Source organism: Notamacropus eugenii, chromosome Y (assembly GCF_028372415.1).
Source record: "Notamacropus eugenii isolate mMacEug1 chromosome Y, mMacEug1.pri_v2, whole genome shotgun sequence".
NCBI lineage: Eukaryota > Metazoa > Chordata > Mammalia > Diprotodontia > Macropodidae > Notamacropus > Notamacropus eugenii.
The window spans coordinates 7,279,021-7,351,109 of record NC_092880.1 but is presented as its reverse complement, the minus strand read 5'-3'; the positions used below and the strand labels follow the sequence as shown (position 1 = coordinate 7,351,109).

At 37.0% G+C, this 72,089-nt stretch overlaps 5 pseudogenes; 3 read left to right on the top strand and 2 right to left on the bottom strand.

Moving 5' to 3' along the window:
- Positions 1-3,188: 3,188 nt before the first annotated feature.
- Positions 3,189-4,459, top strand: LOC140516876 (actin-related protein 3 pseudogene; annotated as a pseudogene).
- A 21,351-nt stretch (positions 4,460-25,810) lies between these two features.
- LOC140516759 (olfactory receptor 4P4-like) lies at positions 25,811-44,218 on the bottom strand (annotated as a pseudogene).
- An 8,750-nt stretch (positions 44,219-52,968) lies between these two features.
- On the top strand, positions 52,969-53,873 carry LOC140516709 (olfactory receptor 4P4-like; annotated as a pseudogene).
- A 14,344-nt stretch (positions 53,874-68,217) lies between these two features.
- On the top strand, positions 68,218-69,725 carry LOC140516758 (olfactory receptor 4P4-like; annotated as a pseudogene).
- A 1,932-nt stretch (positions 69,726-71,657) lies between these two features.
- Positions 71,658-72,089, bottom strand: part of LOC140516843 (ATP synthase subunit delta, mitochondrial pseudogene) — a 764-nt pseudogene continuing 332 nt past the window's right edge.

The window sequence follows — 72,089 nt, the reverse complement described above, 5'->3', positions numbered from 1 at the left end:
AGCACTTGTCTGTCTTGATTTTTTTAATACACTCCTTTTAATACTTCATCCTGAATTTTGCCTCTTTTATCAAGGCAAAAGATCCAAGAAGAGAATTTTCTTTTTAACAATATGGCAAGTGGCAGACCCAAGATGACAGTAGATATCAGGGGCTCACTTAAACACTGTCACAAATTCCTTCAGAAACCTCCAAAAAGAGAATCTGAGCAAATTTTAGCGTGGCGCAATCTGATAGAATACAGAGTGTGGCAGATTTCTAGCAAGGACAGCCCAGAGGGTAGATGGGAAGGATGTGATACACAGGGCTGGGGGAGTGCAGAGCACACAAGCTATACCAGCACAGACCCCACCATAGCAAAGTCAGGCAGGAAACCCCAGGGCAGACTGAATCAGAAGCAGCAATGTAGATTCTCAAACATATCAGCACAGGATGGGAGTCCAGTGGAAATGAATGAGAAAGAAGTGCAGGACCACTGTAACAGCAGTAGCAGCTCTTGAACCTATCAGCCCGCAGATTAAATGTTTATAATTTAACTACCTGAACTTCTGGGAGCCAACGTGGCAGAGTGATCAGTAAATGCTCATACTGTCTCCTTGTTTACCTTGAAAAACTCACAAAATATATTCCCAGGAAAATTCCTGGAAAAGTGGGATCAGCTTAAGGCATAAACAGTCTCTCAAGAAAGTAGGGTCAAGAGACTAGGAAAATTGTCACAGAGAGACCCTCTTACTGTGGAGGAAGGGGATCAGTGCAGTACTGGAGCTGTCCTAGACAGCCCCACCTCGGAAAAACAAGAGGGGATCCTGTACTCTATGTGGGGTGGAACCCATAAGTGCCAATACCAGGATCACAGGCTTACCTTAGCACAACCAGGGGAACTGGAAAGACACCAGCACAGACAAGATTCACCACCCACTGAACCTACCAGTGCTCTATCTCAGGGGAGGAGACACAGCCAGATCACCCCTCCCCCACACCTCATACAGGGAGCTTCAGGGTAATTCAAGGGAAGCTCAAAAAACTTCAACTGGCCTCTGCATTGGCACTCCAGCCAGCTCAGCACCAAGTAAGCTGCAGCATTCTAGCTTCTAGCTGAAAGAACTAGAAGTCACAATACACAAAACCTCAAGTTTTAAGCACAAGAACTGTGGGACAGTGACCCCTGTACCCAAGAAGTAGAGATCCTCTTTCAAAGGAGGGAAAAAAGTAATCATCATGAGCAGGAAGGAAACCAGAAAGGAAAAGACCATAGAATATTACCATGAGGACTAGAACCAAAACACAGATACCTTGGAGGCCAGCATTGAGACTGTGCTCTCATCTGAAAACTCAGAAAGGAATATGAACTGGTCTCAAGCCCAGAAGAACATTCTTGGAAAAGTTCAAGAAGGATTTTAAAAGTCAAATTAGAGAGGTAGGAGAAAAAATGGCCAATGATTTTAAAAATATGAAGAAAAGAATTCACGGAAGAATGTAAAAGGAAAATTGGGCAAATGGATGAGGAAATTTAAAACCTAAATGGAGCAATTGGACAAAAGGAAAAGGAAATAAAAAACCTAACTGAGAAAGTTACTCCTTAAAAAGAATAATTGGGAAAATGGAAAAGTAGGTGCAAAAGTTCATTGAAGGAAGCAATGCATTAAAAATTAGAATGGTGTAAGGAGAAGCTAATAACTCTATGAAACATCAAGAATCAGTCAAACAGAATCTAAATAGTGAAAAACATAGAAGAAAATGTAAAATATCTCATTGTAAAAACAACTGACAACTGACTGAATAGATAGAAAATAGAGTGAAAAATCTGAGAATCATTGGTCTACCAGAAAGCCATGATGAAAATAAGAGCCTGGACAATATTTTCCAAGAAATCATGAAAGAAAATGATCCTGAAGTCCTAGATCAAGAGGACAAAATAGTCACTGAAAAATTTCACCTATTACCCCCTGAAAGAGTTCTGAAACTGAAAACACAAAAAAATATTGTTGCTAAATACTATCAAGAACTATCAAGTTAAGGAGAAAATACTGCAAGTAGCCAGAAAGAGACAATTTAAAAATGGAAGAACTACAGTCAAGACCTTGCAGTTTCTACACTAAAAGATAGGAAGGAGTAGAATACAATATTCTGTAAGGCAAAGTAGCTTGGACTATAAAAACGGATCAATTATCCAGCAAAATTGAGCATAATATTTCAGACAAGGAGATGTTCATTCAATGAAATAAGGGACTGCCAGTCCATCTTGATGAAAAGGTCAGAGTTCAGTACAAAATTTGATCTTCAAATACAAGTCTCATGAGTGTCATGGAGAGATAAACAGGGGGAAAAAAACTTGTTATTCAAACTGTTTACATCCCCATAAGGGAGGAAGATACTTGTTAATATCGAAAATTGAATATTTATTGCAATATATAAAAGGGGTAGGTAGTGCACATAAATTAACTGATGTGATAATAAACAATGTGATTAAAGGGTTTGAAGTGATTGTAATTGGAGATGTGAAAGGGATGAGAAAGAAAAAAGATAAATTACATCACAGGAGGAGGCACAAAAACACATTAAAGTAGAGGGAAAGAGGGGAGGGAGATGAACACTGATTGAGATTTACTCTCATTTGATTTGGGGAGGGAAAAACAAACTCAGTTAAGTACAGACACCTAAATTCCCCTATCGGTCATAGGAGGGTAAAGAGGAAAGAAAAGAGAGGGAAAATCAAAAGGGAGGGAAGATGTAGTAAGGGAAAAGAGGAATAAAATGAAGGGGAGTTGATAGAAGGGAGGGAAGACTGAGAGAGGTAGTGGTTAAAAATTAAAATTCTATTGCGGAGGCTAGAGGAGAAGGGAGAATTATAACCATAAATGGGAGGAATTAGAATGAAGAGAAAGAGACAGATAGTAATCATAAATGTGAATGTGAATGGGATTAATTCTCCCATGAAATGGAGGCAGACAACAGAAAGGATTAAAAACTATAATTCAGCGGAAGTGGAAGTTGCTGGCCGAAGCTGCTGCCTTCTCTCCCCGCCTACTGCTGCCGCTGCCACTGCCACTGCCACTGCTTCAGCTTCCTCTCTGCCTCCTGGGAGAGCAAGGCCCGCCCAGCTGTGGATGGTAAGATAGTCCTCCCGCCAGCCCCCCGTTCTCCTTGCATCTAGCAAGGACCCAACGGCAGTGGCGGTTGCACCAAGAGGAAGAGGAGGCAGAAGATGGTGGAACGGCTGCCAGCCTGTGTGGTGAACTGTGGCACTGGGTGTACAAAACTTGGATATGCTGGAAATACAGAACCACAGTTCATCATCCCCTCATGCATTGCTATCAAGGAATCTGCAAAAGTAGGAGATCAAGCACAAAGGAGGGTGATGAAGGGTGTTGATGATTTAGACTTCTTTCCTGAGGATGAAGCAATAGAAAAGCCAACTTATGCAACAAAGTGGCCCGTACGCCATGGTATAGTTGAAGACTGAGACTTGATGGAGAGATTTATGGAGCAAGTGATCTTTAAATACCTAAGGGTAGAACTTGAAGATCATTATTTTCTTTAGACTAAACCTCCTCTAAATACGCCAGAAAACAGGGAATATGCAGTTGAAATTATGTTTGAATCCTTTAATGTTCCAGGCCTATACATAGCTGTACAGGCTGTCCTTGCTTTAGCTACATCTTGGACATCAAGACAAGTAGGAGAGCAGAGACTGACTGGTACAGTTATAGACAGTGGAGATGGTGTCACTCATGTCATTCCAGTAGCTGAAGGGTATGTTATTGGCAGCTGTATCAAGCACATTCCAATTGCTGGGAGAGATATAACATTTTATTCAGTAGTTATTGAGAGAATGAGAAGTAGGAATTCCTCCTGAACAATCCCTGGAAACAGCTAAGGCAGTGAAGGAACGTTATAGTTATGTCTGCCCAGATTTAGTCAAAGAATTTAACAAGTATGATACAGATGGGTCAAAGTAGATTAAACAATATACTGGAATCAATGCAATCTCAAAAAAAGAATTTTCCATTGACGTTGGTTATGAGTGGTTCCTGGGTGCAGAAATCTTCTTTCACCCAGAGTTTGTTAATCCAGACTTCACACAACCTATCTCGGAAGTAGTAGATGAGGTAATTCAGAATTGTCCCATCAATGTCAGACGTCCTCTCTACAAGAATATTGTTCTCTCTGGGGGGTTCAACCATGTTCAGGGATTTTGGATGTGGACTCTAATGGGATTTGCAAAGAACTGTTGATGCAAGGATGAAACTAAGCGAAGAATTAAGTGGTGGTAGACTGAAGCCCAAGTGTATTGATGTGCAAGTCATTACACACCACATGCAGCGATATGCAGTGTGGTTTGGGGGATCAATGATGCCTTCCACACCTGAGTTCTACCAAGTATGCCACTCCAAAAAGGATTATGAAAAAATTGGACCTAGTATTTGCCACCACAACTCAGTGTTTGGGGTCATGTCTTAAAATTGACTTCACAATTATAACAGTTAGGGAACTGGAGAAGAGCTAATCTTTCTGATTACCTGTTTTGTCTGGATGGCTGATACTAAGATAGCAAATTGATCTGACAAGGAAAAGACCAAACATAATTCAGGAGGAATATTTTAATAAATGTGTCAGCCTACGAATGTAGAAGAAAGTCAAAATGATTAAAAGTGTTTTACTTTAGACAATATTTGAATATGTGTGTAACAAAAAGAAGTGGGTTTTAGTTCTTTCTGTGACTGGATATTTTGTGTATTAATGGATTATCCAAGATTTGATGGAATGTAATGGTACATAGATAGCTCTATAATGCTTGAATTGTATACTTCCAAGTGTGTACAATGCAAGAGCTTGTTTATATTTCATGCTTTTTTAAACTTTGAGAAAAATTGTCAAAAACTGTCATATTTGAGAAAAACAGAGACCAACTCTAAGGTAAATTTAAAGCAAAAGTCTCATGACACTTGCTTACACACATGTTATTCTAGTTACCAAAAATTTCAACCATCCAAAAAAAATCTGATGTCTTTGCAAGTGCTTTTTGGAACTAAAGCTAGTATCTTGGATTAACTGATACCTGCTAGTGCTTTCTGAATACTCTCATTCTGTTTCTTGCTTTAAAAGTAAAGACAAGATTGTTAGACCAGTGCTGCAGTTATGTAGTGTCATTTCTGATAAAAAAGAAATTTGAATATCAAAACTGGTGTACTAAACATAACACCATTCCAATAAAGACACAAAATTTCTTTTGATGTTTGTTTGAAGCTCTTCAATATCCTTACAAGCTGAATGATAAATCTTTTCTGAGGACCTCACAATCAACAGTTGGGTTAGCAAGATGAAATTTTTTATGTGCTTTGTACAAACAAGTGTGTAATTTTAGAACTAAAATATTGACTGCTTTCATTTTGATAATTGTACCAATATTTGATATGTTCATTTGCATAATAAATTTTCACAGTTTGAATTTTTTCCCAGTCACCAACAATATCATGCAAGTTAGATTTTCATCGCATTTTTAAATTTCTGGATCATGCAAAAAAAGAAAAGAAATTGAAACTGAATTATAAAAAAAACTTATAATCCAACAATATGTAGTTTACAAGAAATATATTTGAAACAGGGGCATACATGCGGGTAAAGGGAAAAGGTTGGAGCAGAATATATGATGGTCCAGCTGATATATAAAAGAAAAAACAGGGGTATCAATTCTAATCTCAGACAAAGCAAAAGCAGAAATGGATCTAACAAAACAGTTAAGAAAGACAACTATATCCTGCAAAAAGGCTCCATAGACAATGAAACAATATCTTTACTACAAATAAGTGCATCAAGTGATATAGCATCCATCATCTTAGAGGAAAAGTTAAGGGATGTACAGGAAGAAATAGAGAGCAAAACAATACTAGCGTTTGGACTTCAACCTCCCCCTCTCTGAACTTGATAAACCTAACTTCAAAATAAAGAAGAAAAAAGTGAAGAAGGTGAATAGAACTCTTGATAAGATCGATATGATAGATCTCTGGAGAAAAGTGAATGGGGATACAAAGGAATGTAACTTTTTCTGGGTGGTATATGGCACATATACAAAATGTGACTATGTACTAGGGCACAAAACCCTCACAATCCAGTGCAGAAAGGCAGAGATAGTCAATGCATCCTTTTCAGATTTTAATGCAAGAAAATTATATGTAATAAAAGGCCATGGAAGATAAACCAAATATTAATTGGAAACTGAATAATCGAATCCTAAAGAATGAGTGGGTTAAATAACAAATCATAGAAACAATCAACAACTTCAGTCAAGAAAATGACAATAATTAGACAACCTAACCAAACTGATGGGATTCTGAAAATCATTTCTTAGGGTACATTATATATCATGGAATGCCTCCATGAATTAAATAGAGAAAGAAGAGACCAATGAATTGGGCATGCAGCTGAAAAAGAGAGAAAAAGAACAAATTGAAAATCCCCAAGTAAAAGCCAAATTAAAAATATTAAAAACCAAAAAAGAGATTAATCAAATTGAAATTAAAAAAATATTGAACTAATAAATAAAACGGAGTTGGTTTTTATAAAAAAAAAGTAAAATGGATAAAACTTTGGTCAATTAGATTTTAAAAAGAGAGAAGAAAACCAAATTATCTATATCAAAAACAAAAAGGGTGAACTCATCTCAAACGAGGCAGAAATTTAAAAAAAAATTAGAAAATATTTTGTCCAACTGTATACCCATAAATTTGTCAATTTAAGGAAGATGAATGAATAGTTTTTTTAAAAAATATATAAATTACCCAGATTAGCAGAAGAGGAAGTTGAATACTTAAATAGCCCCATCTCAGAAAAAGAAATTTAACAAGCAACGAATAAACTCCCTAGGAAAAAATCTCCAGGGACAGATGGATTTACAAGTGAATTCTATCAAACATTTAAAGAACAGTTAATTCTAATACTATGTAGACTATTTAGGAAAATTGGTGAAGAAGGAGTCCCTCCAAATTCTTTTTATGACACAAATATTGTTCTGATAACTAAACCAGGAAGAGTCAAAACAGAGAAAGTTGTAGACAGATTTCTCCAATGAACATAATTTTAAAAGTTTTAAAGAAGATGTTAGCATAAAGAATATAGCAACTTATCATGAGAATAACGCATTATGATCAGGTAGAATATATACAAGGAATGCAGGGCTGGTTCATTATGAGGAAAACTATCAGCATTATTGATCAAATCAACAACAAAACTAACAGAAACTCTATGACTATCTCAACAAATGCAGCAAAAGCTTTTGAGAAACTACAACACCCATTCTTACTGAAAACACTGGAGAGCACGGAATAAATGGATCCTTCCATGAAATAATAAGCAGTATCTACTTGTGTGTTCGTCCTTCGTTGCTGAAGAAGACCATGCCATCAGTGAAATAATGACATGACTTGCACTTTTGTTTTGAGTGAGGGAGGGCTGTGCAGGTCACCAGCCTCACTTCTCCTCCAGAGCCACCTGAATCCAGTGACCGGATACTCACCACGATGACTGGAGATGACCCAGTATGAGGCAGTTGGGGTTAAGTGACTTGCCCAAGGTCACATAGCTAGTGAGTGTCAAGTGTCTGAGGTAAGATATGAACTCAGGTCCTCCTGACTCCTGCAATGGTGCTCTATCCACTGTACCACCTAGCTGCCCCAAGCAGTATCTACTTAAAACCATCAGCAAGAACTTTGTACAATAGAGATAAGCTAGTTAAATTTCCAATGAGATAAGAGGTGAAACAAAGATGTCCACTCTCACCACTGTTATTTCATATTGTATTAAAAGTGCTAGTTTTAGCAATAACAGAAAAAAATATATTGAAAGAATTAGAATAGGTAAAGACAAAACTAAGGTATCACTCTTCACAGATGATAAGATGATAGACTTAGAGAGTCCCAGAGATTCAAGTACAAACTACTTGAAATAATTAACAACTTTGGCATAAAAAACTCACAGACATCATCTGTACTGCCCAACACCAAGAGACAGAAAGAGAAATCTCATTTAAAGCAATGATAGACACTATAAAATATCGTAATGCTAATCAAATTTGAATCTTTTGCTGTTTTTGTTTTACTAAAAGTGCCTCTGATTGATTAATATTATTGGGGAGGATCTTTTCCACCCACTGATGGGACTGCCCATTATGGGAAGCTAGATTAGGGTAGTTGTTTTGTAGAAGAGTCCCAAGTACCTCTTTTTTTCCCTATTGAGGCACTGGGTCAGAGGGTTATGCTCTCTGGCTCTAAGAAGTTTATAAATACTCTGTGTGAGGTTTTGCTTTGGGGGATTAGTTTTGGAATAAGGTCTGTGTTGCAGTTGAGGCACTGGAAAGTCGATAAAGAACTCTCCCCCCATCCACCTCCTCCCCTCTAGCTTTTTGAATACCCTGATGTTGGTACTTCCTTCTCTGGTAATGATGTATGTATGTATGTATGTATGTATGTATGTATGTATGTATGTATGTTAGTAGTGGTCAGGCAGTTTGGCAGCAATGTCTTTTGATTTTATTTATTTTTCTGAAATTTTGACTTTGACTTTCTCTGATACCTGTGCTTGATTAAAGTGATCATTAACCCCTTGAAAGTTGCTTTCCTTTTATAAATGCAGATCTAAGAACCTGTTGTAGTAGGCCCTCCTGTGTATTTTGGGGTACTTACTGATACAATATATGGCATAGTCTGATAGAATATGCAAAAATTAAAAGCAAAGTATGGAGACTGGAATAACTATCTCTTGTGTCTCCATTTTGGTGACTATGATTCTGTTATGCCCTGGGAGGAGCGGGGAGAGCAGAGCCAAGGCTCAGGTGGATTAGTCTGGCTCTGGACTGTGCTGGAGGAGGAATGTCTTGAAAGTATATTGTATTCATAAACTAGATCAGATCTGTGAGAATTTGGAGTGGAGCCCTGGAATCCCACTGGAGGGCTGCATGCTGAACTACCAAACAGAAGCTAAGAACAGCCAGTATGTTGACGTTGATGATAGCCATGGAACAAGACCTGAGCACTTCCGTCGAACGACCCAGCAGACTTCGGTGAGGTGAAAGGAAAGGCAGGGCAGCAGAGCTACTTTTACACAGACCCAGGAGGGAGCTGGGAGAAGCTGACTCTTGCTGGAGGAGGAGGAACCCAGGAGCTAGGAGTTCATTCCTGGTGCAAGATTGGGACTGCTCAGCAAGGCACCGAGTGCGATTTTTGGAGCATTCTCCTGAGACAGTTTGGGATCCAGGGGTGGATTTGCCTATGGTAGGTGGGGAAAAGTGCCACGTACACCCAAGGATCCCACCCTGATAGCTTTGTTGCCCAGCCACCCATAAGGACTTGGAAGTGGGGGCTGGAGCATTCTCATTGGAGTATGCACCTGAGAGTCCAGGGTGGGGAGGACATACCCATACTCCCAAGAGGACTTTGCTTGAACATTTCTGTGTGGGATTGGAAAAGGAGGAGCTGGATACTCTCTCCTCAAAGAATAATGTTATGTTATGCCTATACCTTTGTGTTTGCTTAAAGCCATATGGCCACCTGGTAATAAATTGCTATGTTATATATTCTGAAAATGTGAGTTATGTTGTATTTACTAAAGAAGTGTTGATGCCTATTGAGTTATAAATTGCCCATGTACCCTGCTTAAATTCACTTGAATTAAGAATTGCGAAGTATAGTGCCTCTTCAGGATACATGGCTATTTAGATTTGTAAGGCCAAGTATACTGGAGGGTATTGTGTAATGGCAATCAAATTAGGATCTGTTGCTGTTTTTGTTTCAGTGAAAGTGCCTCTGGTTGAATAATGTGATTGGGTAGGATCTTTCCCACCCATTGATAGGCCTGCCCATTGTGGGACGCTTGATTATGGGAGCTGTTTGGTAAGAAAGTCCCAAATACTTTTTGTTTTTTTCTATTGAGGCTCTGGGTCAGAGAGCTACGCCCTCTGGCTCTGAAAATTGTATAAATACTCTGAGGGTGAGGCTTTACTTTGGGGGCTTGGTTTTTGGAAGATCTGTGTGCCAGTTGAGACTCTGGGAAGCTGCCAGAAAATGCCATTAGCCCCACCCCCACACCCCACAACCCCCTGGCTTTTTGAAAACTCAGATGTTGGTGCTTCCCTTTCTGGTAAAGATGTATGTGTGTTAGTGGTCAAACAGTTTGGAAGCACTGTCTATTGATTTCTTTTTAGATTTCTCTGAAAGTTTGACTTTGATTTTCTCTTGACACCTGTGCTGGATTAAAGTGATTATTAATCCCTTGAAAGTTGCTTTACTTTCATGAATAAAGATCTAAGAACTTGTAGTAGGAACCCTGTGTATGTTGGGGTGCTTACTGATACAAATATCTGGGAGTCTACCTGCCAAAACAAACCCAGGGACTATATGAACACAATTACAAAACACTTTTCACACAAAGTCAGACGCAAATATGTGGAAAAATATCAAGTTGCTCATGGGTAGGTCAAGCTAATATAATAAAAATGACAATACTACCTAAAATAATTAACTTAATCAGTGCCATACAAATTAAAGTACCAGATAATTTTTTGCTGCTGTTAGAAAAAATAATATCATAATTCATCTGGAAGAACAAAAGGTCCAGAATATCAGAGGAATCAATGAAAAGTAATGCTAGTGAATTTGGCTTAGCCCTACCAGATGTAAAATTGTATTATAAAACAGTAATCACCAAAACTACTTGGTACTGGCTAAGAAATAGAGGGGTGTACCAGTGGAATAAGTTAGGTACTCAAGAGACAATAGTCAATGAATATAGCAATCTACTGTTTGATAAACTCAAGAACCCCAGCTTCTGGAATAAAAACTCACTGACTAAAACTTCTGGAAAAATTGAATAACAGTGTGGCGGAAACTGGGCATATAGACTGTTGACCTGAAAACTTGTTGAAGAAAAGGCAACATGGCTAAATGCATACATTTTATGATTTAATTAATTAATTGATCAATTCCCCATAAAGAAAACAGTTACATAATGCATTATGGAGCCAGAAATGTTCTGGCTACCCAGTGCAGAAATCTTCTGGCTTATATACATTTTGCCATGAGGAGGAAACTCTCTTAACTAAGCAAATCATAAATTCAGTAAGACAAGACAATTAACAAAGCAATGTCAATCAAATGTTGGGATTCCAAGCTGGGTAAACATATGTCTCGGTGACAAGGAAGGAAGGAAATCCCACCACTAGTGAGTGGCAGGCTTCCTGCCCTAAACAGATAACTGACACAGGAAGGGGCAAACAATGTTCAATAGAAATTATGACCCAAGATGTCTATATTCTCTTTACCACTAACATGCCACAACATAGTATGTGTCTATAGATAATAAGATACAAAGGAAAGACCCATTATTCAAGATATGTCATAGGTTAAAGGTCTCCAAGGAATGCAGAGTCAGCCTTGGTTGGCTTTTGCTGACATAGGAAGAGTCACTCTCTGAGTTTGCTTCAGAGAGAACAAAGAGATTATTCCAAAATTTTATATTAAACATTATCATTACCAATGCATGACACCTTGCAGAAGAATAAAGTCCAAATGTATACATAATCCAGGTATAAAGGCTGATGCTATAAACAAATTTGGGGGAGCAGGAAATAGTGTATTTGTCAGATTTGTGGAGAATGGAGAAACTGATAACTACACAAGAGATAGAGAACATTATGAAGTGCAAACCCAATACAACCAAGATAAGGAGGGAACCAGAAAACTGGGAAAGAATTGTTGGAACTAGCATCTGTGGTGAAGGTCTCATTTCTAAAATATATAGAGAGCTGAGTCAAATTTACAAGAATATAATTAATTCCACAATTGATAAGTTATCAAAGCATATGAACAGACAGTTTTCAGAGGAAGAAATTAAAACTATGTACACTCGTATAAAAAATGCTCTAAAATCACTATTGACAAGAGAGACTGAGAAATACTTTATAAAATCTTTTGTATGATTTTTGAAAGGTTTACGTATCGAATTTATATTTTTAAGCTAATTTGTTATAAGAAGGGAGACCAGGAATTTTATGATTCCAGGTAGCTCAGGGGAAAGCCTCCTGGCCTCATCTCCCTTTCCTTCGGAAGTCCAATCATTACAGAAGGACTTCTTAAGATTTCATTTGAACTGGAGTTACTCAGAGGAGAGTTGGCAACTATTTCTTAAGATGAAGGACAGTAGTGGCCCCAGCCCAACCTAGGGGCCTCTAAGATCTAAGAGTCTAAAATGCTCTATCCTCTGTACCACCTAGCTGCCCCAAGCAGTATCTACTTAAAACCATCAGCAAGAACTTAGTACAATGGAGATAAGCTAGTTAAATTTCCAATGAGAATGATGAGGTTCAGACTCTGGGAACCTTCTTGAGCTCCCCTTGAATCTTCCTACTTATTCTGGCCTTTCTTACTCAAATCTAATTTTCCCATTTGTTCCGGCAGTCTCAGGAAGCCCATGGGCTTTTCATTATCATTTCAGGTCTCTGTTGCACTCCCCACCCTTGATCCCATCAAAACCCCTATCAAGATCTCTGGATTGCCCCACCTGCTTCCCACCCTAACCCTCCACTGTCTGATATCTCCTGATAGCCTCCAGCTGTTTCCAGCCTTTGACCCTCCTTGGACTTCTCCTCAAGACCCTTCCTAAACCCCCCCCCCTCCCATTACCCTGGACTACCAGACCACCAACACCACCACCACCACCCCCCCCCCCCCCAGATCCCTCCTATACTCTTTTCTGTATTTAAGTCCCACCTTGCCTCCATGAAGGCACTCAGATGCAATCCAGCTCAGACTCTGTCTAGCTGGCATTGTGTCTGGCCCGCTTGTGAATACAGGTGTTACAAATAATTAGGCTCCTGAAGAGGCAACCCAATTAGGCGAATCCTTAATAAACTTTGTTTTCTTTGGTTCTAAGAAGGTTGAGTCGAAATCATTCGAGCACGACCCGGACTGTCGGTATTTTGGGTTCCCTACCACCCCTTAACCTCTTCATTATAGTTCCCTGATCCGGATAAGCTGCTAATCCCAAATTCTTCTGCTAACACTGGAAGGTATGTAAGCCTCCGCTCTATCCCCTACTTGCTCTCCAAGAAGTGGATTTTCGGACCTGTCTTCAGGTCCCAGTATCAGGCAAAGTCTCTCAACTTTCTGGGCTCTAGAGAGTTAGAGACTCAGGTTGTCGGTCCAGAGGCTGTGTTTGAGGCCGTGGACCTGGGCATACACTCCAAAGCACAATTCTCTGAACTTTCTGGGCTCTAGAAGGTTAGAGAAACATCAGTTAAGGGGGTGCCCAATTCTCTGGATTTCCTGGGCCCAAGGAAATCAGGGAAAGCTCGGTTATTTTTTGTCCTCTTGTGTTTTTTTCTCAAGGCTTACTTCCACTTCCTCCTTCAAGGAGGGGGGGGACGTCCAGCCCTAAAGGGGGAAAAAAATGGGTCAAAATTCATCCATTCCAAGGAATTCGCCTTTGGGCTGTCTTTTACAAAACTGGAAAAAATTTGACTTCTCTGAAGACCTTAAAAAGAGAAAGTTGGTATTCTTTTGCAACACACTTTGGCCTCAGTATCACCTGAAGGACAACGAAGTGTGGCCCATGTTTGGGACCTTCCAATGTAATATCCTTTTACAGTTACAATTATATTGCCTCCAAAAGGGAAAATGGATAGAAATACCTTACATAAGGGCCTTTGTTGAACTGTCTGAGGACCCTATTCTCAGAAGAGATTGTAAGATGCTTGTAGCTACAGCCGTCCCACACAAGGGAAATGGGGGTGAATTGGGTGTTTTGGATGACCCTCTGTTTATGGCTCCTAGGGTCTCAGCCTCACTTCCTTCCCTATCTCCGTTCCCAACCCCTGCTCAGGTCCCAGCCACGGGACTTGCTGAGGTGCCTCCCTCTGCAGCCCCTCTCACTGGGGCAACATTCACTCAGACCTCAGTCCCCTCTCCCGTGGCATTCTCTGGGGCATCTCCCCCTTTGATCCCTACTCCTCCTCAGGTACCAGCGGATCTTTCCCCTTACCAGCCAGATCCCCTGGCCCTGCAGCCTAATCCAGTTCAGCAGGCATTCCCCGGCCCCTCCCTCACAAGAAGTGGGACTTCCTATCTTCCTCCAAAAGCCCCTGTCCCCACTGGGCTGTTAGGGCTGTTTCCTTTGAGAGAAGTGCCTACCCCACCCAGTGGGACAACCAGGATGCGTGTTCCATTCTCTCTTTCAGATCTCACCCAGATTAAAGAGAAACTGGGGAGATACTTGGAAGACTCCACTAGGTTAACTGAGGGTTTTAGGGACATATCCCTACAATTTGAACTTTCTTGGAAGGATCTGCATATTCTTTTCTCTGTCTGTTGTACCTTTGAGGAGAAGGGGAGAATTTGGGAACATGCCCAAAAGTTTGAGGATCATATGGCTAGCAACAATCCCAGGAACAGCTGCTGTTCCCACGAGTAACCCCAGATGGGACTGTCAAAAGAGTGAGGACAGGGAAAAGAGACTTTATGGTAATTTGCCTGTTAGAAGGCCTAAAAACTGCATTTCAAAAACAAGTAAATTTTCAAAAAATTAGGGAAATTACTCAGGGAGAAAAGGAAAACCCTGCCCTTTTTCAAAACCAGCTAGTAGAAGCTATTAAAAAGCATAAAATTTGGATCCTGCCTCCATAGAAGGGGCAGCAATCCTTAGCATATATTTTATTAATCAGTCTGCCCCAGATATTAGGAGGAAACTGCAGAAATTGGCAATGGGACCCCTAACACCTCAGGCCCAGTTACTGGAGACAGCCTTTGGAGTCTTTAACAACAGAGACCTCGTTGCAGCAGAGGAAAGGGAACGAAGGAGAAGGGCCAGGGTCAGGGAGCATGCTCAATTCTTGGCTGCTGCCTTGGCCAGGAAAAGACCCAGGGAGCACCCCTCCAGGGCACCCCCTTGGAGGAAGGCTGGCTACTTGGGCAGTGGGGAAACCTGCTTTCGTTGCCACAAGAAGGGTCACTGGTCCAAGGAGTGCCCCTCCAGGGCGCCTCCCCAGAGGGAGCCCCAGGAACCAACGCCTGTGGAACCGTGCCCATGTGACCAGAAGGGACATTGGAGGAAGGATTGTCCCCAAGGTTGGAAAAGTGGTGGAGCCGCCCCCCAGTACCCTGTCCCCCAGTCTTCTCAAGACTTGGAACATCGGGAAAGCCTGGGTGCTGGCAGTACTCCCACTTTCTCTACCTCTCTCGTCAAGCCCTGGGCAAAAACGAAGGCTGAAGGTAAGGTTACTCACTTTAACATGGCTAAATTCTCTGCTTTAACCAGTCACTCTGGCCCTACCCATCCTTTGACCCCTCGGGTCACAGGCATTGAAGGGGAAACTAAGGAATGTCTCCAGACAAACCCCTTCCCCAGCTTACTTGAGAATCTGTTGTTCAAACACTCCTTCCTTATGCCCTCCTCTGACCCTGCCCCCTTGTTGGGAAGGGACCTGATGGTGAAATTGGGAAGTCAATTTTCTCTAGTTAAACCTCCCATCTCCCTTTTGCCTCTGTTCACTACATCTTCCCCGGTTTGCTTGGGAGTGTGGGAGACAGGCCAAATATTTGGGACCCTGGAATTCCAGAGAGAGCTACTTCTGCCACCCCAGCCATTGTTAGTCTCGAAGATGCTAAAGTACTCCCCCATCTCAGCCAGTATCTGATTAAGCCTGAGACCTGGGAAAGATTACAACCTTTAATTGAAAAATTCCTTAAGTATAGAATCTTTGTCCCTTGTCCATCTCCATGCAGCACTGCAACCCTTCCCACAAAAAAGCCTAATGGAGAATATATTTTTGCTTTTGAATGTACTTTTCCTGGGGAATCAAGTCCATATAAGCTAACACAAGACAGTTTTGCCCCAAAGCTTTTGAGATAACCCTCATTTATTTGGCCAGGCTTTGGGAAGGGATTTAAGGCACCTGAAACTAGCAGGCAGTAGCTTAATTCAGTATGTGCATGATATTCTTATTTGTAGCCCCACCCAGGAGGCTTCTTTGGCTGCTGCCTCAGAAGCCCTTAATTTCTTATGCATTCGAGGCTATAGGGTCCCTTGGAACAAAGTCCAGACAGCACACCAGTCCTTAAGGTATCTAGGCCATGAACTCACACCCACCTCTCTCTCCTTAACCTCTGAGAGAAAAAGGAGAATCCTGTCTATCCCTGTTCCAGCTACTAAGAAACAAGTTCAAGTGTTTTTAGAAATGACTAGATTTTGTAGACTCTGGATTTCTAATTTTGATTTTATTGCTAAACCCCTTTATGACCCTACTGAGGGCATTGACTCAGACCAGGCTAAAGTTTTTGAGACTCTGAAAACTAATTTGACCACCACCCCATCACTAGACCTACCCAATCTGGGAAAACCTTTCACTCTGTACATTGATGAAAGGAGAAGACAGGCTTTGAGAGTCTTAACCCATTTCTTAGGACCTGACCCCAGGCCAGTTGATGTTTTTATTTACTCAAAATATGCTTTCCGTATTCTACATACTCATGGAGCAATCTGGAAAGAAAGGGGATATCTGACAGAAAAAAGCTCCCCTATCAAACATGCCCTTCTATGTTTTGGTCTTGCCACAGTCATCTTTAATTCTCTCCAGAGAAATTATCTTTTATGCCAGGGAAATTGTCTTTTCTTTATACTCCTTTTGTACCTGTTTGGTATGTGTTTGCCTAACCTCCTTGCCAGGTTTGTCTTTTCCAGAGTGCAAGCCATCAACTTCCAGATGACAGCCCAGGCTGCATACCAACCTCCCTCTGAATCCAAGGTCTCCAGCCCACTGGATGTGGCATCACCCAGGTTCTGAAGTCTGACCCCTTGAACAGGACCCATCAAGTCAGGGACAGCTCTATGCCCCTTGCCAGCAGGAAGAAGTTTCAGAAGCTGAGACCTTCGACCTTTACCCCAAAAGAATTTGGGTTCAATCTGTTTGAGGGGGCAATGATGAGGTTCAGACTCTGGGAGCCTCCTTGAGCTCCCCTCGAATCTTCCTACTTAATCTGGCCTTTCTTACTCAAATCTAATTTTCCCATTTGTTCCGGCAGTCTCAGGAAGCCCATGGGCTTTTCATTATCATTTCAGGTCTCTGTTTTATTCCCCACCCTTGATCCCATCAAAACCCCATTCCCATACTGCCCCTATCAAGTTCTCTGGATTGCCCCACCTGCTTCCCACCCTAACCCTCCAATGTCTAATATCTCCTGATAGCCTCCAGCTGTTTCCAGCCTTTGACCCTCCTTGGACTTCTCCTCAAGACCCTTCCTAAACCCCCCCTCCCGTTACCCTTAACTACTAGACCACCACCCCCCCCCCCCAGATCCCTCCTGTACTCTTTTCTGTATTTAAGTCCCACCTTGCCTCCATGAAGGCACTCAGATGCAATCCAGCTCAGACTCTGTCTAGCTGGGATTGTGTCTGGCCCGCTTGTGAATACAGGAGTTACAAATACTTAGGCTCCTGAGGAGGCAACCCAATTAGGCGAATCCTTAATAAACTTTGTTTTCTTTGGTTCTAAGAAGGTTGAGTCGAAATCATTCGAGCACGACCCGGACTGTCGGTATTTTGGGGTTCCCTACCACCCCTTAACCTCTTCAAGATCAGAGGGGAAACAAAGATATCCATTCTCACCATTGTTATTCCATATTGTATTAAAAATGCTAGTTTTAGGAATAACAAAATAAATTGGAGGAATTAGAATAGGCAAAGACAAAACTAAGGTATCACTCTTCACAGATGATATGATAAGTCTTATAGAATCCCAGAGATTTTGTAGCCCTTTGGGCATAGTACCAAATTGCTCTCCAGAATGGTTGGATTAACTCACAGCTCCACCAGAAGTGAATTAATGTTCCAACTCTCCGACAATTTCTTCAACGTAATAATATCTTTCCGCTTGATTCTGATAGGAAAAGTATTCTCATATGTTGCCTATTGTTCCTTCAGGACAGATTTTTAACTTGAAACTATATCAAACCTAGATTTATAAAAACATTTTAACCCTCCTCTTTTTACTCCCTTAAAGAGCTAAAGAGCCCTTTTCCATCTCCCCTCCCCCTCCCAAGTCCAGTAGATCAGCCCTCAACCTTTGAATCTGATAATGTTTAATATAAAATTTTAGAATAATCTCTTTGTTCTCTCTGAAGTAAACTCAGAGAGTGCCTCTTCCTATGTCAGCAAAAGCCAGCCAAGGCCGACTCCACACTCCTTAAGGAGACCTTTAACCTAAGACACTATATCTTGAATAATAAGACTTTCCTTTGATGAATAATGAGACTTTCCTTTGATGAATCTTATTATATATAGACACATACTATGTTATGAATAATGGGACTTTCCTTTGATCTATAGACATATACTATGTTATGGCGTATTAATGATAAAGAAAATATAGACATCTTAGATCATAATTTCTATTGAACATTGTTTATGCTTTCCTATGTCAATTATCTGTTTAAGGGAGGAAGCCTACCACTTACTAGTGGTGGGGTTTCTTTCCTTATCACCGAGACATGTGCTTACCCAGCTGGAATCCCAAGGCCTGACCAACATTACTTTGTTAATTGTCTTGTCTTACTAAATTTATGATTTGTTCAACTAGGAGAGTTCCTTTCTCACGGCAAAATGTATATAAGCCAGAAGATTTCTGCACTGGGTAGCCAGAACATTTCTGGCTCCATAATGCATTATGTTACCGTTGTCTTTAATAGGGAATTGATTAATTAAATCATAAAATGTATGCATTAGCCTGTTGCCTTTCTTTAACCAAGTTTTCAGGTCAACAAATCATATGAGGGGGGGTAACTTTCCCTTTCTCCTACGTAGTCTAAGCACATGGGTGAGAGTTAATATTTCTAAAAGAAATCTCATCAAAATTCTAAAGTGTATTTGCAAGTTTTACACACATAGTCTTTTGGTATCAAACATATTTGCTTAGTTTAAACATAAAGTACAAATTTTAGCTTTTAGATCTCATGAAATCAAAACTCAACTTTTCACTCCAGAGTGCTTGTCTTTTCCTCTGCTAATTTCCATTACTGATCCTTCTTCAGGTAAGGTAGAGAATTGCCTGCCACTCCCATATAATTTAAAAAAAAAAAACAAAAAACCACCTTAACCAGGCAAAAGGGCTTAAATAATTTAATATTACAAATCACAGCAAACAATTTTTAAATCCAATAACCTTCGATAACTTTTGTGTGTTGGTTTCCTAATCAAGGTAAGCATTTTCTTACGTGGGAAAAGGAGGAGGGAGCACAAAGTCCAAACACATCCCACCCATATTCCTCCCTTGGTTTTGTATTTTAAAAGGACCAAATACTCACTACCTCTTCCTTAAAAACAAAACAAAAACTTAGAGGTTAAAAACCTAACCATTGAATTTAACTTCACAATTTAATTAGTACAGCCACTCTGCAAGTACTCTGCAAAGTACCATAAATCATCCTTTTCACATTCAAAAACTGGCCAGGCATTGATAACAAAATGTAGTTTAATGTTCTGGGGTTTAGGGACAGCATTTCTAATGCCAGTTATAATTAACTATCTAAAGTCCCGCATATGGATTCTATGGGCTTCATTATTGTAGTCCCACGGGGAGTCCTGAGTAGGGTATTTTTGGTCAGCTGGCACCTCCCCGGCCGCGGGTGGGTGCCAGCATTCCCATTCTACCATAGCAGCATTTCTTATGCCTCTTTCTTCTTGAGAGAATAGGGTATTTAAGACATTCATTAATTCACTCCAAGTGTATATATATATTAGGTCCTCAGAACTGATCTAATTCCTCTGATAAGCGCTGTGGGTCTGCAATTACGGCTTTCATGTGTTTTTTGAAATTTCACACCTCAGCTGCACTAAGATTTATTGACATAAATCAAACCCCCTTGAGCTAACGGGACCTCTCTTAAAGGAAACAACTCAGTGGATGTTTTTAGTTTTCATTTTCAAGGGTAAATTTTCTTAGTGTTTTAAAAGTTGTCTCAGTTCTCTAAACAAAGGACCATGTAGTTCACTAGAACTACATAAGTCCTCCTCCTCTTTTTCTTTCGATTCTGGGGGTGGGGTGGGGGGGAAGGGGAGTGGAGCCACCAAGCCAGTTGCATAGGGAGGAGGGAGAGGAGAGGATTCTTTCTCCTCTTCCTCCCCCCTTTTCCCTTTTACTACCTTTTGCTGGGCTTCTGGCATCCAAAGGGCAGCATAAGTGCCTTCTTCTGAATTAAAGGGGCTTTTAGCATTTACATAAAGATTCAACTTTAAGTATACCCAATCTTCTAAAGACTCATATTCGGGCCATATTACTCCTCCTAATTCTACTTCACCCCAGATAAAACAATATCTTTTTTCTTTTATCTTTTCCCTTATATTTTGGCAATTCATTCCAATTTTGAAGTCTATTCCACAAGGGGCTATTTACTGGTATACCAATATCAATCAATTTTTGCGCTGAAGCAATGGGTTGAGACTGCTCACTTCCCATTATGAATTTACTGGGTCCCTCATGAGAGCTTCCAGGTTTTTTGTTTCCTCTTTCTTAAAAAACAAACAAAAAAACCTTGCCAAATTTGTCCAGGAGAGGTCATCCAAACTCCCAGCAGTCTTCGTGAAGCTCAACAGGCATCCTTTCCTTCAGGTTTTTAAAGTCCCGTAAATTTACCTGGAAGTCATCACCAAAACTTCCCGAGTCAGAGACTCATCAAATTAAACGTCCAGACCACTGAGTGCTTACCTCCAGGCTGCACACATACAACTTTCAAGGACTGTCTCATCCACTGGCCAGTCAGAATTTGCTTTCACTTTTTGAGAGCTTTTATCTATTATATTCAATTGCTGTTCCTCCCAGCTTCTCTTTTTCTCCAGGATTCTTGCCCTCTCTCCTAACCACTAAGCTCAGGGACAATCAGAGAAAATTCCCTCACAGGCACCTGCTCAGATCGAAATGAGAAGGAGTTGTCACTACAGGGCATTCCTGGTCAATGCACCAAAATTGTATGGGATAAAAGACCCTTACTCAAGATTTTAAATACACAAAGAGATTTTTTGATAAGAACAGAAAATGATTTACTACAATTCTCACGAGAAAGGGGTGTCCCTCCACCAGGACGGGTCTAATTTGGTGAAAGGAGGCAACTTACAGAAACCAGACCACAATCTTATACCCTAATGCAGAGAATCCTACCTCCCCACTATCCCACCTCTCCATTGGCTGGGAGGCGGGCTTATAATCTAAGCATTAAAAACTAGACAAAACCAGGGAAATTTTCACTTATCTCAACATAATTACCTAATTAACTGCTGATGTGGCCATGGGGGTGGGTGGGAAGTGCAGCTTGTACTGTCAATATGGCAACAGTATAACAAGTAAAAGGGGAGATTTGAGTAACTTCCAAGTTTCGGCTACAGTGCACAGCATTTTCACAAAGAAAGACGGGAGGGGCAAAAGGGGGGGCAACTGACTCTCCACAGGCCTTATGGAAAAGAAATTTTATTTAGAAAATACAATATTCCCCATATTTTTATTATGAAAAGTCTTTTCAATCTCCTCATCTCACCCCCTAAAAACCACAGATTGTGAGGAATTTTTCTGGTAGACCTAGACCTTCACAGCAATGCAAGGACCTAAAACATTCCCAATGGACTCTTGAGGCAAAATTCCTTCCACCTCTAGAGAAAGAACTATGGAATTGGATCACAGAATAAAGCAGAATATATTTTTCTGTGCTACATTTTATTTTGTTTGGGTTTTCCCTGTGATTTCTTCCATTCATTTCAATTCTTCTATGCAACATGACTAATTGGAAAATGTGCTAAATAAGAATATATGTGTAGAACCCATGTAAGACTGCACACCATCTTAGGGAGGAAGGAGATAGGGAGGGGCAGAAAAATCTAAGACATATGGAAGTGATTGCAGAAAACTAAAAACAAACAAATTAATAATAAAAAAGAAAAACATTGATCTAATAAATAAAACTAAGTGCTGGTTTTATGAAAAAAAGAAATAAAATGGATAATCCTTTGGTCAATTTGGTTTCAAAAAAGAAAGAAGAAAACCAAATTATAAAAATGAAAAATAAAAAGTGCAAAATCACTTCGTAGGAGGAAATTAAAACAATACTTGGAAATTACTTTGCAAATCTATGCCCATAAAATTGACAATCTAAATTATATGGATGTATATTAAAAAAAAAACAAACCTAAATTGCCCAGATTGACTGAAGAGGAAGTTAAATACTTAAATAAACCCATCTCAGAAAAATAAATTGAACAAGCCATCAATGATCTCTCTTGGAAAATGTCTCCAGGGCCAGATGGACATATAAGCAAATTCTATCAAGCATTTAATTAGCAGTTAATTCCAAACTGTATAGACTATTTTGAAAAATTGACAAAGAATGAGTCCTACTAAATTCTTTTTATGATACAATTCATATTTTTTTCTTGGAGGATTTGGATACAGTAGCTTTGACTTTGTTGTCTTCTCCTGGTTGTGTTTTTTGATCTTCCTCATCACCAGTGTTGAGGAAATCAATGATGAGATATCTCTTCACTGAGAAAGCAAGAATTTATAACCCGTTTCTCCTCACCACCCCTCATTTGCTCATTTTCCCAGTCAATTACTTTACTTTTGAGCTCTTTCTTAAGTGGAGGGTTGCAGAAGCAGCCTCTGTTTCAGCAGTGGCTGCTACCACCTTGGGACTGTGTCCTAGACTGGGCCTGGGTTTGGACTGGGGCTGGGACTGGATCACTTACCCCTCTCAGTCAGATGAGAGACCCTTCCAACTAACCTTCCAAGCTGTCTTTGGCATTTGTACGTAGAGATATCAGGATACTGCAGTAGCCATCACCATCTCAGTCCCCTAAGTACTTGTTCCAGCTCCATCCATGCTGGAACAGCCCATGCTGAACTGTGCTCTGCTCCCAGCCTTTTGGGGTAGACTTTTCCCACTGATCTTCCAGAATGTCTTGTGTTGGAAATCTGCTTCAGTCTGTCATTCTGTGACTTCTGCTGCTCTAGAATTTATTCAGAGTCATTTTTTACAGGTTATTTGAGGGATTGGGAGTGGGGGGGAGCTCTAGCAGGTACTCTGCCATCTTGGCACCACTCACAGTAACATATTATCTTTCACCCCAAAATTCCTGTCTTCCAAAATCCACAGTTATCTCTCAGTGACCAGGACACACGAACTTAATTTCTCATTGACATTCATCCCACATATACAGTCTTTTTCTAGTTGTTGTCATTTCTACCTTCTGAAATAAAACAATAAATTACTAAGCACAGTGAATGAACATAAGGCAATTAATAAACACTTTTTATTTCCTTCCCTTATCCTGTAACATTCCCCACATGTGTGTTCTCCTCACCACAAATATTGCTGCCTGTCTGATTCCTCATCATTGTTTCTGAACTATCACAATGTCTTTGTAGTTCATCTCTCTGTCTCAAGTCTCTCTGCACTCACATTATCTAAGACATAAAAATATTTTTATTAAAGCACTTCCCATATCATACACCACTCAAATTACCTGTTAGCTCTAAAATCAAATATAAAATACTGTGCTGTCAATTTAAAACCTTTCAGAATATGGTCCCTTCCTACCCTTACAAATGTTTTCACAGTTTGCTTTCATCCTCACACTCTATGATCCAGTTACACTAGACTTTTTGCTTTTTATTTAATCACAGTAAATAATTTCATGTCTTTATGGTGTTTTTATTCATTTTCTTGTACAACTGGAATTTTCCACCTCTTCCTGGCTTCCTTGAAGAGTAAGCTAACAATCTGGCTTCTAGAGAAAGGCTTTGCTGCCCCTCACACAATGTTAATACCTTCATGTCTAAATGAATTTCCACTTACACTGTGTATTTTATGTAAACATTATGTATGCATGTGTGTGTTGTTTTATCCACAAGACTGATGTTTTTGAAGGTGGGTATCACATTATTATTTATTTTTGGCACCTCCCCCCCCCCAATGCTTAACAGAGTATCTTACATATAGTTAATATTTAATAAAGATTAATTAATAAATGAATTATTCAATTCATTATAAAAAGTATCTACTTCCACACAATTTGTAGTTACGAAAATATTAGTTATACACAGAAGTACATTGAAAGAATAATCTTTCTTATTTGACATAGGATTGATAATTACAGCAATATCAAAAGATTTTGAATGTATTAGGAATATTAACCTTGAGAATGAGGAGTTAAAATCCTGAGTTGAAAATGACATGATATCAAAGCTAGAAAATCAAAGTTTTTCAGCAAAAAGATTAGGAGACAATAAGAGTATTCCTGAAAGGGAAAAGATATAAGAATACACACACACGCCTATACACATATACACATATGTACATATATAATTAATTGTGTGTATTTACGTTTATTCTAATTGTGCTATCTTTTAAAAATGTTTTCTATACTTAATATTTCTCATTAAAAATGCATACATAAGGATACGTATGCAATATATATATATATGTTCATATAAACCTGCTCATATATATACATATATATGTCCACATGCAAGCAAACATATGTATTTATGCATGTAGATGCATTCCCATTAAATAATAAAAAAGTTCAAAAATGTAAAACACTTAAAAAAGAAATCCATTTTACAATAAGAACTACAAACTATGACATATTTGGGGACTGAAACGCATACATACTTTCTCCTAAAGAAGGAAAAAAGGGCAACTATTAAAAAACAATAGATGAAAGAAAGGAAAAGTAATAGCTCTGGTTAAGTCAAGCTTCATGGAAGGGGCAGATTTATCTAGACACAAAAATACTCCTCCCCAAATCATGTTACATATTACTTTCAATTCCAATAAACTTTTTGACTCTACGTATTCATAGTAGATAGACAAGTATTGAGATATATAGATATGAATAGATAATGGATTGTATATGTATATATGTTTATGTGTTTATGTGCATGCCTACACACACACACACACACACACGCACCATGTATTTATTTGCCTAGTACTGCTTCCCATTAGGAGCTGACAATCTCAGTGAAGAGAAAAGCACAAAAAGATACAAGTAGTGTTAGAAGGCAGTTGTCAAGTGAATAAAGTGATGAGCCTGGGGCCAAGAAGACCTGAATTAAAATATAACCTCAGATATTTAATAGCTATGTGACCCTTGGCAATTCACTTAATCTCTTTCTGTCTCAGTTCCATTATCTGTGAAATGAGGATTATAATAACACCTATTTTACAAAGCTATTGTGAAGGTAAAATGAGATTATGTATGCATAGCACGTTGCAAAGTTACATTACTATGTAAATGGAATCAATTATTAGATAGTGACATAAAGACCCACTCATCTTGAAATATATCTACTACTTTAAAAAGGAAGGATTTCAGTTACTGGATTATTCCACTTACTGTATGAGTAAATAAACTAGTAAAATCAAAATGTAAGAACAAAACTTTACTAGCAAATGAAATCACTTGGAATCAAGATTATTCAACATTTAAAAAGGTTTAGCAGGGTGAAGTCAGAAAGTGAGAAAACTAGAATTCACATTCTGGTCTCATAAAAACCAACTGTATGTCCTTGAGAAAGTCACTTGTCTAATCCTCTCTCTTGTTTTCACATTTGTAAGATTAATGTGGTGGGCTTGATGAACTCTAAGATCTCTTCAATTCTGCATCTTATGCCAATATATATTTTTGTGTGTGTGTGTGAGCCACAGAGTAGCCTCTGTTACACGTCTGCTGAATGACTTGGTACTTAGTCATTATATCAACAGCTATATAGAAAGGCACAGATGCCTTTTAGAACATTTGTTTTCTTCCCTTGAATAAGTTTCTGTTCCACACTTTCTTCATGGCATTTTTCATTTCCGAATTCTTCAAAGTGTAGACCAAAGGATTGCATATGGGAGCAATGATTGTGTGAAAGAGAGCCAAAATTTTATCCTCCTGGAATGTGATGGCTGATCTAATATAAGTGAAAAGTAAAGGCCCAAAGAACAGAGCAACAACAGTGATATGGGAACCACAAGTGGAAAGAGCTTTTTGACAGATCTCAAAAGAATGTACCCGAAGGGTATATAAGATCATAGTGTATGAAGCCATAAGAACCATGAAAACCACCAATGCAATCATCCCTGAGTTGACTCTAACTAAAAGATGAAACCCATGAGTATCAATGCAGGCAAGTTTCAGCAATGGATACATGTCACAGAAATAGTGATTGATCTCCTTGGGGCCACAGAAAGGTAAAAGAACATCAAGGATCTATTGTGCAAATGAATGCAGAAAGCCCCCACCACAAGCAGCCAAGACTAGTGCATTGCACCTATTCCTTCTCATGATTAGCCATGTAGTGTAGAGGTTTGCAAATTGCCACATATAGGTCATAGGCCATCCCCGTGAGTAGGAAGACCTCCACCCCTCCAAAGAAATGCATAGTGAAGAGCTGGATCAGGCAATTAGTGTAGGAAATATTCTTCTTTTCATCCAGCATATCACTGATGAGTTTAGGGGTCACTGTGGAAGTGTAGCAAACATCCATAAAGGACAAGTAAGTCAGGAAGAAGTACATGGATTGCTCAATAAGCTGGCTACATGTGATAGCGGTCATGACAATGAAATTTCCCATCAGAATAAACATGTAACAAAATAAGAAAATGACAAAGCACAGAATCTGAACCTGGTTATTCTGAGAAAGACCCAAGAGAATAAATTCAGTGACATTACTTTTTGTTCATCATTTTTTTTAACATTAGAAGGTAATCAGTAGATATCTGAAAAAAATAACACAAAGCAAAATGAGAAATGCTGTATCAATCGTGCATCAGTTACCTTATGGGGTAAATATTCACAAATACAACATTGATGTCTACAGAGTGCGTAATTTGATGTATGATTTAAATATCCTGTGTGGAGGGCATTTAGGAGCTTAATGAAATAGAACTGATTTTTGATGATTCAACTCATAAACTCTCAGAATGTCTAGGAATGGCTGATATCAAATCCAGACCACAACTGAGCAAGAATCAGTTATATTCTCAAGTGGTTTCTTAGTTGCCTCTTAGATACCTCCTGTGGCAGGAAACATGGAACCCTTCTGAGTCAGATCAAGTAAGTTCTTAGAAGTATTGATAATATTTAAATATTACAAAATTGATCAGCAAAAATTATTTATATATGATAGCAAACTTCTGTTAAAAAGGTTATGGTCTAAGAGTGGAGACTGAAGTTTCTTGTTCTTTGCTTTTTAGACATAGCCAAAACAGGAATTTGCTTCACTTCACTTTATATATTTGTAATTAATTTTGTGTTTTTACTTTCTCAATGAGGATTGAATAGGGGAGATTAGAATAAGATAATGCAAATCCAAAAATATAATAAAATCAAGATGAAGAAAGTAAAATAAAATCATTACATTCTTGTTTTACTTAGCCCTTAGATCAGTCAAATAAGAGGTGTTATGTATACATGTATACATATGTACATATACATTTATATGTATATATGTAATTCCCTATCTCTAACACTTATTTTTTCTTTTTGGTTCAGGTAAATGAGAATGTCATCCAAAGGGACAACACACCTGTTTCCACATCTGCAAAGTGAAGAAAACAAGACCTGCTGTACCTACCTCAACTGGTCATTCTGAGTCTCAAATAAAACAATAGGTGAATCACAGATGTCAATTTTTTTTCATTTCACCACATATTTCAGTTGGCAAGACTTTATCAAGTTTATGCTCTTTATGAGTAAGAATCACTCCTATATCTCTGATCAATGCTTATTCATCCCATTGTTAAAGATGTCCAATGACAAGGAGCTCACCACCTTCAGAAACACATCAAATTCAGTATTATGCAAGTTAATTATTATGACAGTTACATGCAATAGAAGAGTAAAACCAATTGACGTAGTATTATAATTGCAATTTTGGATGTTTCTTTCATGTTGATATATGTTCAATTTCATAATTTTGCTCACATCCAAAGGAGATAGTAAAAAAAAAAGTATAAACAAGGCTGCTGCCTATGAATCAGAAATGTGGCATATTCTGTACAGAGTGGAAGTGGGGTACAACTAACAGTATATAAAACAGGGGAAAAGATAAGACCAAAAATTTAGTAGTTAATGTCTAAGTCTAAAGGCTTCACTATCATTTATATGGCGTAAATTCTACCTTGCCTCTAGTCTACTCTGGGCAGCTAGGTGGTACACTGGACAGAATGCCAGTCCAGATGTCAGGAAAACTCATCTTCCTGAGTTCTAATCTGGCCTCAGACACATACTAGTAGTATGACCTCGGGAAAGTCATTTTACCATGTTTGCTTCAGTTCCCTAATTTGTAAAATGAACCGGAAGAGGTAATGACAAATCACTCCAGTATCTTTGCCAGGAAAACTCCAAATGGAGTTGTACTTGACTGAAATGAATGAACAACAATTTACTTCACTTGAGTCTATTTTAAGGACTGTTTGTGTAAGTTTGTGTTCTTTTTAAAAGTTTTATTTATTCCTTTATTTATTGATTTATCTATTTATTTTGTTTTCACTTTCATTAGAGTAGCAAGTCCCTCCTCTTTCACGGTGTGGCTTTGTCCGCCTGGCAAGTCATTTATCCTATAAGTACTTGGTGGTCAATTTCATAGGTTGAGAGAATATTCTTATCTGAGAGTTTGCTGCATTAGTGAAATCATAGGTCTAGTCTCTCTCTCTCTGTCTTTCTCTCTCTCTCTCTCTCTCTCTCTCTCTCTCTCTCTCTATATATATATATATATATATATATATATATATATATACATAAATACATACATACATACATATACATACAAATATATGCATATACAATATACATATACAACACACATACATATACTTATATGCATAAATAAACACAGGCATATACATATGTACACACATATATGCATACATATGTATACATCTAGATATATCTTTATGGAGAGAGAGTGGAAGCACTCATAAAACCTCTTCTGTAAATTTTGTCATCCATGAAGTCATTATACATATACATATACATATACATACATATATATATATATATATATATATATATATATATATATATATATATATATATATATTTCTCATGTTGTCAACTTTGGATTCGAGAGTAACCTGTTTTTCAAAGTTGATTGGAACCCTCACTGATATCTTAAACCAGGCTGTATATATATAAAAAAAATTAAATCTCTACAACATACTTGACAAGTTTTCTTCTAGCTTTTACTTAATGACTTTGCTTAAGGGAGAACTCATTTCTTCCCAAAATAATCCATTCCACTTTTATATAGTTCTATTTATTAGGATGTAATTATCTTCCTCCCAACATAAAGTGTAGCTTTGCTTCTTTGCAATTGCCCCCTCATTACTCTTACTTCTGTGATTTGAGTCCAAACATAATCAGTTTAATCTCATCCAGGGAATGCCATTTTAAATACTTAAATATAATTATAATTGAACCTTGTAGTTTCTGCTTCTCCTATCTAGAAATCCATAATTTTGCATTTTAAAAATTCTTTCTACGCAATGAAGTTCACCTTCATTAATTCATAGATTCAGACTGCTTACAATGTACTAATCTTCAGTGGGATTAGATGGGGTCAATTACAACTTTATTTTCACTAACATAAATGACAATTATCATTTTCTCCAATTATGAATATAAGCAAATATATATGAGGGCAATATGGGATTAATAGGTTTTCTGACAACAAACTGGTCCAGGAAAAAATGATTAGGTACTTCTGCAATAGTGAAAAATCCTCCTTTTGTAGAAGAAAGGATAGAACCTGAAGGAAATGATTTTTTTCAAATTTATATAGTGAGTGCATGATACTTTGTGTCCTGACTTTCTGGTTAGTGGGTTTTTTTTTTCTCTGTCCATTAAACTTGATTACTGAATGATAGATTATCACCTTTCTAGCAATCCTTAAAACATACCTACTTGAGCCATTATGACATAATGAAATGGGCATTATATACAGAGCTTAAATACTACTATTAGAAGACTAATTCTGTTATTTACTACAAGTAGGACTTTTGGAAATTTGTTTAATCTATTTGAGTCACAATTTACTGATCTAAAAGGAGGTGATTGAATCAAACATTCTTTATGGTACATTCTAGTTCAAAATCCTTCTATTTTAACAATGACTCCCTTCATCTCTATTCAAAAAGAGAAATCATATTGCATTCCATTAATGAAAGTCATTGTACCAATTTACAATCAAGCAACGAAGTTCACTGTTGTGGGAAAGCAAAAGAAAATGTAGGAAATAAAAACAGAAAAAGGTTATATTTGAAAACTTACATGTCTCCTAACCATCCAACATATCTTTCAGCTGTAATTTCCTATGAAATTCCTCAATACAATCTCAACTACTAATCTCATTCATTAGTTCTTTCCAATGTATTTTTCAAATAGACAAAACTATTTCTTTTTATTTGCCAACCAATCTAAGAAAGAAGGTCATGTTGTATCAAAGTGTTACTGGAATCGAATATTCCAACATCTGAACTAATTGAGTGTTTGTGGCAGTTACTAGTGTCCTCAAGTGCCATTGCTTCTTGCCCATCAGGATGTCAGCTGGACCAGCAACAAAGAGGAGTTTCTAGTTTGCCTTCTACCCTGCACTCTTATCAAGATTTATATAGAGAGAGGATATAGGGAATAATTATTCCTGAAATGAGCAAAATCTCCAATCTCAAAGCATTTGGAGAATTGGGAAATTATTCTCCCAATAGTCTTAGTTAGGTCGTAGTGGTAGTGGGAACATTTACTTCAAATTTAAATCTTCTAAATATCATTTTATGTTAGCCATTCATAAAGGACACAAACTAGTAATGGAAAAAAAAATAGAGCACATTCAAATCAAATGCTCCATATTTTAATGCTGAGGCAACAGAGCCTCAGAGAAATAAAGAAAAACCACCTTGCTGGACACTGATGAACCACCTAGGAGAACACTGATGTGTTCTAAGTCATCAAGTGTATTGTTGCTGTTATTGGTTTCATATTTAGAAATTTGTGGATGATCTCAGCGGGATGTTGAGACTATAGCTTTGAATTTGAGATTTGGTACTCTGTTAAATCATAAGTATAAAAAATGAAGTCCATTTGAGGAAAATATTTTAGAATGGAGAGAAAAATGAATTGCATGCCTTGAACTATAGATTATTGGTGATATGTATATAGACTCTACCAAGAAAGAACTGGATAAATGCTTTTTATCACCCTACCTTGGAGGAGGTAGCTTCAAGTCCTATGTTTACTAGTAGGTTGTAAACACCTGAAGGAAAGGAATGAAACTCTATTTGTTTATGTCCCACCAATGACTGGAACAGGATTTTATGCAAAACCTTCAATGATTTCTGAGGACATGAAATGATGCTTTTTGTTCTCCCTAAAACACATAAAATAGTTGACAGTGATTTTTTTCTTGCCTCAGGCATCTATAACCTCTCACCTTCCCCATCCAATAAACTCTAACTGTTCGCCATTGTCCACTAGGATGAAAACTATTTATACTTCTCTTAGAAGAAAAAACATGAACAATTTTGAAGATGAAGAGGTGTAGAAGAAAATGACTTCAGGTGTTAAGTACTATTGTTGGTGAAGATAAATAAACAGAAAAATAAATGATAGTAGACTGGCTCATCAGAATTGTTAAACAGTACATGAACATGTGAGGCATTTTCTTTTTATTAAAGGTTATCATCTTGAACATTTATATGCATGTATGCATACATACACACATATGTACTTGCGTGTGCATGTATGTATATCTTAGAAAATAATTTATTCAACTAACATGAACAGTAGAATACAAAGAACAAATAGCTACAGGTTGGCATAGATGATTTTGTATGATTTATATACTGCTATGACCTTCTCATCAGCCAGATTAGGTACTGTCTCGGATGATGCCTTATATATCACATACTCCCCAAGACTCACTAATCCTACCTATTCTTTCATCTATTTGAGCTTGTCTTTGCTTTTTCTAATTTTCTCTTCTCTCTCTTGATGAAGGGCTCCCACAGAGACATCTGTCAAATTTTGCTACTTTATTAATATAATTATTATGAGGAAATCATCCAACAAACATTTATTAGGGTTGTGGAAATGAGCTATATTAACATCCTATTATGATAGCATATTATTTCTCTTTAAAGCATTTAGGGTGACGTTGAGGGAAGGACTCTTTCAGTTAGTAGTACAAATCTTGACAGTGTAAGACATTTTCTAATTCTCTTTTTTTATTGCTCCTCTTAATTATCACAAAGACTTGGAGATATTTTTGGTTGCCAATTTTTAGGGGAAAATACATTTTAGAGAGATTAAATAGTTCTACACAAATCACATTAGAGATTATACAGTAGTTTATACTAGAGGCCTATTCTTTCTTTTCTGTTTTAAAAATCTTTATTTTCAATCAACAATAATTCATATTTCCTAATCCCCTCCATCCCACTCTAGAATAAGAGGGAAAAGAATTCTCTATAAAATACAGTCAAGTAAAACAAATTTCTGAGTTGGATATACATATCACACACATATTATATATGTATATATATGTGTATATATGTATATACACACATATACATATAATATACAAATATACATATATAATTCTGTATGTATATATTCTGCATGTATGCATATGCAACTGAAAGTATATAATTTTATCTATATATTTATCCACAATTAATCATTACTATGTGTGTAAGATACTTTCCTCATTAATCACTCAGAATAGTGGCTGGTTATTACACAGATCAGATTCCTTAAGTCTTTTAGGTGATTGTCTTGACAATATTTTTGTCGTGATGTTGATTATTCTGTGGTTCTTTTCACTGAATCACAGATCACTTCTTACAAATCATCCTCAGTTTCTTTGAAGTCCTCCCATTCATCATTTCTTATTGGACAATAGTAATCCATCACCTACAATTACTTTTTCATTCATTTCACAATTTGTGGTCCTGCCTTCAGATTACCAGTTCAAAAGAACTACAAATATTTTTGTACATTCTTAGAGCTGATTTTTCTTGACTATTTACTTCCTTAATCTCTCTTCATTCTAATTTCTTTTTCATTTCTATCCTTTTACTTCTCATTTCCCTATTGAGAGAAGTGATTTTTTTTGTTTTTGAACTCAGCTGTATGTTTATGTTCTTCCTACTTTTGTCTGATTTAGATGACAGTGATACTTATGTCTCACTTGCATCCATTTACCCCATCCACTTTGTTTGTAGAGATAATTCTTGTGAACTCTGATTATGTGAGATAAATGTCCATAACCAACCTTTCTCTTCTCCTCCCCCAGTATATATTTGCCCCCTCACTTTCCATTCCTCTCTTAGGAACATCAAGACATTAAAAAACAATCAGACTTTCTGTTAAATTTGACTATCTATAACACACAATGATGATTGAGTTCATAGGGGACAAATGTTTTCACATATTTGAATATAAGTAGTTTATATTTTAGTACCTTATCATTTTTGTTCATATTTAAATTCTTTGTGACTCAACTCCTGTGTTTGACCTCATGGTTCCATGCAACTCTATTTGTTTAATTAGGAACACTTGGAAGTCCTCTATTTCATCAGAGTAACATTTTCTCCTGTAGGCATGCATTCATTATTGTCTGGCCAAATTATTCTTAGTCGTAAGTCTATATCATTTGCCTTTGGAATATAATATCCTAAGATTTCTATTCCATTATGTTGATGGATAAAATGTTTTATGTGATCCTGACTTTTGTTTTTTCTTTTTTCTTTTCTTTTTGAATTCTTTTTGGATGGTTGCAGTATGCTTTCCCCTTTCTAAAAGCTCTGAGTTTGAGTCTTAACGTTCTTAAGCGTCTTCATGTGGGGATTTTTTTTAAGGAGGTGACCATTAGTTTAATTTTTATTACTGCATGTGAATTTTGGTCTGAAAACTGAAGACTCAGTGCTCTAACCACTGCCTTATCTACCTGTCTCTTTACCTACTTCCATTTTGATCAAAATTATCAGAAAATACTACCATATGCTTTCTCCTTTCATGTATCTCTAGCTAATACTGAGTTCATATGCAACTTCAGATATTTTTGCTAGTTTTATAACTATTGAGAAGTCAATCTATATCTGCATCAGTTTTCTCTAATTTTGTTACATCTTTTTTTCTTTTCGTTCTAGGTTTTTTTGTTTTTATTTTTTTGTTTTAGTCAGTATTTGGGGAAGCTTACTACTTACTTGTATTCTGATAAATTTGATTCAATTCTCTATATATTTGAAAAATGAAACTTTCATTTTTTTATTAGTAATTTATTTATTTTCGGTTTTCTACAATCAATAACATAAGTCTTAGATTTTCGCCCCCTCACTCCCCACTCCCTCCCCAAGATGGCATGCAATCTTATATCATATCCATACATAATTATTAAGCACATTGTCACATTAGTCATGTTGCATAGAGGAATTAAAGTAAATGTGGGAAACCATGAAAACTAAAACAAACAAAATATTCAGAAGGAGCCAGTGATCACTGTTGACTACAGATGCAGAGAGAGAGACAGACAGACCGAGACAGACAGACAGAGAGAGAAACAGAGAGGCAGAGACAGAGAAAAAGAGATACAGAATATGAAATGAATAGGAAGGGGGTGTCCCCTTTCTATTTATTTCTTTATTTCTTTCCACATACTCTTGGAAATAATGTTTCTGGCTTCTTTACTGTTCCTTGAACACTACACTTTATTTTTAGAGTCTAGGCATCTTTCATGACTGTCTACTATTCTGGGAATATTCCTTTCCTTATACCTCATTCTCAAGTCTCAGTTAAAATCTCACCTTCTGCAAGAAGTCTTTCCTATTTCTCCTTTATTTTAGTGCCTTCACTCTGACATTATCTCCCATTTGCTGATAATATATCTAATATGTGTATTGTCATATTGTCCCCAAACCCTTCAGACCATAAGCACCTTGAGAGCAAGATCTGTTTTTTAATTATATATATTATATAATTATATATGTATATATATAATTATATAATATATATATATATATATATATATATATATATATATATATATATATATATATATATATATATGCCTAGTGATTAGCATAGTACTTGTCACAAAATGACTGTGCAATAAATGTTCCTTGATGTGATATGTTGACTATGTGCCAGGCAAGGTGTTAAGTGCTGAAGGTTCCCATTCAAGCAAACAAAATAGTCATATCCCAAAGAGCTTACATTCTAATGGGGAAGGAAACCATGTAATGAAGAGGATTCATGGTATGGAGACCACCAGAAAAGGAGATGGGAGACATTTTTCATACAAGAGAAAAGGAAAGATTACCTATAAGTCAAGCTTCCCAAAACTTGAGTGCTAATTTTCATTGGGAAGGTTGAGCAGGGTGGGTTGAGGTTGGGAGAAAAAAGGATAAGAAAGAGGACTGAGAAAAGAATATTGGTTTTTAGCAATAAATATATCAGTGGTGACCTTGGAGAGGGCATAATGAATTAAGATACATGGTAAAGAAAGTGGGATTTTCGTTTTCTCTTTGGAGTTCAGTTTCCTAGGTTAAGGTCAAATTGTGAACATCTGAAGGGTGATTTACAGCTGTGCTGAGTCACATGACTGTGATACCTTCTGGCTCTAAGCCTATAATTTGAAAACTATATATGGTGGGAGATTGGTGTTTTGCTTCGTGGGTTTCACTTATTAGAAGGACATTTTGATTCCCTGGATGGGACTCTGAATAGCCATCTGAGTAGCCAACTACTCAGATGTTGTTACAGGTGCTCCCTCTTCTCCTGGTGCATTTAGGTGGTTGCATTACTTTGTCAGACAGTTGCAGCCCCACCTGTTGATCTTTGTACTAATTTCTCTGTTTGCAGTTTCTCAGTTTGTATTTTCTCCACGTTCAGGCTGTTGACATTTCCCCTGAACCAGTGGATTACTTATGTACTTTTAATTAAAGAAGGATTGTTAACTCCTTTGAGGCTGTCTTTCCTTTACAAAGAAGATCAAAGAATCTGTGCTAGCAGGCAATCCTGACTGTACTAGTGTGCTTGCTAATACACCATTACATCACAAAGAATTGAGCATTGAAAAGTGAGAACTTGAAAGAATGAAAACAGCCACACCATCACCACTACCAATTCCCAATTTCACCCTAGACAACATATAAAAGGAAATGTAGGATTGTGGCTTTATGAACTATCAGAAGTCACTGTTAATTAGTTTTATTTTTAGATAGATTCATAGATAGATATATCTTTACCAAGATTATACCTCCATCCTTTCCTTTTCTTTCTCTTTCAGAACACCTGTTTAAAAAAAAATAGAAGGAAAAGAAAGAGAAGAGGAAAATTTCAATAACAAAGACAGAGAAAAACATCTGACATTGTAGGCAACATTTAGTGCCCATGGATACTAAATATCATAAAGGAAGAAGAGAAAAGTGTCTCTTTATATCTTTTGTTTGGGTCTAAACCTGTTCTTTCTAATTTCACAACATTCAGTTTCAACTCTTCTAGTTTGGTGTTCCAGTCACATAGATTATTGTAATTCCTTCCATATAGATTATTGTAATAATCATTGTGCATACTCTTTTCCTGCTGGTACTGTTGCTGTTGCTGCTTTGTTGTTATTGGGAGGAGGAAGTGGAAGTCAAGGTGGAGGAGGAGGAAGGAGAACAAGAGAAGGAAAAGGAGGAAGCTTTGGTGAAAATGACACATTTCAATAAAAAAGTGCCATTTTAACAATTACTGGCTGCAGGTATAAAAATGAATACTTTATCCTTGGTTTAGTCTATTGCCTCATAGTAGATTTCCCTTTAGAAGGAAAGAGAATGAAACCTTTGGGCATAATTTGCTTTGAATAGGTTGACACTTTCCCAAAAGCAACATAATGAGCCTCCCTGGGAAATATTGCCTAATAGCACATAGTAAAGAACAAGGTATGACATGACCAACCATATGATGAGTGAAAACTGTCCCATGGGGAAACACTTTCAGGCTTTATAGTCACTATGTCTATATCCATTCTCCCTTTGGTATCCATAAAAACCTTTTAACAAATAATAGGATGATAGACTATATTCTGAATGAAACTTTTGGATAGATAATAATTTTCTTTCTAAGAAATCTACCAGAGATTTACTGAGGGCAGAGCCAAGATGGGGGAGTAAAAAGCATCTGTAGAAGCTTTCCCACATAGTCCATAAAATACCTGTGAAAATGACTTTAAACAAATTCTAGAGCAGAGAAGCCACAAAACAATAGAGTGAAAGAGATTTCCAGTACAAGACAGCCTGGAAGGTCAACAGGAAAGGTCGATCTCACTGGGTGTGGAGTGGAGCATGGGCCATATGGCACAGCAGGGACAGGACCTAGAATAGGCAGCATCAGCAGTTCCCAGATTGTTCAACTCACAAACACCACACACAGCTTCAAAAGTCAGTGAGAAAGCTTACTCATCTGAGTGAGAAGGGAACGTGGTCTGGCAGCATCCATTTTGGAGACCTCTGCCTAAAGCCCCTGCGGGAATTGAGCAGCTGATATGAATCTCAGTCCTGAGCCAGGCCCTGGGGCAAGGAGGAGGAGTGCTGGCCTAGTGGAGCTGAAGGTGGCTGTAGAGAAGGAATTCTACACACAGATTCTAGGCAGAAAAGTTTTTGTTGCTCCCAGACTAGTGTACAGGCCAAGAGAGGAGAGAACATCTCTCCCTTGATTGTGCCACTTTGGAGGAACTGAAAACTTACAGGTCCCCAGAGTATATCCTCCTCTTGACAAAGGACTCAAAAGTCAAGTAACTAGCTGGGAAAATGCTCCAAAAAGGGAATAAAATAAGACTATAGAAGGTTAATTTGTTGGTGAACAGGTATTTTCTTCAATCCTTTCAGATGAGGAAGAACAATGAATACCATCAGAGGAAGTCAAGGCTTCTAAAACCTGCAAAATAAATATGCAATTGTTTCAGACCATGGAAGAGCTCAAAAAGCATTTAGAAAATCAAGGAAGAGAGGTGGAGGAAAAATTGGGAAGAGAAAGGAGAGTGATGCAAGAAAATTATGAAAAGTGAATCAACGGCTTGCTAATGGAGACCCCAAAAAATGGGGAAGAAGATAACGCCTATAAAATAAGCTAACTCAATTGGCAAAAGAGGTCCAAAAAGCCAATGAGGAGAAGAATGCTTTAAAAAGCAGAATTAGCCAAATGGAAAAGGAGGTTCAAAAGCTCACTGAAGAAAAGAGTTCTTTAAAAATTAGAATGGAACAGATGGAAGCTAATGATTTTATAAGAAACTAAGAAATTGCCAAACAAAACCAAAAGAAGGAAAAAATAGGCAATAATGTGAAATATATCATTGGAAATACAACCAACCTAGAAAATAGATCCAGGAGATACAATTTAAAATTATGAGACTACCTGAAAGCCATGATCAATAAAAGACCCTAGACATCATTTTTCATAAAATTATCAAGAAATACTGCCCTGATATTCTAGAACCAGAGGGCAAAATAAATATTGAAAGAATTCACCAATCACCTCCTGAAAGAGTTCCAAAAACAGAAACTCCTAGGAATATTGTAGCCAAGTTCCAGAGTTCTCAGGTCTAGGAGAAAATATTGCAAGCAGCTAGAAAGAAATAACTTGAGTATTGTGGAAATACAATCAGGATAACACGAGATCTAGCAGCTTCTACATTAAGGGATCAAAGGGCTGATATTCCAGAAGTCAAACGAAGTAGGATTAAAATCAAGAATCACCTACCCAACACAACTGAGTACAATACTTCAGGGGAAAAATGTTCATTCAATGAAATATAGGGACTTTCAAGCATTCTTGATGAAAAGATCAGAAGTTTATAGAAAATATCACTTTCAAACACAAGAATCAAGAGAAGCATGAAAAGGTAAACAGGAAAGAGAAATTATAAGGGACTTTCTAAAGTGGAACTGTTTACATTCCTACATGAAAAGATAATATTTGTAACTCTTGAGACTTTTCTCAGTATTTGCATAGTTGGAAGGATTATACACACACACATAGACATACGTGTGTGTGTGTGTGTGTGTGTGTGTGCTTGCAGAGAGCACAGGGTGAGTGGAATAAGAAGGCATGGTATCTAAAACCAATAAAATTAAGGGGCGGAGATGAATATATTGGGAAGAGAGAAGGAGAAGTGGAATGGGGCAAATTATCTCTCATAAAACAGGCAAGAGAAAGCTTTTTCAATGGAGGAGAAAAGGAAGGTGAGAGGGAAAAAGTGAATCTTACTCTCTTCATATTTGGCTTAAGGAGGGAATAACATGCTCACTAAAATTGGTATGAAAATCTATCTTACACTACAGGAAAGTAGTGCAAAAGGGGACAAGTAGGGGGGATGATAGAAGGGAGGGCAAATGGGAGAAGGGAGTAACTAGAAGTAAATACTTTTGGGGAGAGGCAAGGTCAAAAGAGAGAATAGAATAAATGGGGGGCAGGATAGGATTGAGGAAAATATAGTTAGTCTTACACAATATGACTATTCTGAAAGTATTTTGCAAAACTACAGATATATAGATGATATTGAATTGCTTGCTTTCTCAAGGGAGAGCAAGGAAGGGAGAGAATTTGGAACTCAAAATCTTAGGAATGAATGTTGAGAATTGTTTTTGCATACAACTGGGAAATAAGAAATACAGGTTATAAGGTATAGAAATCGATCTTGACCTACAAGAAAAGAGAGAAGATGAGGATAAGGGAAGGGAGGGGTGGGGTAGAAGGGAGAACATATTGAGGGAAGGGATAATCAGAATGCTAGGCATTATGGGGCTGGGGAAGGGGAGAGGTGGGAAGAAAATTTGGAACTCAAAATTTTGTGGAAATGAATGTTGAAAGCTAAAAATAAAATAAACATAAAAATAGAAATCTACCATCATTAAATTTTCTTCTAACTCATTTTGCTTTTTTTTGGATGATTTGTAAATCTCAATATACTGTACTCATATGTGTTATAGAGGTCAGAAAATTCTATAGAAGGGCACACTTAAAGTTACTCTGAAGAACTTCATTATAAATTGTGAGACACATGCCATCACCATTGATAACGTATTGGTTTATATATCTGCAGCCATGGGAGACATGGGAGACATTGGCATAGAATTCCCTAGTTCTCCATGCCTCCATTAATGTAGGTGCTGTTCTCCTTGACCAAAGCAAACTTTCAATAACTGAAAAGAAGTATGAAAGGGGAGAATTTAGATACATCTTGAGTCCAAATATTCATATGGTCTATTTGTCCCTGAACTGTGGTAGAGTCTTTTTAGCTTGTCTGATCAGCCATAAACAGGCCCTCTATCCCTTGACCCAAAGAGATTGAAATCATTTTGGTCCCCTTCAAGTAAGAAGAAAACCAAGCAACCCCCTGTATATAATTTCTGCCATATAATGTAGTTATCATACATCTGCACAAATGTATAATCTTTTTTTTTAAGAGGTCTGTTCCAATAGCTTAACATCTGTGGAATGAGATAGTCTTTAAGATCACTGTACCTAATTATTACCACATCTGCAATTGTCACTTTTAGAAAAAAAAATTACTTGACCCTTATATGTAGATTTGGACAATGACCTCAAAATATCAAATGCCCTATAAAATTTGAGTATTTCAAATAAAAGTAAAGTTTATATATCAACATTGCTTCAAACTGAGCAATTTGTGACTTTTACATATTTAACTGAAATCCATTTTAGTAACATTTTGTAGAGATAACTAAATTATGACTTCAAAATTTTAATATATGTATGTATTTATTTTTAATTTTCAACATTCATTTCCACAAGATTTTGAGTTACAAATTTTCTCCCCATCACACCCCTCCCCCCAATACACTGTTCCTTCTGATTATCCATTCCCCCAATCTACCCTCCCTTCTATCAAACCCCTTCATTCCCTTATCTTCATCTCCTCTATTTTCTTGTAGGGCAAGATAGACTTCTGTACTCCAATACCTGTATTTCTTATTTCCCAGTTGTATGTAAAAACAATGTTTAACGTTCATTTTTAAAACTTTGAGTTCCAACTTCTCTCCCTTTCTCCCTCCCCACCCATTCTCCACTGAGAAGGCAAGCAACTTAATATAGGGTACACATGTGTAACTATACAAATGACTTCCATAAAAGTCATGTTATGAAAGACTAACTATATTTCCCTCCATCCTATCCTGCCCCCATTTATTCTATTTTCACTTTTGACTTTGTCCCTCCCCAAAAGTGTTTAATTCTAATTCCCCTTCCTCCTATTAGTTCTCCCTTCCATCATACCCCCTGCTTATCCCCTTCTCCTCTACTTTCCTGTAGTGTAAGATAGATTTTCATGCCAAATTGAGTGTGCAGGTTATTCTCTCCTTAAGCTAAATATGATGACAGTAAGTTTCACTTTTTCCCTCTCACATTCACCCTTTTCCCCTCCATTGAAGAGTTTGCCTCCTTTATAAGCATTAATTATCCCCATTCCATTACTCCCTTTCTCCTCCCAATATATTCCTCTCTCACCTCTTAATTTTATTTTTTATATATAAACCCTTCCTATTCAACTCACCCTGTGCCCTCTATGTATATATCCCTCCACCTATCCAAATACTGAGAAAAATCTCAAGAATTACAAGTATCATCTTTTCATGTAGGAATGCAAACAGTTAAACTTTAGTAAGTCCCTTATGAATTCTCTTTCCTGTTTACCTTTTCATGCTTCTCTTGATTCTTGTGTTTCAAAGTCAAATGTCATATTCAGCTCTGGTCTTTTCATCAAGAATGCTTGAAAGTCCTCTATTTCACTGAATGACTATTTTTCCCCTGAAGTATTATACTCAGTTTTGCTGGGTGGGTGCTTCTTGGTTTTAATCCTACTCTTTTGACTTCTGGAATATATTCCCAGTCCTTCAATCCCTTAACATAGAAGCTGCTGGTTCTTGTGTTATCCTGATTGTATTTCAACAGTATATGAATTGTTTCTTTCTTGCTGTTAGTAGTATAATTTGCCTGAAACATGTTGTGTTTTTGACTTTAAAGAATCAAAGCAATGGAGCAGGAAGGGATTTGATAAACATATTATCCATTGTCTTCATTTATAAAGAATATGTAGCCACTAGATTCAGTTTTCTTCCCAATTTTAAAGAAGGATGATGTCAAGGAATGTTCAAACTACTGAACAATTGTGTTCATTTCACATGTCAGCCAGATTAGGATTAAGATTATGCAAACTTAACTCTAATAATATGTGAACTGAGAATTACCAGAAAAGAAGGCTCATTTTAGGAAAGGCAGAGGAACTAGAGACCAAATTGTCAATATTAGCTGGGTTATACAGAAAATAAATGATTTAAGGGGGAAAACATTTATTTCTCTTTCACTGACTACATTAAATTCCTCATTTAGATCATAGCAAAATGTGCCAAGTTTGCAAAGAGTTAAGAGTACCAGGGCATTTTATTTCTCTCTTGAAGAACCAGCGTGTGAATCAAGAAGTGACTAAATATGGAACAAATTTTTGGTTTAAGATTGGAAAAGGAGCATGACAAGGCTATATATTGTCACCTTTATATTTAGCTTTTATATGCACAGTGTATCATGTGAAATGGCAGACTCGATGAATCAAAAACTGGAATTAAGGTTACTTGGAAAAATACCAATAGTCCCACTATGCAGAGAATGCCACTCTGATGGCAAAAATTGGGGAAGAACTGAAACAGCTTTTTTATGAGGGAGAAAGAGGAGAGTGTAAGAACTGGCTTGAAACTTAACATGAAAAAAATGGCTTAAGATCATGGCAAACAGTCCTTTTGCTTCCTTTCAAAGAGATGGAATAAAAATAGAAACAGTGTCTGATTTTATATTCTTGTGTTCGAAGATCACTGAAGATGGTGACCATATCCATATAGTGAAAAGACACTTGCTCCTTGGAAGGAATGATATGACAAACCTAGACAGTATATAATTAATAATAATAGAAAAAAAGCAGAGACTCCGCCTTACTAACAAAGGTCCATATAGTCAAAGCTATGTTTGTTAGTTTTTTTCACTAGCAATGTATGACTGTAAGAGTAGGACTACATATAAAGCTGAGCCCTGCAGAGTCAAACTTTTCTAATTGTGGTGCTGGAGAAGACTTTTCAGAGTCCCTTGGGTAACATGGAGATCAAATCAATCAATACTTAAAAATAATAATTCAGAGTAATCATTGGAAGGTCAAATACTGAAGCTGAAGCTTATATATTTTGACCACACAATGACAAGACTAATTTAGATGGAAAAACCCTGAAGTTGGCAAGGACTGAAGACAGAAGGAGAAGGGGTAGGCAAAAGTTGAGATGGATAGATAGTATCAGGGAAGTACAAATATGAACTTGGACAGACTTTGGGTGATAGTGGAAGACAGAAGGTTTTGATGTGCTAAGAAGACTCTTACACTCTTACTTACTTACTTACACTCTTACACTACTGAACTGCTACCAAAAAATAAAAAAGAAATTGAGGACCATGGAATTAAAATTACTTGCCCAAGCTCATATGGGTCAGGATAGATCATTAGTATTCTGAGATAAGGCTAGAAAGTTAAAGTGGAAAGCCTTAAATTCCAAGGAGTTTATGATTTACTCGGTAGGTAACAGTGAACCATCAATGGATTTTGAAAAAAAAAAAAAAAGACTGACATGATCAAATCATTACCTAATTAAGTTTACATTGATATGAAAGACTGACAAAGAGCAGGAAAGAACCTTTAAGGAAAGCAAATTTAGGAGGCTGTTGTTATAATGTAAATTGTGAGAAAGAACTCCTTCCTGTATTCTTTTGATAGTGGAATGCATAAGGGAGCATGAATTTGAGATGTTTTTCAGAAGTCAGTGTTTATGACTTGGTGACTTACTAAAAGTGAAAGAGACAGAAATAGAGGCAGGAATTCAATTTAATCACAACATTTAACCATGGTTTACTAAGAAAATGATGAAAGCAGAAAGATGTTTTTAGCAGAGAACATCATTAATTTAGCTACAGGAGGAATTTGTGGTGCTGGGTGGACATTTAAGTGGCTACATTCATTAGGCTATTAGAGATTAGTAATAATGATAAAAAACAACAACTATTATGTTCAAGTAAGTACCTTCCATAAGGGGCATTGCTGAGTTGTGTAATGGTGGTGACCATGCAATCAGAGAAATAATGAGATGACTTGAACTTGACTTTGTTTTGAGGGAGGGAGGGCTGTTCAGGTCACCCAGCCTCACTTCTCCACAGTCATCTGAATGCAGTGAACAGATATTCATCAGGATGACTGGAGATGACTCAAGATGAGGCAATTAGGGTTAAGTGACTTGGCCAAGGTCACATAGCTAGTAAGTGTCAAGTGTCTGAGATGTGATTTGAACTCAGATCCTCCTGACCCCTGCACTGGTACTCCATCCACCTCACCACCTAGCTGCCCCTGTATAATGGCAATTTGAATTGGAAAATCCTATTTTTTAATAGGTCCATTAAATCACCTGGAAGCCTAAGTGATGTGTGGTGGAAGGAGATCAATGAACAGGGGGAACAGGTAGGGTGGAGCAGAACCAGGAGGAAATGAGTGAGGTGTGGTGGGACTGAAGGGAAAGGAGGCAGGCAGGCAGGCTTGCTGGACAAGGTTTAGGCTCATGAGTGTTTGCTTGTAAGAAGGTCCTGGCTGTGGGACTCTCAGGAAAGACTTTGCTCCCTGCAGTGATCATATTTATTAACTTCTTAGTTACCACGACAGATTTTGCTTTCTGGTTCTGAAATTTGGCTTTTTGGTGTCTAAATAAATGTTTTTCTTCTGCCTTCTGTATAGAGAGTCTTATATTTTACGATTGAGAACTATCCTGGCATTTTCATAATCACCACCAATGCTGTGAATATTGCCTTGGTGATACTTTTGGCATCATGAAAAGGATCCCAAAGTATAAAATCTCTATTTCGAGGCAGAAAGAATTTAGAGGGAGAAACTAGTATCTCAAGTTTGGATGATTTAACTTTTTCATAGCTAGCCAGAGAATGGTCCAAGAGCATGGGACCCTGTGAAAACTGGGAAGTGAAGTTACAGGAGGGAGAACCTGGAAATGTGGAAAGGTGTTTGCAAGGAATACCAGTAAGACCAGGGAAGGAGTTGTTAGGGGTGAGTAGGAGAGGCTGGGTTTTATTAAAAGGATTTCCTTATTATGTGTAAAAACAAAGGTGAGTCGCTTAAGGAAAAAATTCAGATGGAAAAAGAGTTAAGTGGTTTGCATGTTGGGCTCTCCTTTACAAGAGCCCTCTGGGGGGTGTCAGTCAGAAGGAAAGACTGTTCATTTAACTCAGAAGTGGCTGAAGGCTGACAAAATAAATGTGCATCTGACCTTTGTACACACCCAGCTTAGTTGCCACAGTGACGAAGGAAGTGAAATAATTTTAGAGGGAGAAGTTTCTCAGGCAGAGACATGCCCAATAGTGAGGTGGAAACAGGAGAACCAAGGAGATAACTCAGTGTTTAGGGAAGTAATTGAGGATTTTACTCAGTTGGAGCTGAAATAATGTATCTGTAAGCATCCCAACATACAGAGGGAGACCTGCTACCCCAGGTTCTTAGATCTGCATTCATAAAAGAAAAGCAACTTTCAAGGGGTTAACAATCATTTTAGTCAAGCACAGGTATCAGAGAAAATCAAAATCGAAATTTCAGAGAAACGCAGAGAAATCAAAAGTCTACAGACAATACTTCCAAAATGTCTGACCATTACATACATACACAGTTACCAGAGAGGGAAGCATCAACTTCTGGGGTTTTGGGGGGGAGTTGAGAGGGGAGGGTCTTCTTAGGGAGATAATCATTTAATATAAATTTTGGGCTTTAACAAGGGCCAGAGCTTGAATTAAGAAGAGCCTGGACCTAGCAATCTCCTTGTTTTCTGAAATAAACTCAGAGAGTACCTCTTCCTATGTCAAAAAAGCCAGATGGATCTGATTTAGCGTTCCTTACCAGACCCTTAACCCAAGACACTATCTTGAATAATGGGACTTTTTCCATATCTTAATATTTTGTGGACATATACTATGTTATGGCATGTTAATGGTAAAGAAAACACAGATATCCTGGATTGTAATTTCAATTAAAACTTTGTCAACTCTGTCATCTTATTGTTTTTACACCCTATGCAGTTAAGAAATTCCTTTCTCAAGATCTAGTTAATCACTCATGGAGACCATAAATCTGAAGGACACAGACCACTTTGGATTGTCCTAAAAGGATTTGACCCTGGTCACTCTTGCATTTGTCAGTCAAAATTTCATTCTGGCTCCATGATCATGTAATTAATAGCTTAAAGGGAATAAACTGTATGCATTTAGCCTGTTGCCTTCTTCTTAACCAAACTTTCATGTCGACAGGAGCTTCCCAGAGTCTCTCTGGCCAAAGAAACACTTCCGGTCAGTAAGCCCCAAGTAGGACGTTGCCCTCAGAATATTTATACACTTTTTAGAGCCAGAGGGCATAACTCTCCAGTTATCCATTGCCTTAATATGAAAAAATTAAAGGTACTTGGCACCCTCCTACAAAATAACTCCCCTAATCAAGCTTCCCACTTTAGGCAGGTCCACCAATAGGTGGCAAAGATCCTCCTTAATCACATTATTCAATCACAGTCATTTTTGGTAAAACAAAAACAGCAAAAGATCCTATTTTGCTTGCCCTTACAAGTGGTCAAGAGACAGAGAACTTCAGTTAGTTTCCCTTGGGTATTCATTTAGTTGTTCCTTGTTTCTGGCTGGGAGAGAGAAGATGGAAGAGACCAACACCACTAAAGGTTTCTGAAAGAAAAGACTCTGGAAAAATATGAGAGGATAGCCTCCATCATATCCCTATTCCCAACTTGCTTGTCTAGAGACTTTGGGAAATATTCCTCTTGGGTAAGATTTAGGACACTCTCTCTTGGTTGAACTAAGTTATCTCCCAATTGGAGACTTCTTTTGCTCTGGATTATCTGGTACAAGTACTACTATGTACACCTTCTCTGATTTCTGTTTGGCATGATTTGAATAAATGGGCTTCTTTCATATTCTCTATGTTTATTTATTGTGGAACTGATATGTGGGGAAAGGATCAAACCTTGGATATAGAGCTTGGGGTCAAAAGTGGAACCCAACCATATCCTTTAGAGGAACAATATTTAAAGTGAGTAGATCAATATAGTTCTAGCCTGGTAGCTGCTCTCTCTGAGAGCATAATACCCCATTGCTTCCCCTCCTAATATGACTAAAAAGTCTCTCAGTGAAAAGTGGGGAGAGAAGAGGCTAGTGATGAATATTTTTTTTCATTTGAACCACTCATGGGGTGCTATCACTACACTAGGGGCTCATATCATTACCCCAGATTCAGTTCTTCCTTGTTGCAAGTTCACTACTCTATTGGCAATGCAACCTAGACATTTGTTACCATGAAAGCAACATTCTGTTTTTTATAGTCAATGATAGGTACTTAAGTGGCAGAGTGGATAGTATGATGGCCTTGACTTTGGGAAGATAACTACTTCTCATTAGTGTGTGTGTGTAAATGGGCTGACAACTTAATCTCTATTTGCCTAGGTTTCCTCAATTATAAAATGGGAATAATAATAGTATATACCATAAGGTTGTTGTGAGATTTAAATGACTTGGTATTTGTAAAAAGCACTTAGCCCTGTTCCTGGCACATAGTAGTCACTATATAAGTCCTTATTCATGTCTTTTTATAGTTCTTTATGGAATTGAATCATTATGCTTCTTATCTGTTCCTTGGGGACATATTATAAACTGGTCAGTTGATCAGAGATTGACAGTTTTACAGTTATCTTTAATTATTTTTATTATCTTCACTGTTTATATTGTTCTTATGGGACCTTTATTTCACTCAGTATCAATTCATGCAAAACACTCTATGCTTTTCTGAATTTGGAAAGATAGTATTTCACAGAAAAAAGAGGTGGTAATGCCAAAGGTAATTGGAAGATTAAAGATCATTAGAGGTAAAGAAAGTAATTTAATAATTGGGAGGCCAGAGGAAATCTTGGAAGGCAGATTTCAAAAACTTTACTAATGGGGTGGACCTATATAATATATAATGGCTTCCTCTCAAATGTACACTCAGATATTGAGGAGAAATCCAGATCTACAATTTTTAAACTGTCATATTTTATCAATCAACAAAATCCATATATGGACATATGGACAACCCAAGTAACTTCTATGTTTCTGTTACATGAATGGGTTAAATTGAATGACAAAGGTGAAGGGATCTGACATCTTAGTGAAATTCACTTAAATATATATATGTTTGTTTGTTTGTTTATCCAGTAGACCAAAAACTTCTCAAAGGCAAATATTTACTTTTTGGATGTATCCTCAGCATCTTGAATGGAGTCTGTTACATTTTAAATTTTATTTTCTAATTTTGAAGTAGAGCTAATATTACATTGGTATATAGAACCCCTGATGAAAGCTTTTGTGGGGGAGGGGCATGCAATTGGATCCAGGTTCAAACACCTAGCATGTTTCTGAGGTCTTATTTCAACTGCTGAAATATGACCTCAGAGACATGCTAGCTGCATTGCCTTGATGCCACCTGATAAAAAGCATTTTACCTCCTAATGTGGAAAACCATTTGCTTTGTAATAGCGCAGTGTGCTTTGGAGCACTAAAAGATTAATCTTTTTTTTTTATTATTATTTCTTATGGTGACACAGGCAATCTCTGCCAGAGTGTGAACTTGAACTGAGATCTTCCTGACTCTGAGGTAGTCACTGCATCATACCACTTTTCCTCCATTGTGTAGACTTGTCTGGTAGATAGCATGTTTTTATTAAATTGATTGAACAACTGACTTATTGACTCATTGAGTAATCCTGAAATTTGTCTTTGGATTTTAATGTCTTACTTTTCTAAGTTGTTTGGAAATGTTTCCAGGAGACCAAGTCCCAAAGGTACCTCACAAGCCTTTCAATTGGTTTTTGTCTATGACTCCACAGAAAGCAGTTAATGGACTAAACATTTTGTGTGGGGTCAATAACATGGAAAACCCGTTTGCTTTCTGAGCTCCAAGTCATAGAAAAAAGTTATCACTTCCAGATTTCTAAGTGTGCTCCCTCTTTACAGTGAATTGAAATCTCTTGGCAGAAATTAACTTCTCCAACTGTCACCTGTTGATAAAAACAGACTATTCTCTTGGGAGACAACAAAAGCCTATATTTGCCAGTAATGCTTGACCAGACATCAGTCTTCACTTCTTGGTACCAGGTATGTTTTTGTCTGGGAGCACATCTCCTATGAATGAATTTGTCTTCTTGTTTTGTGATATAATGTAAGTTTTCTTGAACACATTTGCATTCATTGACTTTAGAACTTGATTGTCCCTAATAACATCTCTCATCAAATTTTTAACAATGTTTATTCAATATTTTTATATACACATGACAGATAAGTAAAAAAGGCAATCTTTGAAAGTATTTTTCCCTACAAAACCCATAGTCTTATTATCTTAGATCACCTGGATTCCTACTTCCCCGTCTCAGATACTCATATGCTCATATATCATATGCTCACTCTCCCCCAATGAACTTACTTTTTTATTAAACCCTTCCCCCACCAAAAATTATGCCTGAGATTAAAAGTGTTGAATATTAAGGATATGGAACAGTACTCCTTAAGGCTAGGATTAAAGAAAACATGTTTTTGATATGACGAACTTAAGTTAAGACATCGCTAGTATCATAATGATGCTGGAAAAAAAAAATTTTTTTTGTCCCTTAGGAGTCACTTCACCATCACAAGCATTTGTGGACTACATACGGCATAGCCAAGCAATATATTGGAAAACAAATAAATAAAACTGTTTAAACCAGAGAGGTTTAGATCTTAACTCTAACCATTATATAGCAATATGGCAAGGGTTAAACCATTTAAATTCCCTAAATTTCAGATTTAAATTTGTATCCCCACTAAACTGCTGATTGACTGAGTGAGTGTCTTTGAAAATGTCACTTTATCCCTGAGATTATTAGGCTTTAAAAGGAGACTTTGGAGATAGAATGATCATAGATTTGGAGCTGAAAAAATACTTAAAATCTTCTAAGTAAATCTTTTCATTTTACAGATGAAGAAACAAAATCACAGAGATGTTAGTGGTCACACAGTAGAGGGCAGTGTGGATTTGAACTCAAGTCTGATAATTCTCAATTCAGCATGATCTCCCTTGTAAGTCATCCTGCGTGTAAAATCCATCTGTGGTTGATATTCAATTGTGTCAGTAAGGTCATATTCTTCAGAGTCCCTTTTGTGGTTTTCTTGGCAAAGATACTGGGCTGTTTTGCCATTTCCTTCTACAGCTCATTTTGCAGATTAGGGAACAGAGACAAACAAGGCCAGGAGTAGAGGACCTGTGGCCTCCAGGCCATATGTCACCCTCTAGGTCCTCAAGTGCAGTCATTTGACTGAATCCAAACTTCCAAACAGAACAAATCCCCTTAATAAATTGATTTGTTTCGTTAAACTTGGAGTTAATTAAAAGGCTGTACCCAAGCACCTAGAAGGCCATGTGTGGACTCAAAGCTGCAGGTTCCTCCCCACCACTGAACAAGTTTAAGTGACTTTCCAGAGTCACACAGCTAATAAGTGTCTGAGGCTGAGTTTGAACCAAGGTACATAGGTCTTCCTGACTCCAGGCCTGGAATTCAATCCGCTGTGCCACCTCACTGCCCCAAGGTACCTTTTACAGCTCTACATCTTAGAACAAAATTTCCTTTCCTTAGAAAACATTTCCTTTTCCTCACACATGTGAAACTCTATTCTTGAGTAAGTACCTCATGTTAACATTCTTTAACTTTGGAGTTTAAATCTGCTCTCAGAGAAGAACAGTATATGTTTTTCATTGCTATGTATTATTGGGTAGTTAGAGGGACAGCTTCCATACACAAAGCTCTGGGAAAATTGATGTATGAAGGGGCTAAAATTATAGTTATTTTCTCTTGCATCATTCTCCGTCCCTTTTTGTAGTTGGCTGTTACAATTTACTTATTTGTGTGAAAATCAAGAGTAGAGTAACATTCATACCAAGGACTGCTAGGGGAAAAAAACCAAACAGATACATAAATGGATAGATAGATAGACAGATAGATAGATGTATAGATTAAGAGATAAAAAAAGATAGATTGATGGATGTATAGTAAGATGATGGATGGATGGATCGATAGATAGATTAAAATGTAAAAAGATAGATGGATGGTATAGATAGACTAACGAGAAAGCAAATAGGGCTGGGATCAATATTAACCCCATAGAATAGGTGATAAAACAGATGTCTCCCTTCTCTCCACAGAAAAGTATCATATTACAAATAATGAATATGATGGATGCAGCTCGATTATTTTTCTGCAAGTAGTGCTCTTGTGTTTTTTGCATCCCCACCTTGAAGTCATAAGACACAGGAATAATCAGAGATACTTTATCCTTCTTGGAAGAGAACACTGGTTTTACATATGTCGTTAATCTAATTAATCATTCATTGGATCAATCAAGGTTAGCTCATCTATGTTTTATTTTATTTTGTTTAGTAATAATATTTAAACAGTCAATTTTTTCAGATTAGATAGTCTTCATCTTAGGAGAATTATTAAAATACTTATTAATGTATGTGAAAATGTTTTCTTAATTTACAATGGAGATCTGGCCAGGAATGAGATGGGGAACTTTGTTTCCATAATGGGAGAGATGGACAGCAGTGAATTGAGAAATGTGTGTGGCTAAACATGCTAATTTATCAATAAATTTAAAAATAAAATAAACTGAGGAAATTATAAAAGTTACCATTTAGCTACATAAGAAAGACAGGCATAGCATTTAATCCATTTAGTTTGAAAATTTCAAATAATATAATATACAATCTTTAGTCACGAAGGAAAAAAAAAAATGATAAATTACTACAATTTAAATTTTTCCAAGGCTGTTGAAGAACTTGGAGAATCCAAATTCCATCAGGTTTTATGGAGCTAGAAAACTCTGACCAAGAAGATTAAATATCCACAAGGAACAGCCTTACTGTATTTGAAAAGGTTCAGGATAAGATGTTATGATGCTGAAGTGATGGATCATTTTCAGTCATAGCAACAGTGAATTTTTGTTTTCTTAAGTGAACAAAGATTGTTGCACAAAAGTTTCCAAATGTACACAAAAAACTAAGAGATATCATTATCATTATTTTGAAGAAGTCTTTACCCTGCTTTTCATGCTTCCCTTCTTCTCCTCCTCTTCCCTCCCTCCCTTGCCAAATATCAAATGTCATCACATTCTTAGTTTGCTTATTTTGACTTGACTTTGCTTCGCATTTGCACCATCCCACCATGGAAAAAAAATATAGGGAGGTTTACTTTCCCTTAAAAGAAACATAGTTAGATTATGAGAATTAATTATGTGATTCCTTACTAAAACTTTTAAACTAAAACCAGGAACTTTGAAATTTATTTCAATTATAGTTATCCTAGGGAGGGGGGTATATGCATGTACACACATACACAGACATGCAAATAAAAAATGTTCATACAGTAATATATAGGTGTCTATAGTCATTATTTAAGATATGTTCATATTATTTCAAGTTATGATTTTGAAACAGAAGGTACAAATGGATCTATTTACCTTGAAAAAGTATTAGGAAACAGATACATTTATTTAATGTTTTTAATTCTATGACTTAAATTTGGACATTTTGATTTAAAGTTTTGCAATCAGTGTGCCCATTAAAACAATCTTCTGTGCTTTCTAAATTATCTCAAAATGGGTTTTATGCACTATACATATGACAGATACCAATGATGATTTGTCCTATTCCACCTAATTTCAGATTAATAATATTCTACTTTATATTTATCACCTACTCTAACTACATGGAAAATCAGAAGAATGTCACAGAATTTGTTCTCTTGGAACTTTTTATGAACAAAGAGATGAACAAAATATGTTTTGCATTCTTCTTGCTCTGTTATTTTGCAATCTTCCTGGGTAACTTCATCATCTTCATGATTATCACATGTAGCCATCTGATTCAGCAACCCACGTACTATTTTTTATGCCAACCGGCCCTCACAGATCTATCCTATACTTCCACCATCATCTCCACACTGATCAAAGACCTAGCTGTGGAAAGCAAAACCATCTCCTTTAATTGCTGTATGACTCACCTCTTTGCTGCTCACTTGCTAGGAGGTGTTGAAGTGTTCATTCTGGTATCTATGGCCTTTGATGTTACCATCTGTAAACCTTTGCACTACACAGTCATTGTGAACCAGTGCCAATGTAACATGCTGAAATTGACTGCCTGGGCCGTGACATTTTGGCATTCCATTGTCCAGCTACTCGTGGTCCTTTGGTTACCTTTCTGTGGCCCTAATCACATTGACCACTACATATGTGATGTGAAGCCCCTCCTAAAACTGGTCTGCACCAACACTCATGTTGTTAGTATCATGGTCATTGCTAACAATGGGATGGTTTGCTTGGTTACTTTTCTAGTCCTTCTTGCATCTTACATAGTCATATTGTATAATCTTCTAATGTACTCAGGAGAGGGTAGAGGCAAAGCTCTCTCTACCTGTGGCTCCCACATCATGGTTGTAGTCCTGTTCTTTCTGCCCTGTGTCTATACCTATGTGCCACCTCCCAGTGACAACAACAGTGAGAGTTTTCTCTGTTGTACACTGTGACTGCACCCATGCTGAACCCTCTTATCTACGCTCTGAGAAATACAGAAATGAAGAATGCAATGCAGAAGTTGTGGTACCACAAAATGTAGTAGGATCAAAATAAAACATGCAGCATTGAACTTGATCTATTCCTTGATTCCATAGTGTCAAAATCTGTTTCCATATTCCTCAGTTTTCTGCTATGAGCAGTGTATATCAATAATCTCAATAAATACCTTTGAAAATCTATGAGTTCATCTTGTCTAAATTATTGATCTCTGCATTACCCAGTAGTAAAAATAAGTGTGTATGTCTGTATATGCATATACATGTGTATGTTTATTTATGTGTATGTATATATGTATACACTCATACACACACACACATATATATATATATCCTTACACACAATTTGTACTAATTAAATGTTTATTGCATTAATTAAATAATATCTCAAGATTGCAAGGATTAAAGAAAATGACATGTGTTTTCTTGTTAACCAGTCAAACCCTTTAAGCTTTAAAGTGAATTGATGCTTTATGAAATAATCACAATTGATTCTTTGAGTACTCTCTGAGAATGACCATGATGGCATTGGGAAATGGGGCAGTAATGATATTTTAATAACCATAGAAGAAGTAGGGACACATAGCACAGAAACACAGAGACAAATAATGAAAGGCTTACAGAGTCTTACAGGATGGGAAGATGGGATGAAATGGTGAAAGAAAGCAGATAGCATTGGGGGAGATGGTGGGTAGGAAGAGAGGCATCCATGTTTGACCAAGCTCTAAAGGGCTGCACAGCATCTGCTTCACCTGCCTTTTGGAACAAATTTTTCTCAGCCCCTTCTAAGTGGAAATCTTCTCATATTTGGAATAGACACCCCTGAGACCCATCTCATCCACGAGTTTGAGGCCCTTCTGGTTCCTTCAACCTGATTTAGTCTGTCTACTAAGACAGTTTTACTGGGATGTGATCGCTGCTCATGCTACAGCTTCTTGGAGCCACCGGTTAGAGTTGAGTGCCAGATAGACACCAGAGGTTAATGAACAGCCCTGAAAAGGGTCTAGTTTTCCTATAATACACCATATACCTGATTGACTACTTATAAACTTATGTATTGACAAGAAGGGGGAGGTATTCAGGGAGACTGGATCGAGATAAAATTTGAACACAAATTAAAATGATACAATGACAAGAATGAGGGTTAATACGTGTTGTATATGGCAAGTCCTGAGGAAGGTTTTAGAAAAACAAAACGGAAGTCAGAATTTCAAATTGTGATGGGTAATTAGAGGTGATATTCCTGCAACCAGATGATGGTCTGGTAGTGACTCAGTGTAAATGTCTTACAGAAGAGAATTGTCATTGTATCTGGAGTTCCATGGAAAGGATTCCATGAGAAATTAGAATAAATGAACTAGATTCGAAAACATTGCTCAGAGCAAGAATTAAATTTGACTTCAATTTGGATATTGATTGGATTATAGACAAAGACTAGGAAAATGTTAAATAATTGTGCTTTGTCATTGTATTACTGAGAAGAGCTAAGTCTATCATAGGTAATCATAGGGCACTATTGCAGTTACTGTGTACAATGTTCTCCTGATTCTGCTCACTTCACTCAGGATCAGTTCATGTAAATCTTTTCAGGTTTGTTCTGAAATGTGCCTGTTCATAATTTCTTCTAGCTGTAATGGCAAGCAAAGTAGGATTTTTTTTGCTGTGTTTTCTGGATTGAGTTTTAGCCAATCAAGTGACTTTGATTGAATTTTGTCTTTGACAGGAAATTATATATGTATGTAGAGACAGAGAGACAGAAAGACAGAGAGACAGAGAGTGACAGAGAAAGATCTATCTATATATGTTTATATATATGTGTGTGTGTGTGTGTGTGTGTGTGTGTGTGTGTATACTCACACACACACACATTGTATTACTTGGAGAGAGAAGAGAGATAGAGAGAAGTAGAGCTGAGAGAGACAAATGAGAATGAATGGGCAAGGGGAACTTGCTTGTGGGGAAGCCTAACAGAAAGAATGTTTGAGATGTACGTGCCCCTTCTTTTGATCTGTGTTGATTTCTCAGGCAGAATTCCTGTCTTTTGGTCTGTGTTCATTTTTCAGTCAGTAGTCCTGTCTTGATGGCACTTATAATGATTACTATATCTCTGTAAAGCTTTGTTTTCCTTAAAAAAGAAGCTGAGGGCAGGAACCCCTGGAGCCTGCTTGTCAGGTGGAAGTAGGAAAAGCTTGGAACAGTCCCCATGAGCTAAGATAACAAGCAGAGAGCTACCTGTGTGTGAACTCAGGCAAGACCTGGGAGTGGTTGGCTCATGGAGGAGGAGCTGTGGGGTTTGAAAGCCAGCCTTGAGTCAAGATAAGAGAGGGCATGGACATTGTGTATTAAGGAGATTCTTCCTACAATGACTTAGTGGTGGGTGGTGTGGTATTTTCTACTACTGCTTAAGGATGTGTCACGGTAGGGAAGCCCTTACCTTGGGACCTCCTGACTTTAGGAATGTAATGACATATGCTGTGCACTATATGATGCACTGAGTGCTATGAGACTCATATTTACGAGATGATATGTTTTGCTTAAAGATGTTGTTATGAATGTTATATTTTACTTTATTGAACAACATTTAGTTTATTGCTAAATAAAGAGTTCCCTATACTATGCTATCAAACCTCTGAAATTATTCACAGCAGCAGTCCTAAGGTTTACTGCTGTAACTACCATTACAATAACACAATAGTAATAGTAATATTTTAATATAATTCCATTATATGCATATACCAAATCTTGTTCAGCCATTCCCCAATTAACGGACATTCCCTCAATTTCCAATTCTTTGCCAGCACAAAAAGAGCTGTTGCAAATGTTTTTGTTCATGAATGTGATTTTTATTTTTTAATGATATTTTTAGCATACAGAACTGCTACTGTTATTTCAGGCTCAAAAGGAATGTACAGTTTTATAGCCTTTTGTACAAAGCTCCAAAGTGTTCTCCAGAATTGTTGGATCAGTTCATAATCACACAGCAATGCATGTGTTCTATTTTTCCAACACATTCTCCAGCGTTTATCATTTTATCTTTTTTTGGCATATTTACCAATCTGATAAGTGTGAAAAAAGAAGTAACAACAAATCAACAGAACAGTCAAAGCAATTTCCAAAAGTTGTTCTTCAAAGATAAAAAACTGAATGTTGAGTTGAATATTTAAAAAAAAAAAAAAACCTTGTGTACAATAACTCCAAAAACTACAAATCATTTTTTTTTTTAAATATAGAAACAAGGAATATCGGAAGCTGAAACCAATGTGATTAGTATGTATGCATACATGTATGTGCATATATACATATGTGTATGCATGTGCATGTGTATATAGATAGGTATATACATATCTGTCTATAACTTTGTGGCATGGAGAAAGGTCTTATGGATGTATAGGGCAATTGAATTTCCCATCAATAATATGTCATGCTTCAGTGCTAGGCTTGAGATTTATTTCCCAAACTTCTTGCCTATTATGTCTTCTTTCAATATGGTCTATCCTAGGACAGAATTACTTAGATTCTTCCTGTGTTTACTTTGATCCACATATTATCTCTCTTGGCAAGCATAAGTGAGGGAAAACCATCAACCCCATCATCATCACTTCTACTTTCTGTAGTCTGGAAGAGCAGAGGGAAAGAAAAAAAAATAGCGATTCCTTCTTAAGAGGGGAGTTCTTTTTTTTCCACATTTGCCTCTCTTCTCCATTGCCAAGATGATTCCTTAGACTCTTGCCAATAGATTAAGATAGTTTGTTTTGAAAGGTTACTGTATTTTTGATATTTCAGTCATTCAAAGGCTAAACACTAGAATTTCATAAATTTAAACAAAGAACTTTTCTGTAAAGGACTTTTAGCATAGTTTTCATCTACTTTATGAACTCAGATTTGCATCCTTTATAATATTCACATAAACCGCACAATATGTGCAATCTTCAATTATTTCATTTCTTAGAAGTTGCAAAATGATAAACTCAAAATCTGAAATGTTGAAACTGTGATTATTCTAAATCTGTAAATGGTAAAACTTCTATACCTCATAATCACTTTTATCTGCCCCTTAAATTTTATAATTGTATAACTTGGTATAGATTGTTCAGGTTTCTTAGTAAGGGTCTTGATGCACCCTTGACTACAATAATATGATAAGATTAATAAATAATGAAGGTTAGTGGGCTATAATACATGTATGTATATATGTATGTGTGTATGTGTGTGTGTACGTGTGTGTGTGCGTATTTTTATATATGTTCTTTCTAACTAGTCCAGTATTGAAAAAGATCTCATGAGTTACGATTCCATGAAGGAATGTAAACAGTTCAATTTTAATGAGTTCTTTAAGGTTTCTCTTTCCTATTTACCTTTTCATATTTCTCTTGGCTCTTGTATTTGAAAGTCAAATTTTCTATTCAGTTCTGTTCTTTTCAACAAGAATGTTTAGTAGTCCTCTACTTCACTGAAGTTTCAATTTCGCATGAAGTATTATACTCAGTTTTGCTTGGTAGGTGATTAAAATCAGATTTTAATCCTACCTCCTTTGACCTCTAGAATATCATATTCCAAGCCCTTTGATCCCTTAGAGTAGAAGCAACTAAATCCTGTGTTATCCTGATTATATTTCCACAATTCTTCATTATTTCTTTCTTTGTGCTTGTAATACTTTCTTCTTGACCTGGGAACTCTGTAATTTGACTGTAATATTCCCAGGAGTTTTCCTTTTGAGATCTCTTTCAAGAGGTGATCAGTAAATTCTTTTCATTTCTCTTTTACCCTCTGGTTCTAGAATGTCATGTCAGTTTTCATTGACAATTTCTTGGAAGATGACATCTAGCCTCTTTTTTTGATCATAGTTTTCAGAAAGAGGAATTATTTTTAAATTGTCTCTCCTGGATCTATTCTCCAGGTCAATTTTTTTCACAATTGGAAATTTCACAAAGGTTTCTGTTTTTTATTCTTATGGTTCTGTTTTGTAATTTCTTGATTTCTCATAAACTCATTAGTTTCCATGTGTTCCATTCTAATTTTTAAAGAACTGTTTTCTCCAGTGAGTTTTTGAAGCTGCTTTTCCATTTGACCCACTTTGCTTTGTAAAGAATTGTTCTCCTCACTGGCTTTTTGGGCCTCTTTTTCCATTTGTGTTAGTCTATTTTTAAAGGCGTTATTTTTTGGGGATGTTTTTTGGTCTACTTTAGCATGCTGTTGACTCGCTTATTATGATTTTCTTGTATTTCTCTCATTTCTCTTTGAATTTTTTCTTACAACTATGTTATGTAATTTTCAAAATCCTTTTTGAGCTCTTCCATGACCTGACACCACTCCATTCCTTTTGGAAGTCTTGACCTTGCTGTCTTCTTCTGATTGTATGCCTTGCTCTTCCTCATCAGAAAAGATGGAAGAAAATAACATTTCACCAAAAAAATAACCTTCTATAGTCTTACTTTTTCCCTTTTGGGGCATTTTCCCAGTCAGTTACTTGCCTTTTGAGTCCTTTGTCAAGTGGAACATATGATACTATTGGCTTCAGAAATTTTGTGCAGCTGTTCTCTGAGATATCGCTAGGGACCTATAAGTTCTCAGTTCCTCTAAGGTGACACAATTAAGAGAGAGGAGTTTACCCCTCTCCTGACCTGTATACTGGTCTGTGAGCAACTACAAGCAACCTTTTCTGCCCTGGAACTGCAAAGAGCATTCTCTCTGCACAGCCACCACCAGCTCTGCCACACCAGTGATCCTCCTTACCCCAGGACCTCCACTCAGGACTAAGACCCATATCAGCTGCTTGATTCCACCAAGGTCTTTCAGATGAGGGCTCCAAAAGTGAAAGCTACTGCCTCATTGGCTGCTGTTGCCCTGTGGCCAAGGCTGGGCTTGGACTTTTCTCCCTTTCACCTAGGTTGAAGAGTTTTCTTACTGACCTTTCAAGCTATCTTTGCTGCTTGTGAGTTGAGAAATATGTGAACCTCAGCAGTTTCCCATGATTCCTTACCCTGTAACCTGCTCCAGTCCTGTCTCTGCTGCGTGGCCCATGCTGTGCTGTGCTCTGTTCCAAGCCTGTGGTGAAAAATCTTTCCTGTCAGCCTTCCAGTCTATTTTGGGCCGGAAATATTTTTCACTCTGCCATTTTGCGGCTTCTGCTGCTCTTAAATTTGTTTAGAGTTATTTTGAGAGATACTTTAAGGTCTATGGGGAGAGAGCAAGAGCAGGTCTGTCTTTCTACTCTGCAATGTTGGCTGTGCCCCACATTAAGTACATTTTTTTCATTAAGTACATTTTTGAAGCAAGGAGTTTGGGGGTCAAAAGTGTGAGTTCTCTGACATTCACATTAATGAAGAAACCTGATGGGAGCCAAGATACAAAAGGGAAAAAATGTTTTCCCCTTCACCAAAGTATGCTGCTATACTCCAAATAGTCTAAAACCTTGACTGCTATAAAATGTCTGTGGGAATGGATTTCCTGGTTCCACATGTACCTTTGAAATCAGAGAGTGCTAGACAAAACTCTCTTAGCAGATTCTTTTTTGCTAGCTTAAAAGTCTGCTGCGGAGTTAGGGACTTTTGGTACCTGTTTGTGTTTCTCTGAGATTGCATCTGGGAGATAAGGCAGACATCAAGATTATAAGTCCTTGTGCAATTCAAATGAATTAGTATCACCCTGAATAAGACCACTGTATTTGAAGTGATGCAGGAAAGAGATTTGGGACAAAAGAAAGGCATGAGATTTTGAGTTACAACACAATTTCATATCTTTGTGTCATGACTGCCTAGGAAGAAGTCAAGATTTCAGACTTCAGGTTTGGTTTTAATGAGTTAATATCAAACAGGGATGCATGTACCTCACTACATATAAGAATGTAACACCTTTTTAAATTTTATTTTAATCTCCCTTCACCCCCACCTACCATAATTTATAATTCTGTTCACTCCCTTCTTCCCTATTCTATCCCCGTGTAACATGTCTGACTATTAATACAAAAAAATATACCAAAGACATTTCTTCTATTTATTCCCCCTTCCTTACCTTCAACTGTGGAGTAACTTGGGAATTCACTGACTCTTTTGTTTGACAAGATTTAAGTTAGGGTCATTACTTTGTCATAGCACTTGGTACTTTCCAAACCCCTTCAGCAAGTATTGTCTGACCTGATTATCATGTCATTTTTATAGAGGTGTTTTTATCCCCTAGTTTTTAGATGTAGAAAGTGAGAATCAGAGAGATTTAAAGTTACATTAAATAACAAAAGAAATTTTAAAATAGTCAAGATTATATTGATGGAATTAAGGAACTGCCATAAATGGAAAAATCCTGGATTCAGGAAGACATCAATGTGAACAAGGACCAAAACACAAATACCAAAGAGGTCAGTATTGAGACTTTACTCCCATCTGAATATTCAGAAAGGACTATAAACTGGCCTGAAGCACAAAGAGCCTTCTTGGAAGAACTCAGGAAGAATTTTAAAAGCCAAAATGGAGAAATAGAAGGAAAATGACCAAAGACTTTAAAAATATGAAAAAAGAAATCAGAAAAGCATTTAAAGGGACAATTAGAAAAATGGAAAAGGAAGTACAAAACCTAACTGGAGAAAATAACTCCATAAAAGGAACAATTGGCAGATGGAAAAGGAGATGCAAAAATTAACTGAAGAAAACAATTTGATAAAAATTAGAATCTGATAATTCGAAACTAATGAACTTATGAGATCTCAAGAATCAGTCAAACAGAATCTAAAGAATGAAAAGAGAAGAAAATGTAAAGTATCTAATTGGAAAAAAAAAACTGACCTGGAAGATAGATTCAAGAGAGAAAATCTAAGGAATATTGATCTACCAGAAAGCCATGATGAAAAAAAAAGAGTCTAATCCCCTTCAGACACAGCAAGAAAGACCCTCCTTATCGATCTTCCTAGCCTCATAGGCTAAGAGACTGTTTGCCCTTTCTGCTACTCCCACTGTTCAGGGTTTCTACCGGGAAGATATTCTCCAGGCTTGTCAAGGTCGAAAGGAGGAGGGAGATAGCAATTACCAAACACTCCACCATCTTGGCTCCCGGAACCCGGAAATCCATGAATTTCTTGTGTCACTCTCATTTCTCTTCCCAATTTTTCCTCCATCTCTCTTACTTGATTTTCAAAAATCCTTTTTGAGTTCTTTCATGGCCTGAGACTATTGCATATATTTTTTGATGCTTTTGGAAGTGGAAACCTTGATTTTCATTTCTTCCCCTGATGGTATGTTTTGCTTTTTCTCATATACAGTTACTAGAGAGGGAAGCACCAACTTCTGACTTTTAGCTGGGCAGGAAGGGGAGGGGGAGGAAGAGCACTCCTTATTGGCTTCTCAGAGTCTCTCTAGTCAAAGAAACACTTACAGTCAGTAAAACCCCTGGAGCAGGGCTTCTTAACCTCAAGTCTACAGGCATTGAAAAAGTCAGTGGAGAGATATCATGGAATCCATGAACTTGAATGGGAAAGGCTATCTTTATATCAACTAATCCCTGATTTAAAAAAAAAAATCCTTCAATTATTTCAAAATATCATCATGGAAAAGATTTCATTATTTACACCAGGGGGTCAAGGAAATATGTGGCATATAAAAAGACTAAGAAATCCTAAAATAAAGAAATATATTAACCTAATGAGTTTTTAAACATCTCCATAATTGTAATACACATGCTACTTTGGTACTTTTATTTTTATCACTGTAAACAATTTATATAAAGAGGGCATGCGATTATGATAACTAATCACATCAGTGTTAATTCATTAAAAAATGTTATAGCACCTTGTAATTAAAAAAGAACAGACAATGTTGTTTTCCTGTGGAACATCTGATAAATTCTATTTTTTGTTCAAGATATGGAACGTTGTATATGCACCCTAAACCCCTGATAGTGAATTCAACTCTGTCATTTGGTAGGTGTGTGAAGAAGTCACTTCTCACTGTGAACTTTCGTTACCAGATTTGCAAAATTTGGAGATCTTTTCTGAATCCTCTGGCAATCATTAAATGCTTTGTAATTTTAATTTCAACATATTTTGATATAACAAAATTCAGGTTTCTAGAAAGCTAAAGAGAAAAACATTGGCTTCTCAACTGTGAGATTGTTCCCTTATAAAAATGTCTAAAACTGTCAGAAATGATACGCAGGAAATCATTCAGTATTAGGAGTCCATCTTTGAACATCTGTATCTTTAATATTTTGGATGCTTAGTGGTTTGTTCTTGCTGTAACTGCTAGAGCCCTAAACCCAGGAAACACTTTCCTCATTAAAAATTATTCTTGAAATAGCATCCATATGAGGTTTTTCTGGAGATTTGGAAAAGCTTTCAAACTCTAGAAACATTATGGAAAACAATTATGAATGACATTTACTCTGTGTGGTAACTCAATACTTATGGATGTGCCCTTTCCAAGTGACCTCTAGACTCCTTTTCTCAAATGAGAACAGGCTGAGATCAGTCTTGGCCCAAGCAGGAGTTTTATCTAAATTGTATCATAGTTGCACTTTACTTAGAACAACCAAAAAGCTCTCTACCGAAAAATAAGCACTATTTTCAACATATATTATTATTATTTGTACTAATCTCTCCTCTTGATTTTGGAATGATTATAAAATGAATGTAACAACCACTATTGGAAAGGAATATCTCTCTACTGCCCTGTGACTTTCTCAGTATTCCTATAAATCTCCAAGCCAAAGCATCTTTTCCTGGGTAACACTACTCTATGAGTAGTTTCTTGTTATTAGAATGTAAGATCTTTGATAGCATAGTTTATCTTTTTTCTCCAAGTTGTTTCTATAGACTTAGCCACATATTAGGTACTAACTGTATAGAAGTATACACTACATGAAGTACTTGCTGCATACAAGATGACAGGTAATGTGGTGAAGTGAGGAGAGAGGGGGCCTCAGAATGATGAAGACATGGGGTCAACCCCCAATGGTGACATGCTGTATAAAACTGGGCAATTAATTCACTGAAGCTTTCAGAGACTCAGGAAATTCTAAAACTGAATCTAGTGCAATTATCTACAGGCACAGAAAGTGAGTGATCCTCACTGAGAATTCCCTAGAGCAATGAATTACAGATCCAACCAACAACAACAACAACTGAAAGTTTGACTAATAGCACTTGGACCAGAGTATTTTTTAATATCAGTGCCTCACCTTTGTTTTTTCTTGTTATTTATTTTCAAATCAATGTACTTCACAAACACAAAATGGATATGTAGATATTTATTTGGCAGAAGAAAAAACCAGGAAAGACTCAGTTGGCAAACTGCAAAATAAACATAAACCAATAATATTACATAACAAAAAGGGTAAGTATTCTCACAGTTATTTAAAGGAAGCACAGTCTCTACAGGAGAGAAGAACCACATGTGGCCCTCTAGGTCCACAAGAGCAGCCTTTTGATTGAGTCCATCTTTGACAGAATAAATCATTTTATTAAAAAGTTTTGTCCTGTGGAGTTTGGATTCAGTCTAAGGGCCTCACTTGAGAACATAGAGGGCCATATGTGACTTCAGGACTGCAGATGCTCCACCCCTATGTCTAGGACTATGAAGGAAACAGTCCTACTATACTCTGTCTTCTTCTTTACACCCTATCCAGAGTACTGTGTTCTATGCTAGATTTCACATGGACCTTGATTGATTGATCATAGAACATACCAAGTAGGACACCCAGGGGAATCGATGTCTTCACTATTGTATTACCCAAAAAGCAATTTACAGAACTTGTGATATTTTCTTTTATTTGCCACTGAAACATAGCATCTATGTAGAAGTTCTAGGTGCATGTTGTGAACAGATGGATTTATTCCCAATATAAGGACAAATTACGAAATAATTCAAGAGCCATTGTAAAGGAGAATGCGTTGTGTTGGGAAGGAGGAGGATCTTTTCTTCAAATGCTGAATGGCTTCCTAGGTTATCTTTTAGGAGGGATCCTTTTTAGAATACAACATAGAATAGATTGCTTCTAATGCTTCCTTCAGCTCTGGCAATCAAGGACTGACTAATATGACATTTTATTGGAAGCCTTGTGATATGTAAAGAAATAAAATATATGTCCAATGAATACTGCATAAGACATTATTTGATGACTCTATAGAGAAGGTAGCAACTAAGTTGAGCACAGAAAGATTAATAATTCCTGATACTTTGAAAATCATTTTAAAGGTTTTTAAGACCATTTACATACATGGTGTTCTTTGCTTCTTATGCCCATCCAGTGAGATAAAGAAACCAGTTTTATTATTCAGATTTTATGGATGAGGAAATGGAGTGAGAGTCAAAGTGAATTTTTAATGAATACAGAAATTTTAATTATGATACGTGGCATTTACATCTATGTGGGTTATAATATTAAGTCTTCACACTTTCCATTTTATTTCCTCTCAATAGGGTAGAAGAATTAAGTTGGTTTGGATTTAATTGGATTGTTCAATAAGTTGTTTTTACTTTTAGGTAAGTTTTATTTTTTCACTCATATATCATCAATTTCCTTCATTAGATAGCTCTCTTGTCTTCTCTGTTTTAATCTGTCTTTGTTTCTCTATCTCTGTTTCTCTCTGTTTTTGCACTCTGTCACTGTCATTTGTTCCTTGTCCCTCCATCTTTGTTACTGTCACTTTCTTTCTGTCTATATCTATTCTGCGTAGAGTCAATCCTAGGAATTAAAACATTCTGTTTTTACACACTCACCCACTCCTTAACTTGTGGTCTTAGGCACAGTGAATTGTTTATTCTTAATATTAAACCCAAATGTCTGGTGAAGGGACTCTTAATGACCAAACTAAGGTTTTAATTCTGATTCTGGTTCTTTTGTTGTTTTTGTGTTGTTTGTTTTTGCTATGTGACATTTTTTGACCATCACTTTCTATCAGTAAAATGGGGGTGGGAGGGAAAGAAGGTTTACATTAGATGTCAAATAACACTATTTTTGGCTCTAGGTAACACGTTCAATGATTCTCTTTAATCAAATGTGGTATTCTACATGACAACTCAACTTTTTTTCTTTTCTTGTTTGTATTACAAGGATGAAGCTTCTTTCTGAAGGGGTAATAAAACCAATCACAAAACAAATTTTCAAAATTTATATTAATAAGATAGACCATTTTTTCGTAGAAGTTTGATGAAATTAAAAGACATTAAATTTCCCAAAGGCAACCCAGTCTTTGCCAGTGTATGCCTGTTTTTGTGTTTACATAAAAGATTAATCTGAATATAGTGAAAAATATAAATAAATGGGAAGGTGTTTACAATTTCCAGGAAATCCTTCTCAGTTCATGTCATAATCTAATTGAAAGACATCCTTCATCTATCTTCTTTTTTGTTATTGCTGTTTTCTTCCTTTTTTATTTCCCATTCTGTCTGTGTGGTTAGTTCAATTTTAAAGTTGATTACGTGCCTTACCCAGAAGGTTCTGCTGTGCTCTGTGGGTTGATGCAAGGAATATTGATGCAAGGAATACAGTGTTATTCAGTTAAAAGAACATGTGTAAGGCTTCAGCATGTAAGCACATCTCACCTCAACTTGGCATCTCTTCTGATTATCCTTCGAGACATTGGTAACCAGAACTGGTGAGCATGTGTAACCTTATTTTATGCCTTCCTTGATATTAATGATCAGGGTGGATCTTGAATGATTTATGCATCAGGAAACATTGAATAATTTGGATGTATACATGATAGACACTATAGTGATCATGAAACTAGAAGCTAGCTGTACCACATCAAAAACTATAGCAACTGACAAGTGGTTTATTAACTACTTAACAAATGCCTCTTGATTGTTTTCTTTTTGTAACAAAAATGAAATAGTTGGACATACTTTCAATAATCTATATGACAGTAAAAAGGAATGATTGTGGTATAACACATGTGAATCTTCCTATTCCCTATGAATGAAAATATGAAGGATGTCCTTAATGTTCAAATTATTATCAATCACATTTTATATAGATGGGAAATTAGGCGTATAGATCAGTAACTATTGATATTCTTATATGTGCGAAGGTCCTACATCTGAAAAAAAAAATTGTTTCTCTAAATCTCGACAACTCACTTAATTTCTCCATATTCTATGCAGCTCTCAAAGGTGCTCAAAGAAAAGGTGCTAACCTTACCTGGAAGGGGGAATTTACTCACTTGGAAGTTCCATATAGCAGTAAGATTATACTTCCTTTTCCTATCTTTTGGACAAATAATGTTTCTTCTCTTACTGTCTCTGGAGTCTTTCTTCTGGTGAAGGAAATGTCAAATCACTTTATTGTCTTTTCCAAGGAGACTCCAAATGTGGTCAAGAAGAGACAGACACAACTGAAATGACTCAACAACAGCCTTCCTTAGTCTCAGATATCTCATAAATTAATGCCTCATTTCCCTTATAATTGTGTTAATTCTAGCATTCATCTGATTCAGCTGTTTTTTTTTTTAATCTTAGTTCACTGTTCTCTTACGTCTGCATCTTCTTTTAGAAGATCTAGGAATTATATACTAGAATGCTAGTATGAGTGCTCCAGATTCACTGATGATAGGAAGTTTGTTGTCAACACTATTGGAGATATTCTTCCTCCCATCTTCCTCCCAAACTAAACAAGTATGCAGATTTATTAAAAACATACAACAATGACAATGGACCTGGTTTCTACAAGTCAGTGCCAGAAAGGAAGTGTGATGGGGAAAATTCTGGCATATCCTTCCCAGATTGGAGGATGTGATTTGAGAGGATAGATGACAATCTATGACTTTTATCCAAGGAAGATTATCATTCATTCTGAAAGATGGAAGATCAAAAGGAGAAGGAGAATGATATGAAAGAGGGCAAGGAAAAAGGAAAATGAAGAAGGGGAGAAGGAAGAAGAGTAATGGTAGTGAGATATTTTCTTTCAAGGTAATCAGAAACAAGGTGATATACCAGAAAATCAAAGGGGAGAGAGATAAAGAGAGTTCAATCTTTCCCCCAAGTCTCAGACCAATATTATGTCTTTATCAAGTCCTCAACTGCCACAAAGGTTGTAGAAATAAAGCACCACCTGGATCTCTTAAAACAGTCACAGTAAATATCATTGCTCCTCTTAATTAATCTCATTGTTTTCTTTCCCACTCGATACTATTTCTTGATTTTATCCCTGAACTTTTGATAATCAGAGGGACCCACTCACTGATTCATTAGTCCATACTTCCCTTGCAGAAATGTAAATAAAATCCTTATCAGTGGTTTCTTAAGCCACTGTAAAATATTCCTTCTTATATTTTTAATTCATCCAGTTTGGGTGGTGATCCTGATTTGTCATGTTTTGTATATTTCCTTTTACTCTTTAAAAAGGCATTCATTGCATTTTTTGAAGGCCTGTAATTTCTCATTGACAGCTAATTTGCTAAGAAAAATGGATCAGGTGAGTGGGGAAAAGATTTCTTCAGTACTATTTTTTCTCCTCATTTTCCAGAAAGTATTTAAAAGTTTTTGTCAACCAATATTATATACCTATTTAATGTTTGCTAAGGGTTCCCTAATATTTATATCTTTTGTCATACTTAAAAAAGTTGTAAATTTCCTTTTTTTAACCGACTCTATTTAATTATGTTAAAACTACCTGATGTAGGATGAGTCCTTACAAAAATGATCCTCTTCATGATTAAGAAGTCCATTAAAATGGATTTTTAAGATAGTGTCAGATCTTTATAGTTATGTTGCATGTTTAACTTGTAGGTATAAATAGATTTTAATAGTATGATAAAAGCTACTGGATAGATATTATTTTTAGACGACATCCATCATCTGGATGAAATTAAGACAAACTTTTCTGTTTTCATTTAAATGTGTAGAAAAGAGGCCAACTAATAGAATTAAAATGGTATCCATAATAAACTAATGAGATTTACATTCCACAACATCTACAAATTCAATACTTTTCCTGATTTTTCATATTTTGTTTAATTGCAGGTGAATTGGAATTCTTTTAGAGAACTCTTCTGTACTTTAAATACGTGGAAAATCAGAACAATGTCACAGAATTTGTTCAAGATTGTTCAAGACATAAGAAGATAAGATGATGTGTTTTATAATCGTCTTGCTCTGCTATTTTGCCATCTTCTTTGGGAACATGATTATCTTCATCACTATTTTATGTAGTCATTTATTCCAACAACTTACGTACTATTCTCTCTGTCATTTATCGTACATGGATCTTGCCTATCCTTCCACTATACCTCCCAGTCTACTCAGGGACTTAATTTCCAAGCAGAAATCCATATCCTGTAACAGCTGAATGACTCAGCTCTTTACTGCTCATTTCCTTTCAGGTGCTGAGAAGTTCATTCTCGTGTCTATGGCCTTTGATCACTGTTACCACTTTTAAACCTTTGCATTACATGATAATTTGATTAGAGAGAAATGTAACATGATGCTCTTTATGACCTGTTTAGTTGCCTTTTGGCATGCAATTGCCCAGATAATCATGATTATCAGATTATTTTTCTGTGGCCCTAATCTTGTGGATCGCTATACATATGATGTGAAAGCTCTCTTAAAACTTGTCTGCATTGACACACATATCCCATCACTGCAAATACTGCGATGGTTGTCTTGGCCACCTTTCTGATTTTGGTGACATCTTGCATCATCGTATTATATAACCTTAGGAACCATTAACCAGAAGCTTGACATAAATCCCTCTTCACCTGCGCTTCACCTGTAGTTGTTCTCTTCTTTGTACCTTGTATCGCCACGTATAAACGACCTCCCAGGGCCAACCAAAATGATAAGGAGTTCTCAATGTTTTACACAGTTATTGCACCCATGATGAACCCTCTCATCTATACAGTGAAAAATACATAGATGAAGAATGCTATGCAGAAGGTATGGGCAGCAAAAATGTTTTTGATATTCAAATAAAACAGGATTTTAATTTGATTTTTCATTTAAGGTTGATTTAAGAAATGACAACATGCTACTATTTCCTCATTTTTTTCAGAGATGAATTTTATTTTTTCTTTTTATTTATTTGTAACAATAACTAAAACTCTTTTTAATTTCAAAACTATCTTTCTCCTTCCCACCCCTCTTTTACCGTTGAGAAGGCAAAAAATATATCAATTACATCTGCAAACAATGCAAAACATTTTTCCATATTAAACATTTCACAAAAAACAAGAAATATACAGAAAATGAAAAGAAAAATCTATCTTCACAGAGAATAGTGATAAACATTTTGTTAAAGGACAAAAAGTCATGAATTAAAAGCAGGAATCTTACTTTATATGCCTTTATATCTGGATTGGTGCTTAGTATATTATTTTTACACAGCTCTAACTTGATAATTCTCCCAATGCTATGAAATTGAAAAGATTAGAGAAAATGATAATCTATTATAATATTCTTGTTAACCAATTTACTATCCCATGTCTAGATGTTTGAGATTGTCAAGAATAGTAGTGAAGACTAAGGAATCATTAAAAGGGCAGCCTATAGAAGGATTGTGAAGTCATAAGGTTTCTCATATGTTTTTCAGTTCCCTCCCATTTCTTCTTTACTATTCTCAATTACAATCTTCTTATACTTTACAGCCCTCCACAATATACCCTGACCTATTTGCTTATCCTCATTAATTACACTCCTTAACTTACATCCACGTATTTGTAATGCATTTCCCAATGCCTCCACTATTCCCCTTTCTCATGTTTACATCCTAGCTTCCCTGGCTTCCTCCAAGACTAAACTCAAATTCTATCTTGTACAGAAAGTCTTTCTTGGTTCCAAATTAACTACATCTGGTATATGCTCATGGAAATTGTTTTAGTTTGATAATATATTTCAGTAGGATGTGCATAATCTATGTAATAATGTTTATTTATATCCTTGCTTAAAATTTCTGCTTCTTCACAGTAGGAAGACAGTTTTGTTTTTTTTTTCCATTTCTTTTTATCCTCCATATTTATCACAGTGCTTATTGGGGAGCAGAGCCAAGGATGGCAGAGTGAAAACAAGTAGTCACCTAAGCTGTAAGACAAAGTCTATCAGATACCTCTGAAAAGAGAATCTGAACAATTTTAGAGTGGCAAAATCCAATAGGAGATAGAGTGTTTCATATTTCCAGTCCAGGAAAGCCTCGAAGGTCAACAGGAAGGATCTGTTGCACAGGGCTGGAGGAGTGCACGTTGCACAGTGCACAGGCTGTACCAGCACAGATCCCTCCATAGCAAAGCCAAACAGGAGCCAATTGGCACACTGAAGCAGTGGGGATTCTCAAACACATCAGTCCAGGACAGGAGTCCTTTGGAACTAAGTGAGAGACAAAGACAGAACCCTAGGTAGCAGCAACAGCCTCTCTTGGGGTTATCAGCCCACAGATTAAATGTCTGTAAGTCACCTAGTTAAAGTTCCGGGAGCCAAGATGGCTGAGTGAACTGTAATTGCTATCTCCCTCATCTTGTTGACCCTTAAAAAACCCAGAAAATATTTCCCCAGGAAACATCTTGGAATAGTGGGATCAGCTGAAGGGGTAAACAACGTCTTAACTTGTGAGGTAAGGAAAATCGGAAAGAAAGCTCCCTCTTGTGGTGGCTGAAGGAATCAGGGAAATATGTGGAATTGGGAAGACACTATGTGAGATGGGGTTCACCAACCAGTAAGCTTCCCCGTGCACTAGCTCAGGAAAGGAAACCTCCTTTGTCCAAAAGACCCCTCCACCACACCTCAAACAGTAGGTTTCAGGGTAATTCTAGGGAAACTCAGAAAAACTTCACCTGGCCCCTGCTTTGGCATACCAGCAAGCTCAGCACCAGGTAAGCTGCAACATTCTAGTTTTTTTTTTTTTTTTTTTTAAAGTCCAGAAGTCTTGTGGTTTTTAATCTGGGGGTGGAGGGCAGGGGGGTAGGCAGGAAGGGGGATTGAGGGATAGGTATCCTCTTCCTTCCTGGCTATGTCCTGGTCTCTTCAGCTCAGGGTGATTGCCATGGAGTAGAACGGTCACACCATCTCTGGATGAGTCCAAGGGTTCGGTTCCCCAGCTCATGATTCCAGCGCTTTCACGATAGCTTCGTTGGCTTCTATCCGGATCTGAACCTCAGCCCGGGCTGCCTCGTCTGTTGCCCCTGACAGGTCTGAGTGTGTCTTTTCCAGGTTGGATCTGGCAGCCGCCAGGTCCAACATGTCCAGAGCCACGGCTTCTTCCGCCAGCAGCTGCACTGAGGAATCAGCATTCACCGTGACAGAACCACTGCTAACAAAATACTTGGTGGTGGTGCCATCCTCAGCATA